The sequence below is a fragment of the Ceratotherium simum genome, chromosome 33 (genome assembly GCF_057802395.1).
Source record: "Ceratotherium simum simum isolate JZ-2026a chromosome 33, ASM5780239v1, whole genome shotgun sequence".
Lineage (NCBI taxonomy): Eukaryota > Metazoa > Chordata > Mammalia > Perissodactyla > Rhinocerotidae > Ceratotherium > Ceratotherium simum.
Window position 1 is genome coordinate 20,145,696 of NC_141932.1, and position 72,089 is coordinate 20,217,784.

At 42.3% G+C, this 72,089-nt stretch overlaps 1 protein-coding gene across 1 annotated transcript; it reads left to right on the plus strand.

Moving 5' to 3' along the window:
- Positions 1-20,234: 20,234 nt before the first annotated feature.
- LOC101395727 (cell adhesion molecule CEACAM3-like) lies at positions 20,235-53,597 on the plus strand. Its single transcript, XM_087421701.1, has 5 exons — positions 20,235-20,396; positions 21,798-22,151; positions 48,427-48,553; positions 50,030-50,060; positions 51,594-53,597. Exons 1-5 carry the CDS (start codon positions 20,333-20,335, stop codon positions 51,699-51,701), a joined length of 684 nt encoding a protein of 227 aa, XP_087277827.1. The 5' UTR covers positions 20,235-20,332; the 3' UTR covers positions 51,702-53,597.
- The last annotated feature ends 18,492 nt before the right edge of the window (positions 53,598-72,089 follow it).

Genomic DNA, 72,089 nt, shown 5'->3' on the forward strand with positions numbered 1-72,089 from the left:
CCTGTCCTCATTTGTCCTTTGTTTACACCTTAGACTCCTCAGCTCTATTGAATCCTTTGATCTGTCCCCTCCACACTCCTACTTCCTCGACCCCTCTCTCAACCCCTGCCAGACCTTTCACCTCCCTCCTTAGCCCCTCAACTCCCACAGTCATTGCAGCTTGGGGCCTCCTCCCCAAGCGTAGGCTCTTGAGAGGCTCAGATACCCCAAGAGCAACCGCCTGAGGCTGAAACAGGCTGATTGGAAACAGGAAATGAAGCCACAAACCACTCACATTTTCTACTTAGCACACCCAGAGCATCACTTGTTGAGGCTGGAAGTTCTCAATTCCCCCAGATTCTGAACCCCAAATTTCTCCCTTAAAATAATCTTTATTTCATTATAGCGAAAAACACAAAGCGTTAAGTTTACTCTCATGAACTGTTAACCAGCGTACAGTTCAGTAGTGTATATATCTTCTTCTTGTTGTGCAACAGATCTCTAGCACTTTTTCATCAGTGAATTTGAAAATCTATACCCGTTGAACAACTCCCCATTTCCTCCTCCCCCTAGCCTCTGGCAACCACCATTCTTCTTTCTGTTTCACTTCTACTGATACCCCATATAACTGGAAATATACAGTGTTTGTCTTTTTGTGGCTGGCTTATTTCACTCAGCATAAAGTCCAGGATGTCCTTCTTGTTAAAGCTGAAAAATATTTCATTGTGTGGATAGACCACATTTTCTTTTTTCATTCCTCTGTCTATGGACATTTGGGTTGCTTCCATTTCTTGGCAATGAAAATGGATGTGCAAATATCTCTTCAAAATCCTACTTTCAATTCTTTTGAATATGAAACTAGAGTCCCTTTGCTGGATCATATGATAAGTCTATTTTGGTACCATTTTAGATTTCCACCAACATTGCTCAAGGGATCCAATTTATCCACATCCTTGCCAATGACTTGTTTTCTGTTGTTGTTTTTTTTTTTTTTTCTTTTTAATAGTGGCCATCCTAATGGTCATGAGGTGATATCTATCCCACTGTTGTTCTGATTTGCATTTCTCTAAAGATAAGCGATGCTGAGCATCTTTTCATAAGGTTGTTGGCCATTCATATATCTTTGGAAAACTGTCTATTCATATGTTTTTACCATTTTTTAATTGGGTAGTTTGTTTTTTTTGTTGTTATTGAATGTAGGGTTTCTTTTATACTCTAGATATTAACCCCTTAACAGATTTATGATTTGCAACTACATTTTCCCATTCTGTGGGTTCCCTTTTCACTCAGTTGATTGTTTCTTTTGATGGCCAATGGTTTTTAAGCTTAATGTAGTCCCATTTGTCTATTTTGCTTTTATTCCCTGAGCTTTTGGTGTCATACCTAAGACATCATTGCCAAATCCAATGTCATGTGTTTTCTCCCTGTGTTTTCCTCCCCGAACGTTACAGTTTTGGGTCTTATATTTGGATATTTATATATCCATTCTGAGTTAATTTTTGTCTATGGTATAAGATAAGGGCCCACCTTCATTCTTTTGCATGTGGACAGCCAATATTCCCAACCCCTTTTGTCGAAGAGACCATCCTTTCCCCATTGAGAGGTCTTGGCACTCTTCTTGAAAGCCATTTGACCATATACAGGAGGGTTTACTTCTGGGCTCTGTATTCTGTTCCATTTGTCTATATGTCTGTCTTTATGCCAGTACCACTGTGTTTTTACTTTAGCTTTGTCATGTGTTTTGAAATCAGGAAGTGCAAGCCTCTAACTTTGCTCTTTGTCAAGATTTTTTGGCTCCTTAGGGTACCTTGAGATACAATATGAACATGAGGATGAGTTTCTTCTATTTCTGTAAAATATGCTGCTGGAATTTTAAATTGGATTGCATTGAATCTGTAGATCTCTTTGGGTAGTGTGGACGTTTTAACAAACTTAAGTCTTCCAATCCCTGGTTCTGTTGCTAATGAGGATGGATTTTCAAAGAAGCAGTTGCTCTGGTTCCCTTTTCTCCAACCTCCTTGCACTCAACACCCCAAGGGATTTCACTCACCCCTCCCACCCCATGCTGGAATGACCTGAGGTGAGGACAAGACAGGGGTTCCAAGGCTTCAGATCCAGGGGAGATTAAGCAGATGTACCCTTTCCCTGGTCCTTTCATTTTGTTCTCTCTGGTTTAACTATCTGTCAATCCTAGGAGTAATTCTCATTCCTAGTTCACCCTCTCTTTTCTTCTGCCAACTCAAGCTCAACTGAAGCAATCTTGCCCAGGAGAAATAAGAACTTCCTTCAATAGAAGAGCAGACATCACTTTTAAGAATGTTGGTGGGGCTGGCCCGGTGGTGTAGCGGTTAAGTTCGCACGCTCCACTTCGGCAGCCTGGGGTTCGCAGGTTCAGATCCCCGACTCGGACCGACGCACCGCTTGTCAAGCCATGCTGTAGTGGTGTCTCGTATAAAGTAGAGGAAGATGGGAACAGATGTTCGCCCAGGGACAATTTTCCTCAGTGAGAAGAGGGAGATTGGCAACAGATATTAGCTCAGGGCTAATCTTCCTCAGAAAAAAAAAAAATGTTGGTGACTGGTTCATTGGACACATCACTAATTTGAGTGTCATAAATATTCATAATTCATCAATATCTCATGTAGATATCTAGCCACATTGTCCATTAGAAATTCTAAAGCTTTGTCTTTCATAAACGAAGTAACTGAATGTCAGGAAGAAATAATGAGCAGGTCTGTTAGCTTCAATCCAAGGATTGACTTCAGATCTGGAGAGTCTGCCTCTCTTAGAATCACAAAGCTGCCTTGAGCTTGCCTCACATGCAGAGGAAGTGCTCCTGGCCAAGGAGCAGGAGCGCCAGTGTCAGCCTTGTTTTCATTCCAATGTCACCACCCTCCAACCAGATTTCAGGAAGGGTGCCTGACCATGCAAATGTCCAAGGGGATGCAAAGTAACGGGACCCTTCTATAGGTCTGGGGAGCATGAGGAGGTACAACTGTGGGGACAACACTCTACCACGATCAAGTATACAGGACTGGAACAGGATAGCTTTTTAAAGCTTTGTAAAATACAAAGATAAGACATTCTGAAGTTCCTTTAGTACTGTGGTAGGGCTAACAATTGCCTCCAAAGATATCCTGAGTTTTACCCCTGGAACTACTGAAACTTACATTCCCTGGAAAAAGACACTTAGCACATGTGATGAAGTTATAGACAATGAGATGGAAAAATGACTCTGGATTATCTGGGTGGTCCCTCCATGTAACCTCAAGTGTTCTTAGAGGAAGAGGAAGCCTGGACTACAGGAGAAGAAAAGCAGGTGTGACCATGGGAGCAGGAGGAGGGAAGGCATATGTGATGCGTGACCATGAGCCAAGAGTGAGGACAGACTCCAGAAGCTAGAAAAGGCAACAAGACAGACTCACACAGAGTCCGAGGAGGGAGCAGTGTCCTGCAGACAGACACCTTGATTCCAACACAATGAAATCCACCTTGGGATTCTGGCCTCCATGACTGTTAGAGAATTTAGAAACAGGCTGGCTGTTTTGTCCACTCAGATGTGCTCTGGAGGCACCCAGATGACGCCCTACTCACTCCTTAGTCCCTTGTCTAAAATTTCCTCCACAGACTCCATAGGACAGAACATCATTGAAGGTCTCCTCACTGACACTGGGGGGAACCCTCAGCAAATGATGTGTTTGGTAAATAAGCAAGGTCTTGATAGAGACCTGGAAGGGCCCCTCACCACCATCATTGTTCCAATTCCACAGACCTTTTCACTGCACACATGAGGGAGCAGATCACACAGATTTTTCAAAGATAATCTGTGATAGAACCATGGTGAGGTGTGGGGTATAAAGACTCCTTACAAAGGCAGCAGGTGGGAGGGCCGAGCTCTTGCAGACAAACAGTTGCCACCCTGGTCAGGGGCCCCCATGGCCCTCACTGCCCTGTGCTTGCCGGCACCCTCCAGGGGGCATCCACCTCAGGGCAGACATTCATCTATTCATCATCTAGCTTTCTTTGTTGTTTTCACAAACTCCGTGTGCTTGTCCAAAAGAGCTTCCGCAGATAGGATATGGGGAAATAGGAAAAAGAGTCTACCCTCTGGGTTCTATTTGATTTTGTCTGCTCAGGTTGGCCTCTGAGCATTGGGATGAATCCTAGAGAGACCCGCGGCCAGACAGAACGTGGAAACCAGAGGGCAGGAAGGGCTGGCATGGAGGGTAGGGTCCCGGCAGAGTGGGGATGGGAAATTGTAATGACTGAGGTAGAAGGGAGGAGAGGATGTGTGTGGGTTGTAGTCCTGGTTTAGGGTGAGAAGAATGTAGGAGGACTAGGGAGGAGGAATGTGTCTTCAGGGAGAGGCTGAGGACTCCTAATGGGGGAAGAGGCACTGGAGCTGGGGAGAGGGGGAATGAGGGAGCCATTCTTCCACACTTGGGTGTGGTCTTGAGAGGAAGGATGGGGTTTGGAGGAAAGAATAAGGTACTTGAAGACTCAGATGAGCGTTCCTTGACACTGGGACCAAATACTTCATATGGGGAATCCATGACAGGGTAAGCAGTCACTAGGATGGAAAAAAACAAAGTAAAATGTGAAGAACCCAGAGAGAGGAGAGCGCATCTCTCAAGAGAAGTGGAGGGAGAGACAGGCAGACACATGTCTCCAGGGCACAGAAGCTCATGGTTTCGGACCAGGTGGCTCCAGGGAAATTGGCCGATGGGGACCCTGGGAAAGAGGTCCTGTGCAGAGACAGACTAGAGTCCAGTGAGGACCAGAGTCTAAGGAGCAAGGAGCGATGGGAGGGTAAGGGGACTGTGCGGGGGCAGACGGCTGGAGCAGAGGCCAGGAGGCCATTCCGGGGAAGGAGGGAGTCAGAGCGCGAGGTGTCAGATGAGAAGAGGGCTATGAACTACCCCCTTGGGGAAGGGTGGGAATGAAGGGGGTGCTGAAGGTGTGGAGTAGAGTCAGGGATCCCGGTCTCCAGAGTGAGAACCATGGTTTTCCAGCGTCAGCTCCGACCAGGGTGGGACAGTGCACCTTGTTGCCCAACGGGGTCTGGGTTGGGCAGTTTCATCATCACCAGGGAGCATGTAAGAAAGCAAGATGTAGCCTCCCCACTCCCTCAAGACCTCTTCTCCTGAGCCTGCCAGGCAGAAAGCTCCCCAGGAAATTGGGTGCAAGCGCACAAGAAAGAGGTACCCAGCAGAGGCTGAGGAGCAGCCTGGCAGGAGGGAAGGAAGGGTAGGGGGGTGTTGGAGTGCCTGGTGGGAGGGGGTAGAGGGCAGGATGTTCTTGGAGTTTGCTGAGCCCAAGGGAGTGAGGAAAGGGGTGAGGGTGAGGACCTGGGAACCTAGGTGACTGGGGCAGACTGGGGTGAGGGGAACCTCTCCAGGGGTCAGTTATTTGCACAGTTTCATGTCTTCATACATCAAAGAAACTCTGCAGTACAAGGAGCTGTTTAAATGGTCCAATACACACACCTGTTTATTACACTGCTTTCCCAAAAGGCTGAATTTGATGTTAAACCAACTGGGATTCAAAAATTGTCCATTCAAAGGAAGATGCACAGATCAGTCCAGTTTACAAGACTTTTAACCAGAAGGGGCTTGTAGCACAGGGCTCTTCCAGCCACCTGAGAAGGTGCTGACAATATTTTAAGAAGGTGGAATTTGGGCCTCCCGGGTCCCAGTGATCAAAAAAATGACATCAGGAAGCCTCTGGAATGTTTCCCCACGTGCTTTCATTTCCCCCATTTTATCCTCCATGCTGCCATTTCTACTCTGGTCCAATTCCTACACCTCCTCTCAGGTTGGGTGCTGCCCATCAGACCACCCACAGTGGGACTCAGCCTCCCTGGAGAGTCTCCTACTGAGGCAGGAGATTCTCAAAGCCACTCAGGACTCTGAACTCCACAGTTTTAACCTTTGGGCCTCCCCTCCCCCATTCTCTGAACCAGATCAGGCTCAAGCCCCTGGGCAGGCCGCCCCAGTCCCCAGAGAGACCTCCTCCCCAGCCCCATCCAGGGCTTATCCATATTGACCTGCCTCCATTGAAGGTCCAGGGCAGAGACCCTGGTTGGACCCCAAACAGACCTCCTCACGGAAATAGGCCATAGACTGCATTCTGTTTAATAATACTTTATCTTATTCAGTTTCAAATCAGTCTTCTTAGCAAGCAGATTTGAAAAAATGATAAAAGAAGATCACGGATTAAAAAAAACAAACTTCTTGTAGATAAAAAAGGCAACTTCTTGCAGTAATATTTCCAATAATAGATATTTTCAATTTGTGCTGATAATTCAATTGATAATTTCTATTGTCATTCATCGAGGAAGACAAAACATGGTACATTTATGCCTTGTACGAATTTTCCATATGCCTTCAATATTTGTTTCTTAAACCATGCTTAATATTTTTTTCTTGTCATATTTAACATTTTTTCTTAAACCGTATTTGTACAAATTGGTTCACGAATCTTCTTCTTCTTAAAGAAATCTGTGATATTTTTTACAGGGTTAATAACCACAGATGGCTTTTCAATAACAGCGGCAATCTTTTTCATTACAAAGTTAAGAATATTCTCAGTTGCAGACGTGCACATTGGTTTTATGAATATTGTTAACTCGGTCTTTAGGTAAGTTAATTTCTCCGGTAAAAATATCATCATCTTATCCCAGAGAAATGTCTCCACGATATGCTCCAGAAATTGCATAAGTATGCTGTTTATAAATGAAATTATCGAATCCTTGGAAAACATAATGAGGCCAATGCTATTAAAAAACAGTGTAACCTTACAGTTCCCCTAGACAGGAGAGGCACTGCACAGCATGCGGGGATCCAGAGAAGCACCGGGGCTGGGGAAGGTGGCGGAAGATCATGAGAGGGGAGGGCCCAAGTCAGCGCCTTCACTGTGGTTTGTGGTGAAGGCTCCATGGCGGGCAGAGCAAACTGTCTACTGTTGTCTAATTGAATCATCCTGGAGGCTTGGGCTATAGGGGTGCTCTCTAGTTGCCTGGGACCTGGCCCTGGGACAATTGAGGGCAGGGGAAATATTGGCTTCATGTGTGAGAGTTAGATAAGGAGGTAGTTGTATCTCAATAAAGCTGGAAAAATACTAACATTTGATTTTAATTATTAAAAAATGCATGTTAATTTTAAACAATTGAGAATATAAAGTTTTATAAAGAGAAAAAAATAGATAAGGAGGTAGTTGTCTGGCATCCGAGAGGCCTGCCCCAAAATAAGCTGTTCCCCGTCTTTAGGAATCGGCTCGTCCTGGGAGGGGCAGTCTCTCCCAGGGACTGTAAGGCCCCAAACGTCACAGCTTCAAGAACACAGAAAGTAAGAAAGTGCAGTTACTATAATCGGCCCTGGCATGAGTGGATGCCAGAAGAACGTGCTGCTGGAACAACAGTAACGAAACAACTCTTGATGGTTTCACTTTATTAGAGACTGTCTGAAGGCTTTCTGGGCAAACGTAGCAGGTACCTCTCTCTAAAAAGCCACTTGGAATTCATCCTCTGGTGGAAGATTGACGCGTACGTCTCAGTAATTGTTGGATGAAGCACAAAACCTAATCAGTGAGGATACAGAACATCTGAACAATGCAAGAAGCTTAATCGACAGATGTATGTATATATAATGTTGTAATACATTTTTTAAAGCACACATGGCATATTTATGAATATTTGCCACACACTAGGCCAAAGTGCAAATTTCAGCAAATAATCAAAGACTGAGATTTCTGTGAACATTGTGCTGTTAAGTTAAAAAACAGAGTGAAAGAATAGCCAGAAACCCACTGTATTCTTGGAAACAAACTTTTTTTCAAAAAAGCTCGTGCTTTGAAGAAGAAATGATAATGGAAATGTGAAAATATGTATAAATAACATTAAAAATACTTTATGTAAATCACACAGGGAGCAGCTGAAATGAGGCTTGTGAGCAAATTCAAAATGTAAAAATGCTTAAAGTGAAAAAGCAAATACCGTATGATTTCCTTCATTAAGTAGTAGATAACAACAATAAACAAACACATAGAGACAGAGATTGGATTGGTGGTTACCAGAGGGGAAGGGGGGAGGGAGGAGGGCGAAAGGGATGATTCGGCACAGGTGTGTGTTGATGGGTTGCAATTAGTATTTGGGTGGTGAACATGATGTAATCTATGCAGAATAGAAGTATAATGATGTACACCTGAAATTTATACAATGTTATAAACCAATGTTACTGCAATAAACAAAAAATTAAAAAAAAAAAAGAAAAGGCTGGTTGTCAACGAGCTAGTTCTCATTTTTAGAAGTAAGAAAAAGAACAAAATACAAAGGAGAAAGAAAAGAAAGGTAAAAGCAAAAATCTCAGGAGGTGGTGAATACATATTAGAAAGAATCAACAAAGTCAGAGGTGGGTCTTTACAAAGCAAGTGTCTGGCAGAGTATTCAGAAAAATGAGGGAAGGCACAATACACAATCTCAGGAGTGAAAAAGGAAAGAAGGACAGATGACAGATAAGAGAAGGACATTATGAGCATCCTAACTGCAAATATTTGGAAAATTAGAGAAAGTGAATACCTAGAAAAACAAAATGAAACCAGAACTGAGTCAAGAAAAACAAAGAGCATGAGTTGCCCTATTAGCCAATAAAGAAACTGAGTTAGTATTTTCAAACCTTCCAATAAACGATGTCTCAAACATAGATTTTTTGACAGAGGTGTTTTCCAAAGCTTCATGGAACAATAAATTCTAATCTCACACTTAGTCTTACAGAAAAGAGAAAAGAGGGAACACATCCCAGCTCTTGTGAGACTAGTGTAACCCTGACCCCAAACCAGAAAAAACTACAGGAAAATAACAGGCCAATATCAGCATATGCACACACCGTACAGGAACAGTAAACACAATCCAGCAACAAAAGAAAAAGATGATGTGCATAAAATGTGGGCTTTATTCCAAGAATATAGTTAGTTGAACAGTAGAAAATCAGTGTAATTCACAGCATTAATGGTCTAAAGGAAAAAAACCATATACATTTTTCAAAAGATGCCTAAAAAAAAAAGCTATTCCTAAAATTCAGCCTTAATTTATGTTAAAAACTCAGTAAACCAGAAATAAAAAGGAACTTGCTTAATCTGGTAGAGTGTCTACAAATGCTGCAGCAAACACACTTTTTAAGATCAGGGAGCAGGGCCCAGGGGGCCACCGTCACCACTTTCAACAGTATAGAGAGGGTGCTTAGCACGCAGTCAGAAAAAACAGTACAATAAAAGGGCTGAGAACTAAAAAGGAAGAATCAGTGTTGTAATTTACAGGTGGGTTGATCGCCCACAAAGAAAATGCAAAAGAATCTGGTAAATGATGAGAATCAATACTGTAGTTTCCTGAGGTTGCCAGAATTAAGATCCGTATATGAGACTCAATGGCATTGCTTTATAATAGAAAATATAATTTTTTAAAAGCTAATGTTTGTAACAGCAATCTAGGAATAAAGAAGGACTTTTATGTGCAAGGCCTTGTATAGAAAAACATGAAAGCCGGCAGGAAGACACTCAGTAATAACTAACAGGTGATAAATAACTCAACAGAGGGAGAGAGAGCGAGAGACGACGTTCATTATTAGGAAGGCTCAGTATGTTGAAAATATGTGTTCCTCCCAAATTATCTACAGAATTAGGAGCTTCCAGATCAAATCCTAGTAGTTTTCTGTTAACCTGACAAGCCAAGTCCAAAATTAAATAGTGTAACAAAGGGCCCTGAGGAAGAGTTACAAGGCCAACTGCCCCCCTAGATATCGAGATGTATTGTCAGGCTGCACGCTTCAAGACAGTGTGCTATTGCTCCACTGGGAACTCATAGAAAATCTAGAACTATCCTACACACACACACACACACAGGAACTCGAGGGTGCAGGTGGCAGTACAGATATGTTGGGAAAGGAAGCACTTTCATAAATGATTCTGGAAAGATTGGTCTCCCTCATACATACACTCGGCCTTGGGAAAGTGATCTGAATTAGGTAGAAAAAGTGCTACTGTAAAGGCAAAAGAGATAAATTCTACTATATTAAAAGTAACATCTACAGTATTTATGAAAGGACACTATAGAGAAAGTGAAAAGACAAGCCACAAACTGGGAAAAGAGATGTGCACACATGGAGTTGACAGAGAATTGTGTCCAGGATATATAAAGGACTCTACGAAGCAAAGAGGAAGAGACAGCCCGATAGAAAAGCTGAAGCTGTCACACCCTAGAAATCTGTGTGCATGCAACGGCAGACATGTGTAAAGAGGAACGTCCATGGTGGCAGTGTCTGTATAGCAAAAAACAAAAACAGAAAACACTCCAAATATTCACCAGCCACCGATGTCAGAGAAATGAAATGTGGTAAATTAATATAATGGGAGACTATGTAGTAATGAAAACATAAAAACTACATCCAGCCATGCATATCTACATGAGTGAATCTTGGAAACTTAACCCTGATGGAACAAAGCAAATAGCAGAAAATTCAGTGTAATTTCACTTTTATGAAGTTCAAAAACACTCAAAAGGACATCTAAGGTCACAAATAATAAACGTAAGGGCAGGAGAATATTTTGCACATTGCTGCTGGGGGCGGGCGGGCTGGGGGTGGGGGTGGGTGGAGCACACAGGACCTTGGGTACTAGGTCTCTTCTTCCGTGAGCTGGGTGAAGACACATAGTCCAGTTGTTAATTGTTGCTTTCCGTACCCTGCACAGATGTGATAAATAATTCTTTTGAATACTTTCAATATGAAACATGAAAACAAAAAATGTTTTAAGTTTTTTCTGTCAGTCCTTTTTAAGAAGGAAATAAAAGCTTCAGTATAGACTGACACAGTGCAGAACAAACCTTTACTATACACCTGTGATAATCAACTGAGTGCTTAATAAATGTGTACTTTACAACCAAGAATCATGACACATTTGAGAACAGCCAGCAACAAAATAGGAAAATAGGGCAATGAAGAAGAAAAGTTGGGTGCCCAATGCACGAACATTCTGACAACATCAAGTGTAGACAGGATGTGGGGCAAATGAACAATGAACTAACGGAACCCATGACTGGAAGAAACTGCATTGAGAAGTTCAGAAGAAAGTGTTTAAATATCATGATGACTTTTTAGGGATTCAGGAAGATTGCTGGGTGAACTCCCATGAAAAGGGTGCAGGCAGAACAAGAAAAAGTTCCTCAAATTAAAAATGTAAACAGAAAAAACATTCAGAGTAATTGCCAAGTAACTGGAATGTAATTGTTGAAAGATCCACCAAATGATCAGGAAGATACAACTGAGGAAAACAACCACGACATGAAGGAAAGACAAAGAAGGGATCCGCGAGTGAGAAGTGGTGTTGGGATGTGTGCACATGTGTTCAGTGCTGAGTAGGTGCCAGGCTCTGCTCTGAAGATGCTACTTACAGGAACTAATCTAGTCTCCAGATAGCTCTATGTGGATGTGTATCTTTCCCTTTCCCAGTTTTTTTGGAGATTCAAAGGATTTTTTTCATGAATTAGGGTTGCATTTGATCAAATAATTCTACTAAATCTATTGGGATAATAAGTATATTACTCCTTCAGTCTGTTGATGTGGAGAATTACATTTTGACATCAAAACATGCTTGCATTCCCAACATAAACCCGACTTGGTCATGATAACTTTTTTTTAATTGTTTGTTGTTATTAATTCTGGATTTGGTTCACTAATATTTAGTTTGATTTTGCATATATATTTGTCACAGAAATTGGTTCATAATTTTCTTGCCTTGTTTTGGTATCAAGATATACTAGCCTCACAAAAGGAGTTTAGGAAGTCTCGTTTCAAATTTTTTTAATTCTCTGGGAGAGTTTCTTGAGGATTTTCTTTAAATTGAAGATTCGTTAAAACTCACCCCTAAAAACATCAGGGCCTGGCATTGTTTTGTTGGCAGAGGGAATGAGTGGCTCTCACTTTAATTTCTTTAATGGTTATTGCTCTATTAACATTATCCATTTTTAATTGAGTCGGTTTTGATGACTTACATTTACCTAGATAATTGTCCATTTAATCACAGTTTTAAAACAGATTGGCACAGCCTTCGAGGTGTCTCTGATGAATTGTAACATCTCCTTGTATCTCCCCATATGTCCTCTTTACATTTGTATCAACATATCATGGATTCCTTTCTGTCTCTCTCTCAACACACTGGTTTAGAGGTGAAGGGTACAGGGTGGAGGGAAACTCCTAACAAAGATTCTCTCCTTGACCAGACTTTAGTCAGGCTCCTTTGAGCCCTCAGCTCCACCAGTCCTGACCTTGGGATTCTGTCTCTGTCCCTGTAGAGTTCAGTTGTAGCAAGAATCTTGCTAAGTCAGTGTAGCCAGGATCCCCCACCCTCCATATCTGATCACCCTCCATTTCTGACCAAATTCCTCATCCTTCCCCATCCCCCAGGTAATATCTGAGCATCCTGGCCTGCCTTCAGTAAGAACCCTGTTGGGTCAGTTTACCAAGAATTACTCTACCCTCTTGGCAATTTCCCATCCACTGACTGCCCCACACTGCTCCTTGGCTATAAATCCCCACTTTTCTTTGTTGATTTGGAATTGAGCCCAATCTCTCTCCCCTACTGCAAAACCCCACAATGGTAGTTCCACTGAATAAAGTGTGCCCTACCATTTTTAACAAGTGTCAGAATAATTTTTCTTTAACACATGCAAAGAAATAAATACAATATGGTTGATGAGTGTTATTCAAAAAGTACATTAAAGGAGCTATGGGAATAAAAGAAATGGATTAATTGCATATTAAGGCTTTGTGAAGGTCCAAAAATTTGGAAAATATTATGCCATAGTGTCCAGGGTTGATGTCGGGGTGTTTGGAACATGCAATGTTGAGGCCAAATTGATTGAGGGCACTTCGGGCAGTTCAATAACAGTCAGTTATAACACATGCATGTCCTGTGACTGGGCAAATACACTTCTAGACAATACCTTACAGAAATGCACAAGTGCACTGAGTTAAACATCCATGGGGGTTTACTGCAGCCCCATTTGTATGACCACACAAAGTCAGAGGCATTTGGATCCCAAGATACAGCGAACAACAACTTAGCAATGTTGCTGCTGCATGACAAGGGCCTCCCTTTCTCCAGCCAGGGGCAGGGATGTTGCTGCTGACCCCAGACCCAAGCCTCTGCACATTTCAGGGTGCCGTCCTGATGACTAATTTCTGCATCGGTTAGCACCTCTATTTTGTTACAAATAACAAAACCCAACACAAGCTGACTTCAGGTGAAAGGGGGCTGTGTTAGCTCATGTAATTGGAAGTGAAGCTGCAAATTGGGCTTGGCCATGACTTGGTCCAGGGTCCAACAACCTCATGGGATCTCCTGACAGTACGGGAGGTGGTGGTTCCCAGTTAAAAAAAAATAAATGCTGACAATTGGCCAGGTTGAGGGAGAGGTGGGCAAAGTAGTAAATTTTGACTTTGGGTTCTCCAAACCCGGCATCATTTTGTTTGAGGCCTCTCCTCTATTCTCAGTGCTTATGCACTTCATCCTAGAGACACAAGTGTTGAGGATAGATGACTGGGGGATGTGCTTACAATTTTAGGGACCAGTGGCCTTCAAGGATGTGGCCATGGAAGTGGCTCCAGGATGTCTGTCAGAGAAACCTATATAGAGATATGATGGTAGAGAACCACAAGAACCTTCTCTCAGTAGCTCAGGCAATGTTCCAAATACATACGCAGTCGATTTTGGTGGGTCTTTATCTCCTCAGGTGTCAGAGGCTGTGACGTTCTGAAAGTGCCATAAAGCTCACAAAGACCCAAGCTCATAAAGTTTGCGTCTAAAATTCAGGGACTAGAGTGACTGAAACCCTACCACACAGAGAAAGAGACATTCTCTTTCATACTTGGGTAAAAGACTTTGATTCATAAGTTGTAAAGGGGTAATTTCGCTGGGTTCCTTCTTAAGCTGTATCTTAACTGTCTTTGAGAGATTTCAAAGATCATGTGTGGTAAATACTACATTTGGGGGTCATCTCGTCTCCTGCATGTTTTTCCAAGCTCTCATGGCTTTCTCGATTCTCTGGGATTAACTCTTTAGCGCAGATATTATATTCCAATTGGAGCCAGAACAGCTTTGCATGATGGAGAGAGAATCCACCCAAGATGCATGTCCAGGTGAGAACCTGCAGCTGAGAGTTCTGGCAGATGACCCTTCAGTTCATCACTATCCAAGGTGGAAACCAGTCCACAAATGTGGCTGCTGAGCACTTGAAATGGGGCGAGTCCAAGTGGACATGTGCTGTAAGTGCAAAACACACACCAGATTTCAAAGACTTAGAATGAAAAAAAGAGTATAAAATATCTCATTAATAAGTTTATAATGGTTACATGTGGAAAGTATAATATTTTGGATAAAATAAAATATTGTAAGATTAAATTAAGTTCATCTATTAAATTTACTTTTTAAGTGTGGTGTCTTAGTTTGCTACGGCTGCCGTAACAAAGTCCCACAAACGAAGTGGCTTAGAACAAACAGGAATTTATTGTCTTACAGTCCTGGAGGCTAGAGGTCTGAGATCTAGGGTCAGGGTCATATCTACCGGGTCATTTCCTTCTGAGGGCTGTGAGGACACATCTGTCACTCTCAGAAAATAAATCAATCAAACAGCAAGTACACAAACTCTTCAGTGACTTCCTACCACACTTAGTCTAAAGCACAGACCCTTCACGTGGCTCCCAAGGCCCCGCACGATCTGCTCCCCAGGCTTCAGGCACACTGGCTGCTCCCAGTTTTGAGGGGAGGTGGTGTGGGTGTGAGTAAGGAGGGGGGGGTCTCCAGGTCCTTTCATTTCTTGGAATAGATCCCCATTTCCATTAATTTTGCTGTAAGTTCATGAAGTCTAATATCTCCTGAGCATTTTCTCCAAGAAGACTCCCTTTGGTGTAGCTATTTACACACGCCAGCCCTGCCAGGATCATTTGCAGGGCCTGTTCCAACAGCCTTAAGGACTGGTTCTTACCTATAGTCCAAAACACAGGGAGCTGTGATCCGTCTGCCTCAAACAGTGACAGTCTGTGATACATGCTTGTCTGAAGTCCCTAGTGTGGGGGATGGGGAGGAATAACTTAACTATGATCTCTTTCTGCTATTTTTCGAAAGAGGTTCAGAGCCACAAGTAATATTTTTATCCCCTAAGATTTCAGATACTTCTACATAATTGATTACATGATTGCTTGAGTATTTTGGTTTAGTTTTATAGATTAGGATAAGGAGACACGATTTGAAAATCTCTGTAACCTACAATATGGCAATGATCTGTCCTACCGGTGGAATCTCTCAAATATACTCTTTAGGGAATTGTTTCTCATATTGTCAGTGTTCTTGAGAATTACCTGGGGTGATTTTTGAGAATGGAGATCCCTGGATTCCATGTTCTTACAGCCAAGCCTGAGGTACATGGGGCAGGGGTGGGGATATGCTCTCCTTCTCATGGGAGGAGATGCAAGTTGCAGGCAAAGGGCATGGATGTGTCATTCTAACATCAGGAAGACGGAAAGATTAAGAAGAGTGATCCAATCTGCAACATAAGCCCTCATTTGCTAGCTGTAGAAGACCTAACCATGAATCTTTGCGTTGAAAATAAATACTTGTGAAATGACAATCAAATTCTCTCACTTTGAGATTTCACAATTGTGTAGGGGCCTGTCAGATACACATACACACACACATACACACACCCCTCATGGAACCTACAGGATCCTGGACAGCACCAGGCAGGCATCAGGAGCAGAGCAAAGAGAGTGAATGACCCACATATCGTCCCTGGAGCAGTCAGCTCAGAGACTGCCCTGAGGGTTGAGATGGGACTGGGGGAAAGTCAGGTGCTTCAGAGGGGTGGGGGTCCTGATGGGAGGACGGAGGACATCAGGAATCTGGGTACTGATATCTAGAGAGGAAGGCCCACTATTCCCAAAAGAGAACACATCTCTCGTATGTGGGACCTGCACATACAGAGGGTTGCTGGGCCAGGCTGCCAGTGTCTCAGCTCCAACACCAACCCTGCTCCAGGGTGCAGAATTTGCAGTCTTTGCCTGAAATGGGTTGGATTGAGGTTGACTGTGACATCAAGGGAAGCCTGTAATTCCAAACATAAAATCCTGTCCTACAAAATAAGAAAATACCAATGCGTTCTCTACTAAGTTCTCAGGGCTGCACTGTCCTCATCTAAATTAGCAGGAAGTTCAGTCATTTCCTGGGTTCCTCCCCCACAGGTCCACTTGAAGACACATAGGGTGGCTCACAATTGTCCCTGCATCTCTAATTTATTCAGCTGCTGCCACCTCCTGGCAGATGGTTGATATTTAGGATGATGGAGCCTGAGAGCCTGGTCCCACAGCTGACCAGGAATGGGGGACTTGGCCTCCAGACTTGTGGGGACAGGGGGGTACTGACCATTCTGAAGGCCTATGGGTATCGAGAACATTGGGCAGTTAAACAAAGCTGCCTAAGTGTGATGGGGCCAAAGAGTTGATGCAGGACTGGGTCGGGGAGCAGAACTGAGGGGCCTCAGCCAGAAGCACTGACCTGAGAAGTTCTTGAAACTTTGCAGGGAAGAGGGTGGAATCTCCAGAGGAAATGACTCAGCTGCGACACCTGAGTGGGCTGTACACTCCTGTCTGCCAACCTTCAGCTTCTCCTACCACCAGGAGTAATGGCCTCTCCTTACGTCCACTGCCCAAAACTCACTTGTGCCCCTTCATAGTCCAACTCTACATGAAGGGACTCTGGGATCCCTTTCTTGCACTGCAGGGAGGAGGAGGGGAGGCTGATTTCTCCACAGACAGCCCAGCAATGGTGTCCTGAGAGGTGGGGTTGGGCTGGACCTCATACTCCTCATGTCCTGGGTCCTGATCTGCAGTTGATGCTGAAACCCAGACACCACTGAGAGAAGTTGTGCCACAGCAAATGACACATCTCTCCTGATTCTTCCCGTAGGAAGGCTCTTGAAATACCTGGGAGGACCAGTCTCCTGCTATGGAAGGCCCAGTCTGGAATGTTCCACAGCAGCCTCACCAAGGCCCATGTGCACAGATCCTGAGTGACAGGGCCTTCATGGCCACAAGCTCATGGCCATTTCCCCCAGTGTCCACACCTGGACAGGGGTATCTGGGCCCTGAGTGTCCAGTCTTCACTGCCCACTGTACCTGGAACCATCTCCCTCCCCAACGACTTGGGTCCTGGGGTTGCTTCCAGTCACCAGTCCAGGCTGCCACCTCCTCCAATGGGAGTTTCTTTCCTTGGGTCCCTGATGTCTGCCTTAGGAGCTTCACTCAGAGCAAATCTAAGGAGTTTTTGGGGGCTGGGACTTGCGGCAGTAGAAACATTTGCCTTTGTCTCAGGTGACGGAAAAGGTCCCCAGGAGCACCAGGAGGAGCGTGAGTGCCCTCTAGTGGGTGGTTCCTGCTGGAAGAAGAGAAAAAGGGGCCAGGAGAGCTGAGAAATTCGGGCTGCCCTTGGAGGAAGGGCACATTCTGGTTCAGTGGGAGGCGTATTTAGGGGTGATTAAATTATGGCTGCCTGTAGCTCACAAGCTGTGGTGTTTTTTTTTTTTTTTTTAAAGATTTTATTTATTCAGTTTTTTCCCCCCAAAGCCCCAGTAGATAGTTGTATGTCATAGGTTCACATCCTTCTAGTTGCTGTACGTGGGACTCGGCCTCGCGTTGGACGGAGAAGTGGTGCCTCGGGGCGCACCCGGGATCCGAACCCGGGCCGCCAGCATCAGAGCGCGCGCACCCAACCGCCAAGCCACGGAGCCGGCCCAGCTGTGGTTTTTTAAAGCATGCGGCCACAAGTCAAAATGACACCACTGAGTTCTACTGCAAAGTCAGATGAGGGAAATAATATAGACATTGTGATGAAAAAATACAGGATGATAAATCTTATGTGACATCATTAGACAGTCTGCTCTGATGCTCTTACCATCTTAAGAGGTGGCTTAGCAATGAAGGCAATGTCATTTTATTATTAGGAAAACATACCTTATTAAGAAGAAAATTATATCATAGGAGTTTCTCTTTCTTCAGAATCATACACCTTGGCATCATTCCTTAAGAATGATTCCACATGCAAAAAATGGACTTTGTCAGAGACTGGCCAGTGTTAGGGCCTCAATTCCAGCCCTATGGGCTAACAGCACCCTGTCCCCCAACCTGGGACCCACTCAGAAGCGCAGAAGCCTTTGATGCTCCCTCACTGGGGGAGTCTTTTTAGTGTCCTCACCATTCACCCGTCCACTCTCACACTCTAGGCAAAATGTCTTGTCCACTCTTGGATTTAACACTGAAATTACCAACCTCTATTTCTGTCCGACATTCATCCCAACATTGTGACAGCTCCAAGAGGTAACTTCTAGTCTTTGCTTTGAGAGAAGAGTTCTCAAAAACACTTGCCTTTACCCATCTTGAACAGACCTCCTCTTGAGTGCCATCATCATCACCCAGAAGGACTGGGAGACTTTTTTTGGTATCATATGCTTTCCACCTCTTAGGGGGAAATGCGACTCTCTCCCCAGGGATGACCAGTAGAAATGGACAAAGAAAAATCGCCTTACTGTTCATAGGAGATCCATAGGAATGCATGAAAGCTTAAAATCATAGGAGACTCCACATAAAATCCAGATTCCTGGGCTAAAACATGAATCCTGGTCAGCTTTCACCATTTCCATAAGAGATAAACTACAAAAATGATATTAATAATGAACCGCAGAATAAAACGTGCATCACAGTTACAGGTAAAACTAAAATAGTTGTTTTTCCTTAAAAGAGCATCCAGTGCATTATGTTCATTTTCACAATGATGTAAGAATGCCCTTCTGTCAATAGGCTGTCTACAATTTTGTGACCTGGTAGAAATGACTCCCCTTTTCCCTTTGAATCTCAAATACAAAACTAGAGGTGGCTCCTGGGCCCTCTCCCAGAACACACTGCTTGCCACCTGCAGCAGGAAAAGCCAAGGCTGGGGCTCTTATGGTCCTCAAGACAGTGGAGGTGCCCTGGGCTGTCCTGGCACCCAGATGTTCCCATGCCCCGGGGCACTGATGGGCAGGTGCAAGGCCTATGGCCAAAGAGTCCCAAGATTTCTTTGTGGCTCCATCCAAACCATCACCAGAAACCTGTGCTCTTTGCCTCCAGCTGCTTCCAGGGACATCAGAAAATTCTGGAAGCCAAAGATCTACTGGAAAGCACTGACTCAATGCTCAACTCTCATGGGCAGCTCATGGATGTGTCCAGACCCTGTATTAACTCTCTAAGATGCCACCAGACAGACCCTCCAGTCTGTGACCTTCCTGCTGGGAGTAAATCCAACCTTCCCAGAGCATTTGGGGACATTGGGAAGACCCTGGTGCCCAGCTGGTGTCTGTGTCAAAAGTGGAAATATTCCCTGGGTTTGGGGATTCCTGGGTCTCTGTGTGGTGCTGACAGACCCCAAAGGTCAATGCTGGAGTGAGTGGGTTATGCTCTTAGGGGACAGGTGTCCCCATCAGCCTTGCTATTGCAAGTGGGCTCCACAGGCCAGTGTAATCAGCATCACCTGAGAGCTTGTTAGATGCAGACTCTGGTATCCACTCCACACCTGCTGGGTTAGAATCTGCATTTTAATAGGATCTGCAGACCCTCCCTGTGCACAGGAGAGGGGAAGAGGCTGCCACACCCCTCATATCTTGGGATCTCAGCCTGGCAGGGCATCCATGTTACCAGGGCAGCTGCTAAAGCAGCATTTCTAAGGTGTCACCTGGACATTCACAATCTTCATAAAGTACCCCAGGTGCCTACAATGCACAGCAGGGGTGACATCCTTGTGACAAGAGTTCCTGATGTAGCTCCCGGGCTCCTGCACTGAAGAAAAATGCCAGATGAGGATGAGAGAGGACAGTGGGGGAGGCTGACTGTGCACACCAACCAGGAGCTGTGGGGACTGCCCAGGATACAAATGCCCTAGGCTGGTGCTTGTCCAAACAAGGAGGTGTGTGTGTGCAGGGATGAGTATCAATGCTGGAGAAGGCAGAGACCTCAGCAGTTCCCAGGGAACAGAAATAGAGATAGAAAGGAAAGACAAAGAACAGTAAGGGAGGCAGGAATGAGAGAAGGGAGAGGGCGGGACCTGGGCAGAGACCCCACCCCCAGCCCACGTGACCCAGCAAAGCTCTCTTGCCCCGGAAGTGGCTCAGCACAGAGGAAGGAAGGACAGCGGATCTGAGGCATCAGGAGCCACAGCCCTTGTGAGCATTTCCAGAGCACATGCTCTTCTCACAGAGGGAGGGACAGAGCAGGCACCGGACACCATGGAACCCCCATCAGCTCCTATGTGCAAAGAGGGCATCCCCTGGCAGGTGCTCCTGCTGCCAGGTGAGAGGGGACGATTCCCTGAGGGTGGGTGGGAGATGGAAGACAAAGATTGACTGGGGTCTCCTAGGGAGGACAGGGCTTGAGAGGGGACAGAGAGCTTCTGTTTGGACCTGAAGGGAGAGGAGACCAGAGCAGAGTAGGATGGAGGGAGGGACTCAGCAACAAGAAAATCTTAGTGAACTGGAATTGGTGAGGGGCAGGAAAACTTCAACTTCTGTATGTTTTATGAGTTAATCATCTCTGAACAATAAATTTTGGAAACTGATGTCGATAATCACAATCGCTGACAGGGGAGAAAAAAACTTAACCAGGGGAACTAAACATTGTCATCGCTCAGTACCTCTAGAAATTGGCAAATAAACACCAGGACATGGAGGGCCCTGGGAACACTCATTTACTCATCCACAGGTGTTTGAGACCTGTTCCAGGCAGTGGAGGTACAAGAAGATCACACAAGTCCCTGCCCTCAGGAGCTCACATTCCATGGGGAGGAGGACAGACAAGCAAAGAGATCTGAATGTGATGTCAGGGACTGACAAGTGCCATGAAGGGAACAGAGCAGGGAAAGGTCAGACAGTGAAGACAGAGGGTCTTTAGAGGGGAGGTCAGGGAAGACATCTCCCAAGGACGCCCCTGAGAGTGAGCAGGGCTCTGAGGGCAGTGAGGGAGTGAGCCGGGCAGACACCTGAGAAGAGTGTTGGGAACAGAGGAAATAACAAGCTCAGAGGGGCTGAAGTAATAGCGGTCATGCTGCTGACCTTGACCAGTAGGCACACACACACACTCACACACACACACCAAGTCTAAGAGATGAAGAGACCTGCTCAGGACCCAGGGCCTCATCTTTCCATCCCAATACATAGCTTGTCAAAATAAATTATCAATAACCAATCTATAGATTAGAGAAATATTTAAGGAGATAGTGTGAGGACCAACCCGAAGGTGTTCTCTTCCCCAGGGAAGAAAGCACTCCAGGGAAGTGTGGGGCAGAGCGTGGTTATACACCACTTCAGAACAAAGAACATATTTCAAGTATGACAGGAATACAATGTTTTTAAAGTCACAAGGAGATGCTCAGCACGTACGCAGCAGGTCAACTTGTCCTTGGTGCTCTTGGAAGAAAGCTTATGGTCCAGAAGTACTGGGGCTGGAGTCAGGAAAGGGGACACTCACCCTGTCTTTAAAGATGCATTCTTTGCTTTGGGGAATGTTTGAAGCAGAGGTACAGTGCGCGGGCAGAGGGCCACAGTCAGGCTGCTCTGGGAAAAACAAGTTTTACTCTGAACCAGATTTAACCCAGAATGGCTTCCCCATAGACCTCAGTCGGTGAAAACTTCTCATTATTCTTATTATTTTCAACGAGGTCCAAATATTGATTGATCTCTCTCTCTTCCCTCCTAGTCTCGCTCTTAACCATCTGGAACCTGCCCACCACTGCCCGACTCACTGTCAAATCAGTGCCGCCCAATGCTGTTGTGGGGCAGGATGTTCTACTCCTTGTCTCCGACCTGCCTCAGGATCTTTATAGCTATATCTGGTACAAAGGGGACAGAGTATGCCACAAAGATATAATTCTATCATATGTAATAGAAACATCAGAAAATACCTCTAAATACAATGGTCGAGAGAAACTATACCCCAATGGATCCCTACTGCTCCAGAACATCACCCAGGAGGACACAGGATCCTATACCATAGAAGCCCGTAAGAGAAATCAGCAAAGTGACATAGGAACTGTACACCTCCGTGTATACCGTGAGTGATTCCTCTCTGACCTCTGGGTGTTGGGTGGGGTGAATTCTACTTCACACACACAGGACTGACCGGCCTGGACTGTGCCTACATCCCCTTCTGCACAATATCTCATATTGGGGTTTGGGCATTTAGTGCAGGACACACACATTGGCTATAAACTTCAAAAGATCAGAATTCCCTTCCCCTAATGTGCCCTGTGTAGATATTCCCTGCAGAGAGAAGGATCAGTCTAGACTGACGGGAGTAACTCAGCAGAGGGAGATTGATCAGTCTCAGTCCAGCCCCCTGGGCTCCTCCCCAGGACCATGGCCCTGAGGAAGACCCTGCAGGGCTTAGTTAGGGCCTGGCCTGAGGGGCCATTGGGGGTCCTCAAAGAGGAGCTCAGCTTGGGAAGCCCCTGCGCAGACTCCTGTCCCAGGGGTCCTGACTCCAGTGACCCTGGGGAGCCTGTGTCAGGGTTGGGTTTTGGCCTCCTGGGCAGGTTTGACTTGGAACTTAGGGTTGCCTGAGTACCAAGGTTCCTGAGCTGGTCACCATCCAGGCCTCAGTCCCACGAACCACGTCTGGGCAAGGGTGGATCCTGATCCTTCACCTGAGACTCAACATGGATAGCACAGATGGACAAGGTCTCCAAGCCATTAGCCGACTACCCTGGAGGACTTAGGATCTCCAAAGGAAGGTCACTGTCCCCAGGGGAGAAACAGGAGAAAAGATGTTCCTCACAGCACCTCACCCACCAAGCATCAGGCCAAGGGAGCCCTCTCTCATGGTTGAAATAATAACAGATACTGTTTTTTGGGCAGCTCCTCTATACCAAGATTTAGGTCAGGTATTTGGAGATTTTCTAAGGTTAACTCAGCGTGGGAAGCCTGAGATCATTTACCATTTCTCCTATTTTATTTAGGGGAAACTGAGGCACAAGTACTGTACCAGGGTCCCACAGACCATTGGCAGCAGATCAGAGTCACACAAGGTTGTCTGCAGTCACAGCCTCATCCTCTCCTCTACCCGGGGGCCTTAATAAGAGGCGTCTATGGACCTAGAGAGCAGCTGTTGGGAGAGATCCTTTCTTCTCAGGTGTCCCTGGCTCAGAGGAAGAGATTGTGTCCTGGGGAGTGAAAGCAAATGGAGAATTAATCTGTGTTTACTCTAGAACTAAATTACCTGTATCAGCAATCAGAGACGATGCCAGGAATTTTGTGGCCACCCCCTCAGGTGGCCGATCCACACCTCCCTGCACTGGGCTTGAAATCACTTATTTGTTTCCTGATGTGTTGGTGTCACTTCCACTGGAGTATAAAGGAAGGACTTTGCCACCTCACTCCCCACCCTACACCTGCAACCAACACATATTGACACTTGGGAAAGTCTGTGCTTTCTCCCAGACACAGAGCAGGTGGCCTTACATTCTCTGAGCGCTCGGATCCTCACGCCTTTGTCTTGAGATACACAAACCTGCCTTATTCTTTTAAGGACTCAGTTTGGCTGAGAGGTGAGAGATGCCAAGTCTGATTGAAGATTCCTGAGAGGAATCAAGGTACCACACAGGGCAATGTTCTCTCTGTTCCCTGCACAGTGCAGTTACCCACACCTGTCATCACAACCAGCAACTCCAACCCCTTGGAGCACGAGGACCCGTAGTGTTAATGTGAACCTGAGACTCAGAATGCCACCTACATGTGGTCCATAAACAGTCAGAGCCTGGAAGTAATAGCTCATATTTTTGAAAAAATTTTTATTTTCAAAATTTTTTGAATAATCACCATACCATTTTCCACAGTAGCTGTACTATTCTTCCTTCCCACCAACAATGCAAAAGAGTTCCAATTTTTCCATATCCTCTCCAGCACCTGTTATTTTCTGTTTTTTTGATAGTAGCCTTCTAATAGATATGAGGGGGTACATCTTTGTAGCATTGATTTGAATGTCTATTCAAGTGATTTTCCAATCAGGTTATTTGGTTTTGTTGTTGTTATTGAGTTTAGGAGTTCTTTGTGTATTCTGGATACTAACCCCTTATTGATATATAATTTGCAAATTATTTTCTCCCATTCTATAGGTCACCTTTGACTCTGTTGATTGTGTCCTTTGATGAACTGAAGTTTTTTATTTTGACAAAGTCCAATTTATCTATTTTTTTCTTTATTTTTGCCTGTGTTCTTAGTGTCATATTCAAGAAATCATTGTCAAATCCCATGTCATGAAGCTTTCACCCTATACTTTCTTCTAAGAGTTTAATAGTTTTAGGTCTTACTTTAGGATATGACCCATTTTGACTTAATTTTTGTATATGGTGTAAGGCAATGTCCAACTTCGTTTTTCAGCATGTGGATATCCAGTTTTCCAATGCCATTTGTTGAAAAGACTATCCTTTCTCTATTGAATGGTATTGGCTCCCTTGTTGAAATCATCTGATCATATAATTGAGGTTTATTTCTGGATTTCTACTGTATTCCATGATCTTTATGTCTGTGTTTTTGCCAGCACCATGCTATTTTAATTCTTTAGCTCTGTGATAAGTTTTGAAATTAGGAAGTGTGAGTCCTCCAATTTTTTCTCCTTTTTTAAGTTTGTTTTAACCATTCAGGGTCCCTTTAGATTCCATATGAATTTTAGGTTGGGTTTTTCTATTTCTGAGAAAGAAGTGATAGGGATTTTGTCCAATATGCAGATAGTTGTAATATATTTGCATCTTAATAATACTAATTCTTCCCATCCATGAGCATGGATGTCCTTCCATTATTTGTGTCTTCTTTAATTTCTTTCAGAACATGTGGTAGTTTTCAGTGTACGCATCTTTCACCTCCTTGGTTAAGTTTATTCCTAAGTATTTTATTCTTTTTAATGCTACTGTAAATGGAATTGTTTTCAATTTTGGGGGGATTGTTCATTGTTATTGTATATAAATGTAACTGATATTTTGTGTGGGGGTGGAATTTTTAGGGTTTTCGACATATAATATTATGTCTTCTGCCAAAAGAGCTAATTTTTCTTCTTCCTTTCCAATTTGGATGCCTTTTATTTGTTCTTCTTGCCTAATTGTTCTGGCCAGGACTCCTATACTGTGTTGAATAGAAGTGGTGAAAGCAGTATCCTTGTCTTGTTCATGATATTAAAGGAAAATTTTCATGTTTCACCATTGAGCATTATGTTAACTGTGATCTTTTCGTTTATGACCCTTGTCATATTGGGTAGTTTCCTTCTGTTCCTAACAGTGCCTGTTGTTTTGTTAAAACTGTAACCATTTCTATCTAGAGATTTCCTTCATCACGATATTCAAACCATAGACCTGGAAGTCAAAGTCCTTTTCAGAGGGAGAAATCCTTTAGAATGGAAACTCTTTAATTTCTAAGGTTACAGAGACTGGGTGGGGATGTCCTCATTCCCTAATAAAAAATATTTAATAAGAAGTAAATTTCTTCTCACTTTGTATGAAGCTCCCTTGGCTCCAGGGACAGGGCTAGCAAGTCTGCCTTCCCCAATACATACAGAAGTTTATATAGGGAATTGGACCTGGTCTTTTTTTTTATTATTGATGTTTTAATAGTTTATAACATTGTGAAATTTTGGGTTGTACATTTTCGTTTGTCCATCACCATGTGTATGTCTCCCTTCACCCCTGTGCCCACCCTGTACCCCCATTGCCCCTGGTAACCACAGTCCAGTTTTCTCTGTCCATGTGTTGGTTTATATTCCACATATGAGTGAGATCATACAGTGTTTGTCTTTCTCTTTCTGGCTTATTTCGCTTAACATAATACCCTCCAGGCCCATCCATGTTGTTGCAAATGGAACGATTTTGTCTTTTTTTATGGCTGAGTACTATTCCATTGTATGTATATACCACATCTTCTTGATCCAATCATCAGTTGAGGGACATTTAGGTTGCTTCCACTTCTTGGTTATAGTGAATAATGCTGCAATGAACATAGGGGTGTATAAGTCTCTTTGGATTGTTGATTTCAGGTTCGTTGGATAGATTCCCAGTAATGGGATAGCTGGATCATAGGGTATTTCTATTTTTAATTCTTTGAGGAATCTTCATACCGTTTTCCATAGAGGCTGCACCAGTTTGCATTCCCACCAGCTGTGGACGACGGTTCCTGTTTCTCCACATCCTCTCCAACATTTGTTGTTTTTTGTCTTGGTGATTATAGCCATTCTAACGAGCGTGAGGTGATATCTTAATGTTGTTTTGATTTGCATTTCCCTGATGATTAGTGATGTTGAACAGCTTTTCATGTGCCTATTGGCCATCTGTATATCTTCTTTGGAGAAGTGTCTGTTCATTTCCTCTGCCCATTTTTTGATCGAGTTGTTTGTTTTTTGTTCTTCAGTTATGTGAGTTCTTTATATATTATGGAGATTAACCCCTTGTCAGATATATGTTTTGCAAATATTTTCTCCCAGCTGGTGGGTTGTCTGTTCATCTTGATTCTGGTTTCGTTTGTCTTGTAGAAGCTCTTTAATCTGATAAAGTCCCACTTGCTTATTTTTTCTTTAGTTTCCCTAGTCTGGGTAAGCAAGTCATCCAAAAAGATTCCTTTATGACCGATGACAAATAGTGTGTTGCTGATATTTTCTTCTACGAGTTTTATGGTTTCAGGTCTCACCTTCAGGTCTTTGATCCATTTTGAGTTAATTTTTGTGAATGCGATAGCAGATGGTCCACTTTCATTCTTTTGCACGTGGCTGTCCAGTTTTCCCAACATCATTTATTGAAGAGACTTTCCTTTCTCCATTGTATGTTCTTAGCTCGTTTGTCAAAAATTAGCTGTCCGTATATGTGTGGTTTTATTTCTAGGCTTTCAATTCTGTTCCATTGATCTGTGTGTCTGTTTTTGTACCAGTACCATGCTGTTTTTTTTTTTTTTAATTTTTTGTTTACTGCAATAACATTGGTTTATAACATTGTATAAATTTCAGGTGTACATCATTATACTTCTATTTCTGCATAGATTACATCATGTTCACCACCCAAATACTAATTACAACCCATCACCACACACATGTGCCGAATTATCCCTTTCGCCATGCTGTTTTGATTACTATTGCTTTGTAGTATGTTTTGAAGTCAAGGGTTGTGATGCCTCCAGCTTTGTTCTTTTTTCTTAGGATTGCTTTAGCTATTTGGGGTCTTTTGTTGCCCCATATGAATTTTAGTATTCTTTTTTCTATTTCTGTGAAGAATGTCATTGGGATTCTGATTGGGATTGCATTGCATCTGTAGATTGCTTCAGGTAATATAGACATTTTAACTATGTTTATTCTTTCAGTCCATGTGCATGGGATGTCTTTCCATTTCTTTATGTTATCATCGATATCTTTCAATAATGCCTTGTAGTTTTCATTGTATAGGTCTTTCACCTCCTTGGTAAGATTTAGTCCTAGATATTTTATTCTTTTTGATGCAATTGTAAATGGTATTATCTTTTTGAGCTCTCTTTCTGTTAGTTCATTATTAGCATACAGAAATGCAACTGATTTTTGTAGATTGATTTTGTACCCTGCAACTTTGCTGTAGTTGTTGATTGTTTCTAATAGTTTTCCAACAGATTCTTTAGGGTTTTCTATATATAAAATCATGTCATCTGCAAATAGTGAGAGTTTCACTTCTTCGCTGCCTATTTGGATTCCTTTTATTCCTTTTTCTTGCCTAATTGTTCTGGCCAACACATCCAGTACTATGTTGAATAGGAGTGGTGAGAGTGGGCAGCCCTGCCTTGTTCCTGTTCTCAGAGGAATGGCTTTCAGTCTTTCTCCGTTGAGTATGATGTTGGCTGTGGGTTTGTCATAAATAGCCTTTATTATGTTGAGGTACTTTCCTTCTATATCCATTTTGTTGAGAGTTTTTATCATAAATGGATGTTGTATCTTGTCAAATGCCTTCTCTGTGGCTATTGAGATGACCATGTGGTTTTTATTCTTTGTTTTGTTGATGTGGTGTATCACGTTGATTGATCTGCGGATGTTGAACCATCCCTGTGTCCCTGGTATAAATCCCACTTGATCATGGTGTATGATCTTTTTAATGTATTGCTGTATTCAGTTTGCCAGTATTTTGTTGAGGATTTTTGCATCTATGTTCATCAGTGATATTGGCCTGTAATTTTCCTTCTTTGTATTGTCTTTGTCTGGTTTTGGTATCAGGGTGATGTTGGCCTCATAGAATGATTTAGGAAGTGTTCCATCTTCCTCTATTTTTTGGAATAGTTTGAGAAGGATGGGTATTAAATCTTCTCTGAATGTTTGGTAAAATTCACCGGAGAAGCCATCTGGTCCTGGACTTTTATTTTTTGGGAGTCTTTTGATTACTATTTCAATCTCTTTACTTGTGATTGGTCTATTCAGATTCTCCATTTTTTCTTGGTTCAGTTTTGGGAGGTTGTATGAGTCTAAGAATTTATCCATTTCTTCTAGATTGTCCAGTTTGTTGGCATATAATTTCTCATAGTATTCTCTTATAATCCTTTGTATTTCTGTGGTATCCATTGTAATTTCTCCTCTTTCCTTTCTAATTTTATTTACTTGAGTGTTTTCTCTTTTTTTCTTAGTAAGTGTGGCTAAGCGTTTGTCAATATTGTTTATCTTCTCAAAGAACCAACTCTTTGTTTCATTAATCCTTTCTACTGTTTTTTTGGTCTCAATTTCATTTATTTCTGCTCTGATTTTTATTATTTCTCTCCTTCTGCTGGCTTTGGGCTTTGTTCGCTCTTCTTTTTCTATTTCTGTTAGGTGTAATTTAAGGTTGCTTATTTGGGCTTTTTCTTGTTTGTTAAGGTGGGTTTGTATTGTTATGAGTTTTCCTCTCAGGACTGCTTTTGCTGCATCCCATATGATTTGGTATGGCATATTTTCATTTTCATTTGTTTCCAGATAGTTTTTGATTTCCCCTTTAATTTCATCAATGATCCATTGGTTGTTCAGTAGCATGTTGTTTAATCTCCACATTTTTGTCACTTTCCCAGTTTTTTTTTTTTGTGGTTGATTTCCAGTTTCATAGCATTATGGTCTGAAAAGATGCTTGTTATGATTTCAATCTTCTTAAATTTATTGAGGCTTGCTTTGTTTCCCAACATATGGTCTATCCTTGAGAATGTTCCATGCGTGCTTGAGAAGAATGTGTAGTCAGCTGTTTTTGGATGGAGTGCTCTGTATATGTCTACTAGGTCCATCTCGTCCAGTTTTTCATTTAAGTCCACTGTTTCTTTATTGACGTTTTGTCTGGATGATCTATCCATTGGTCTAAGTGGGGTATTAAGATCCCCTACTATTATTGTGTTGTTGTTAATGTCTCCTTTTAGGTTTGTTAATAGTTGCTTTATGTACTTTGGTTCTCCTAGGTTGGGTGCATATATATTTATAAGTGATAAGTCTTCTTGGCAGAGTGTCCCTTTTATCATTGTATATTTCCCTTCTTTGTCTCTCTTAACCTGTTTTAGTTTGAAGTCTACTTTGTCTGATATGAGTATGGCAACCCCTGCTTTCTTTTGTTTGCCATTAGCTTGGAGTATTGTCTTCCATCCTTTCACTCTGAGCTTGTGCTTGTCTTTAGAGCCGAGATGTGTTTCCTGGAGGCAGCATATTGTTGGGTTTTGCTTTTTAATCCATCCTACTACTCTGTATCTTTTGATTGGAAAGTTCAATCCATTTACATTTAGGGTAATTATTGATATATGAGGGCTTAATGTTGCTGTTTTGTCACTTATTTTCTGGTTCTTTTGCATTTCCTTTGTTTCTTGTCCCATTTGTTTTGGACTGCCAATTCAGTTTGGTTGTTCTGTCTTATGACTCTTCTAGTTTTCTCTTTGTTTATCATATGTGATTTTGTTTTGATTATTTGTTTAGTGGTTACCTTGAGGTTTGTATAAAAAATCTTGTGTATGAGGTAGTCCATTATCTGATGGCCTCTTATTTCTTTATACTAAGTCAATTCAATCACTTTCCTCTTCCCCTTCTAAGTCGTTCTTATTATACCTTATTCTATCTTGTGTTGTGGGTGTGTGTTTACAGTGATGAAGTTATATTTATTTTTGCTGAATTCCTTCCTTTGATCTTTGATTTTGGTATTTAAGTGGTTGCTAACCAATTCTGGTAAAGATCTACTATTTTTCTGATTTTGTCTACCTATTTTTCTCCTTGTTCCAAGCTTTGTATTCCCTTTCTCTTCTTTTTTTCAGGCCTGAGGGCCTTCTTGAGTATTTCTTGTAGTGGGGGTCTCGTGGCCATGAACTCCCTTAGCTTTTGTTTATCTGGGAAAGTTACTATTTCTCCATCATATTTGAAGGAAATTTTTGCTGGATAGAGTATTCTTGGCTGAATGTTTTTGTCTTTTAGTATTTTGAATATATCATTCCAGTCTCTCCTAGCCTGTAAAGTTTCTGTTGAGAAATCCACTGAGAGCCTGATGGGAGTTCCTTTGTATGTTATTTTTTGTTTTTGTCTAGCTGCCCTTAATATTGTTTCTTTGTCATTGACTTTAGCCAGCCTTACCACTACATGTCGTGGAGCGGGCCTTTGCCTGTTGACGTATTTAAGCAATCTATTGGCTTCACTTATTGGTATTTCCTGCTCCTTCCCCAGATTTCGGAAGTTCTCAGCTATTATTTCCCTGAATAGGCTCTCTGTTCCTCTTTCCCTCTCTTCTCCCTTGGGAATACCTATAATTCTTATGTTACATTTCCTAACAGAGTCAGATATTTCTCAGAGACTTTCTTCATTTCTTTTTAGTCTTAGTTCTCTCTCCTCTTCCATCTGGAGCATATCTGTATTCCTATCCTCTATAATGCTAACTCTTTCCTCCATATTGTCAGCTCTGTTCTTTAAAGATTCCAGATTCTCCTTTATCTCCTCCATTGTGTTCTTCATCTCCATCAGTACTGATTGGTTTTTCTTTATGATTTCAATCTCTTTTGTGAAGAAACTCCTAATCTCATTGAATTGTTTGTCTGTGTTATCTCGTATTTCATTGAGTTTTTTTTATGATAGCTATTTTGAAATCTCTGTCATTTAGGTTATGGATTTCTGTGTCTTCAGGGTTGGTTTCTGGGTGCTTGTCATTTTCCTTCTGGTCTGGTGATTTCATGTACCTTTGCATTGTGGTTCCTGTATTGGCTTTATTTTTCCTCATCCTGGAAATCTCTGGTTGCAATTTCCACCCACCGCCACCATGTGGGGGTTAAGGGTTGTGTAATCTGAGCCCCCTGCACTCTGCCCAGGCTGTTTGCTGTGATCTGCTGGCCGCTTGGTCTGGTCTGGTCGGCTGAGCTGCAGTGTCCAGCATGCGGGGGGTGGGGCTCTTTCTTTTGCCTCCAGGGTCACTGGTGTGGGGGGCTTCTTGCTCTCTCCTCATTATCCACTCTCCTGGGGTGCTCAGATGTTGATGGTAGCCCTGTAGCTGTTCTGAGTCCTCTGTGTGGAAGTTTCCCACTGGCTGAGAGAGCTTGAAGAGCTACAGTTTCCCCGCAGAGGGCCACCCCTCCCCCCTCTCTGGGAGCCACACAGACCGGGATCGCTGATCTGATGGGGAGGGAGAGGAGTTCTCCTTACCTCTCCCCACTTCCTCCAGGGGCCCAGCACATTCCTCTTTCAGATGTGCGGTAGTTTGGATCTTTCCAATCTTGCTTTTTGCTGTCTGGGAGTCCATTGTTGGTCTGTGACTGTTTCTTTTGTTGTATCTTATCAGGGGAGGAGTTTACGGGAAAGCTCACTCCGCCATGACGCTGACGTCACTCTGGACTTGGTCTTTTCTGAAGTTAAAGAAAGTTCTAGAAATGGGTCAATGAAACTTCATGGGAGAAAAATTCAAACCTTGAAGTGGTTGTAGGACACATGGGATGAGAAGAGGTTCCTGGTGTTGATACTACAGAGATGTCCAAGAGGACTAGTCAAGGGTCAACCTGGGGTGATATGGGGGTCAAAAGGGGAGATGCAGCCTTCTCCTTACAGATCATCACCTGACCAAAGACACTTGACCTTCTGCTGAGGATCAGGGCCATCCTCTGGGTGACTTTTACAGAACTCACTGTGGACCTTGACCTGGATGAGATCTATGGCTCACAAAGATAGTGAAGCTGTCCCAGGACAACAGCATCCTCACCATAGACCCCATCAGGATGGAGGATGCTGGGGATTATCACTGTGAGGTCTCCAACCGGGTCAGCTTCAGTAAAAGTGACCTCTTCAGGTTATATGTGAAATATAAGTGATCCTCTTCCCCTCCTATATGTTATTAAACTCTAAATAGAATCTTTTTCTTATCTGTAAAATGATGGTCATGATGTACTTTATTTATAGAGTTGTTGTGGATAGGCAATGGACAAAGGTGGAATAATTGAGTCAATACGTGTTCAAAAATGTGAACTGACATTGTCAGTTCTTATTCTTGTCCACAATCTGCCTGAGAATCTTGTAGGGTATGGTTGGTAAAAAGGGGAAAGAGTAGAGCCTAAACATGAAATTGCATCATATGTAGTAGACAGACAAGAAATTACCCCAGGGCCTGTACACAGTGATCAAGAGAAACTGTACCCCAATGGATCCCTGCTGTTCCAGTACATCACCCATGAGGACACAGGATACTACATCCTACAAATCATAAAGAAAAATTTTCAAAGTGAAGTAGGTTTTGGACAGCTCTGCATACACCATGAGTGATTCCTCTCTGACCTCCGGGTGGGGTGAATTCTACTTCACACACACAGGACTGACAGGCCTGGACTGTGCCTACATCCCCCTCTGCATTACATCTCAGGTTGTGGATTGAGCCTTTAGTTCAGGACACACACAGTGGAGACAAACTTCAAAAGATTGGAATTCTTTTTCTGGAATCTGGACCCTGCAGACATTCCCCACAGAGAGAAGGACCAGTCCAAGGGGAGTAACTCAGCAGAAGGAGATCAGTCTCAATCCAGCCCCCTGGGCAACCCTGGGACCATGAACTTGAGAAAGACTCAGCAGGGCTTAGTTTGGGCCTCGCCAGAGGGGCCCCCTGGGATCCTCACAGAAAACCTCAGTGCAGGAAGCCCCTGCCTAGACCCCTGTGCCAGGGCCCCTGATTCCAGTGACCAGGGCTGACTGGGAGCAATGATTTCCCAAGTGCCCAAGTTTTGAGGTTCATGTGCTGGTCACCAGCCAAGGCTCAGCCCCAAGAGCCACATCTGGGCAGGGGTGGAGCCTGCTCCTTCACCTGAGACTTGGCATGGAGAGCACAGATGGACATGGCCCCCAGGCCATTAGCCAACAGCCCTGGGGACATAAGGGACCCCAGAGGATGGTCAGCATCCCCAGGGAGAAACAGAGGACAGAAGATGCTCCTGGCAGCTCCTCATCCACCAGGGATCAGTCCCAGGGAGATCTCTCTCATGAATGCAAATAGTAATAGTTGCCTTTTATTTGGGCAGGTCCTCCACACTAAGCTTTAGGTATTTAGGGATATTTTAAGGTCAATTTACAGATAACATGATAATCCAGAGACTAGAGACCATTTACCTGATTTTATTCAGGGGAAATTAAGGCACGGGGAGATACAGTGATTGAATCAGGGTCACACAGACTATGAGTGGCATATCAGAGTCATGGCAAGATCTTAGTGAAGCCACAGCCTTAATCTCTCCACCACTCAAGGGGCCCTTTTCAGCATCTATGGACCCCAAGACCAGCCACTGGATCAGATCCTTTCCTCTTAGGGATCCACAGCTCAAGGTAGATTTTCTGGTTTGGGGATTGAGAGCAAATGGCCAATTAATATGTTTTTATTCAAGAACTAAATTACTTTCATCAACAATCAGAGTCAGTGCCAGGAATGTTCAGGCCTCCCCCTCAGGTGGCTGATCCACACCTCCCTGGACTGGACTTGAAATCACTTATCTGTTTCCTGATGTGTTGGGACCACTCCCACTGGAGTATAAAGAAAGGACTTTGCTTTCTCACTCCCCACTCTACACCTGCAACCAGCACAGGGCCCAACAACTCAATTGCTCTTTCATGAAGGAGGGAAGGAATGATTGGTGAACGAATGAATGAATGATCCGTAATCTCCTCCCAGACAGGAACCTGGATTCAGAATCCTGGGAGGTTATGGCCACATCTGTTGCCAGTCTCTCCAGGGGCTGAGACTCATGTTCCATCCCTCTGACTACCAGCCCCTAAGGCAACTCTGAGAGGAGAGTCTCATGTTGACTGTGGGGCTGCTCAGCATGGGAGGATTCTCAGGGCTGCACTGGTCCTCCCTCTGGGGCAAGCATGGGCTCTTGATCTCTGGGGTCTTTGAAGTCACTTGTAACCCCCACTGCTCACAGCCTAGGATGTTACTGGCTCTCACTGCTTCTTCCATGGCTTCCTACTCCTTCATTCCACCTGGGACTGCCGCTACTCTGCACAGCTCACTCCACCCTCAACCCTTCTCTTGATTCACTTGTTAACAGCTGTGGTCAGGCCCACCCTCCTGGGCAATAGTAAACGACGCAGAAATCAGTGGGAACAGCAGCCCCTTGAGCCTCCCGCATGAGCCAGATTTCCCAGGTCACCAGAAGAATGAGCTTCGGCTGTGCCCCACCCAGGGATCTTTCCTTACATGATGCCAACAGGTGGAACATGCCACATGACAAGGATGTGTGACCCCTCGATCTACTCTCTACATGACTCAACTAGCAAGTCAAAGGCAGAAGGACAGGTCTGCAGTCCGCGAAAACTCACAGGCTTATTCCACCCTTTTGACTCCTGACTCACATCCTCATCCTGGTGAGGCTTCCGTTCCTCCAGTGGTTCCTGAGACCTTCCCAAGGTGACACTGGTCACACTCTGCACCATCTGACTGGTATATTGTCTATTTCACACACGTAGGTCTTTTACCATAGGGTAGGATGCTCTCAGATGGTGAGATCTTTTCACTTAGACACTGCCTGGTTTGGACAAATTTGATCAAATTTGTGTTTCCTGAAGTCAAAAGAAAGCGACATGGAAGTGTTAGACCTTCTTCCCATTTTACCTGACTGTCCATATAAATTGGTGACAGAGACGTTTTTCCTAAATTTACCAACATAACACATAACATTCTGACTAATTTGGTAGCATTCCTCCCTTTATATGACAGAGACATGTGAGACTTGCCCCCTGATCATCTGTCCCCTTAACAGGACTCACAGGTCTCTCTCCCCGCAAGGAGTCACTGATTTCAAACCCAATTTAGCATCTGCCTTTGATCATAATGTGATCCTGGTTGCACTGCAGAACTTAATCTATGACCTTTAGTGCTTTCTAGAGATATTCCTCCAGAAACTGGTCTTAGATCTTTGGGGCGTTAATACTAATTTTCAATATAGCAATAATTTAACTTCTCCTCAGATTTCTGTCTCATAATTATGTTTACAAATGATCCATGAAGGCTAGATTTCCCTCCTTTTCACTGGTTACCCTTTCTGCATTTGAAAACATCCACTTATATTTCAGGAGAGGTCAACATGGTCCTCACTGTCCTCTGCAGTGAGGGAAGAGACTTTAAAGACCAAGGGCAGAGCACATGGTTCTGCTGCCAAAGCCAGTCAGCCCCCGCCTATCCCCCTCACTCTTTTCTGGATCATTTCTAGTCTTAACTCTGCTCTACCCTTTGCGGAGTCACTGTCTCATGCCAGTCACCATGGAACACCTGGGCAGACCTGCCCCACTTCATGGCCCTGCAGCATGACAATCTGTAAACACTTCTCTAAAGATTTCCTTTACCATGATATTCAATCCAGAGACCTGGAGGTAAAATGCCTCTTCAGAGTGAGAAATCCTTTAGATTGAAAACTTTTCAGTGCCTAAGGTTATGAAGACTGTGTGGGGTCATCCTCATTTAACAAGAAGTAAATGCCGTCTCTACTGTATAAAGTTCCGTCAGCCGCAGAGATGGACAGAGCTGGCAAGCCTGCCTTCCGCAACATACATGGAGGTGTATATAGGGAATAGCATCTGATCTTTTTAAAGTAAAAGAAAGTTTTAGAAAAAAGTCAATGAAAGTCCATGAGAGAGAAACTCCACTTGATGATGAAATGCTGGACATGCGGCCTGAGAAGAGTTTCCTGGTGCTGATACTACAGAGATGTCCAGGCGAACTGGTCAGGGGACATCCTGGGTGATCTGGGAGTCATAGAGGAAGTGCAGCCCTCTCTTTACAGATTGTCACCTGAATAAAGACACACAACCCTGTTCACAGAATCAGGGCCATCTTCTGTGTCACTTTTACAGAGTTCACTGGGGCCCTTGAGTGGCTGAGATGTCTGTGGAAGGACTATGGCCCCAGACCCACTCTCAGTCAGTCCCCTCCACTGTTTCTCCACAGATCCAGTGGCACAGCCCTCCATCCAAGCCAGCAACACCACAGTCACAGAAAATAAGGACACCATGGGCCTGACAAGCCTCACAAATGATACCAGGATCTCCATCCAGTGGAGATCTGGTTCTTCAATAACCAGAGTCTATGGCTCACAGAGAGGATGAAGCTGTCCCAGGACAACAGCACCCTCACCATAGACCCCGTCAGGAGGGAGGATGCAGGGGATTATCAGTGTGAGGTCTCCAACCTGGTCAGTTCCAGCAGAAGTGACCTCCTCAGCCTGGATGTGGAATTTAAGTGACCATTTGCTCCATCCTACATCTTCCTGGGAGGATGACTCTACCACTGTTGTGCAAAATGGATAGAAGTCACAGAGGGCAGAATATCAACCAAGGGACAATTACAGTAAACAAATGGCAAAATGGTTAAGAGCTCAGTCTCTGAACCAAATATATTAGGTTTCTTATCCTGTTTCTGGCATTTACTGTGTGACCTTGCACAAGATTCTTTTTTTTTTTTTTTGATGTACCGTTTTTTAATGTGGTAAAATATATACAAGATTTACCATTTTAACCATTTTTAAGTGTCCAGTTCGGTGGCATTAAGTACATTCATATTGTTCTGCAAACATTACCAGTATCCATCCAGAACTTTTTCCTCTTACTGTACTAAAACTCTGTACCCATTAAACAATAACTCCCTACTTTCCCACCCTAATCTCTGGCAACCATCATTCTACCTTATTTCTCTATAAATTTGACAATTCTAGGTACTTTGTATAAGTGGAATCAGATGATATTTGTCCTTTTGTGTCTGATTTATTTCACTTAGCATAATGTCTTCAATATGTTCCATCCATGTTGTAGCATATATCAGAACTTCATTCCTTTTTAAGGCTGAAATATATCCCCTTGTATATGTATATCACATTTTAATTATCAATCATCAGTTGATGAACTTCTGAGTTGTTTCCATCTTTTGACTATTGTGAATAATGCTGTTATGACTGTGGGTGTACAAATATCTGTTCAAATCCTTGCTTTCAGTTCTTTTGCGTGTATACCCAGAAATGGAATTGCCTGATCAAATGATAACTCCTTGTACAATTTTTTGATGAACTGCCATACAATTTTCCAAAGTGTCTGCACCATTTTACATTCCCACCAGCAATGCATAAAAGTTCCAATTTTTCCACATTCTTGCCAATGTTTGTTGTTTTCTGTTTGTTTTTTTATAGTAGCCATCCTAGTGGGTGTGAGGTGGTATTTCATTGTGGTTTTGATTTGATTTCCTTTATGATTAGTGACATTGAGAATCTTTTCATGTGGTTATTGGTCATTTGTTTCTCTTTGGAGAAGTGTCTTTTCAGTTCCTCTGACCATTTTTAAATTGGGCTGTTTTTTGTTGTATTGTTGATGTGTAATAGTTCTTTATATATTCTGGATATTAATCCCTTATAAGACATATAATTTGAAAATTATTTCTCCCATTCTGTGGGTTAACTTTTCACTTTGTTGATAGTGTCCTTTGTAGCACAAAAGTTTTTAATTTTGATGAAGTCCAATTTATCTATTTTTTCTTTGTTGCCTGTGCTTTTGGCTTCCTTTTCAAGAAATCATCGCCAAACTGAATGTCATGAAGCTTGTACTAAGGTTTTCTTCTAAAAGTTTCATAGTTTTAGCTCTCACATTTAGGTCTTTGATACATTGTGAGTTAATTTCTTGTTTATGGTGCTAGGTAACCATTCAACTTCATTCTTTTGCATGGATATACAGCTTTCCCAATACCATTTGTTGAAAAGACTGTTCTTTCCCCATTGAATGGTCTTTGTATCCTTGTCAAAAATCATCTGAACATATATGTGAGGGTTTATTTCTGGGCTGTCTATTCCATTGGTCTATATGCCTGTCTTTATGTTAGTACCACACTGTTTTGATTACTGTAGCTTTTTAGTAATTTTTGAAATCAGGAAGTGTGAGTCTTCCAACTAGTTCTTTTTCCAGATTGTTTTGGCTATTCATGGCGTCCTGAAATTCCACATGAATTTTATGGTGGATTTGTTATTTCTGCAAAAAAAAAGGTCATTGGGATTTTGATAGGGATTGCATTGAATGTTCAGATCACTTGGGGTAGTATTGTCATCTTAACAGTATTAAGTCTTCCAATCCATGAAATGGAATGCCCTTCCATTTATTTACATCTTCTTGAATTGCTTTCAGCAGTGTTTTTGTAGTTTTTCGGTGTATAAGTCTTTAACCTCCATGGTTAAGTTAATTCTTAAGTATTTCATTCTTTTTGATACTATTGTAAATAAAATTTTCTTAATTTCCTTTTTGAATTGTTCATTGGTCATGTATAGAAACACAACTGATTTTTACATGTTGATTTAGTATACTGCTGCTTTGCTGAATTTATTAGTTCTAACAGATTTTGTGAGATCTTTAGGGTTTTCTACATATAAGATCATATAATCTGAAAACAGAGATCATTTTACTTCTTCATTTCCAATTTAGATGTCTTTTATTTCTTTTTCTTGCCTACTTGTTGGCTAGGACTTCCGATACTATTTTGAATAGAAGTGGCAAAAGCAGGCATCCTTGTTTCATTCCTGATCTTAGAGCAAAAACTTAAAGTCTTTCACCATTGTGTATGTTAGCTGTGCATTTTTTTATATACAGCTTGTATTCTGTCGAGGTAGTTTCCTTCCATTCCTAGTTTGAGTAATTTTGTCATGAAAGAATGTTGAGTTTTTTCAAATGATTTTTTTTGATTCAATCTCCTTACTAATTATAGGGCTATTCATATTTTCTATTAGTTTATGATTCCATCTTGGTAGGTTTTATGTTTCTACAAATTTGTCAATTTATCTAAGTTATCCAACTTGTTGGCATACAATTATTCATAGCATTCTTAAAATTCTTATTATTTCTGTAGAATTGGTAGCATTGTTCCCACCTTCATTCCTGATTTTAGTAATTTGAATCTTCTCTCTTTTTATCTTAGTCAATCTAGTTAAAGATTTGTCAATTTTGTTAATCTTTTTTGAAAAATAAACTTCTGATTTTATTGTTTTTCTGTGCTCTACTTTATTGATCTCCACTCTAATCTTTGTAATTTCCTTCCTTCTGCAAGTTTCAGGTTTAGTTTGTTCTTCTTTTCTAATTCCTTAAGTTGTAAAGTTAGGTTGTTGATTTGAGATCTTGCTTCTTTTTTAATGTAAGTATTTACAATTATAAATTTCTTGTACAAGATTCTTAACTTCTCTGAGCCTCAGAAGTCAACTGAAAATTGCAATAAAAATACAGTTGGGGGATTGGTGTCAAGTTGGCGGCATATGAAAAATCTGAATTCACCTCCTCCCATGGACACAACAGACTTACAACTAATCTTGGAACAATTACCCCTGAAAGAGAACTGAAAACTTGATAAGAGGAACCCATGCAACACGCAACAGTCCTGACTGAGGTGGAAGAGACAGAAATTCCCTTCTGTAGAGAAAAAAAGCATCCTTCCCAAACCACAGTGCCTCAAGGCCACCAGGGAGCAATCCAAATGTACATAGCCTTCCCTGGAGGAGTGGGGGACCTGAGTGGGGACTGTTGCTGCTATAAGCATTTTTTGGACCCAGCACAACCAAGATAAGTGTCATAATATCTGGCCTTGCTGGCTACTAAAAACAAGGGGGAATATCCCCAGAAAAGCTATCAGACATAAGAAAATAAAAACAAGCCAGCTCTTAAAGGGCCTAAGCACAAATTCGCCCATCTCAGAAAGCAACCTAAAATCACCAGAAAGAAAGATGCACCGTCCTTTGGTGAAAAGAGACTCACCTGATAGGCTCTGGGTGCATCTTGGTGGGAAGTGAGACCTCTCCAGGGACTGAGACATTGGCGGCAGCCATTGTTGTTACAGGTGTGTTGACACAGTCACTGGCAGACACCATTGGAATTCTCCCCCCATCTCTCCTCCCAGGGTCTGCTCCACCCAGTAGAGTGCTGATTTAATCCAGCTCAGCCAGGGCAAGCGGCTTGCCCTAGGGACTGGCCCCACCCAACAACAAGCCCTCACGCAACTTGGGGGCCTGCATAGACTAGGTGCCTGGATTCTCTGCAGCCAGGCAAGTGGGTCCACCTCTGTGGGACAGGGCATGTGTCAGGAGCAGTTGGAGTGTGTGGAGCATTGGGGGAGTATATGGGGCATCTGCTGTGGGACAAACGGGTCCACTTCAGGGGGTCAAAGTGTGCGCGTGTGACAGGACTGTGTTGACAGTGTGTGTGGCTCTGTGGTTGGTGGGGCTTTACAGCTGCAGAAGACTTGTGCTTCTCAAACAGCCACATAGGGGATTGGCCTCACCTTCCAAAGCCTGAAACAACTGGGCGCTCCCCAACCTGGGGCCAGCAACACCCAGCTGCAATCCTCAGAGAGCTGACAAGAGTTTTATAGGCCAGAGGCCTACAACAGTTGTAAGCCCCTGAGCCTAACATCCAGCCATGCTGGGAGCCTACTCACTTAACAGAAAAATTGCCACTGGAATGTGCTATTCGACTTTGCAGCCAACTGTGCTGGGGCTCCCCACACCCAATAAAGAGACTGAAGGGTGCATAACAGTCACATTCGGTGGGCATTACGTCAAGCTGGCCAGGGCGACAGTTCAGCCTCCCTGGGCATCCACAGAAAGAGCAACCCTGCCACAACAGAAGGACATATATAGCCCACATGGGGTTCACTCCTGGAACATTTGGAACTGGTGACAAGATGGAAGCACATTGCTGGGCCTCATAAGACATCTCTTACATAAGTTCACATCTCCAAGATCAAGAGATAAAGCTGACCTACCTAATATATAGATACAAGCACAGAGAAAGAGGCAAACTGAGGAGGAAAAGGAATAAGTTCCAAGTAAGGGAACAGGACAAAACTCCAGAAAAAGAACTAAATGAAACAGAAATGAGCAAGCTGCCTGACATAGAGTTCACACAAAGAGTCATAAGGATGCTGCCTGATCTTGGGAGAAGAATGGATGAACTCAGTGAGAACTTCAACAAAGAAATGAAAAATGTAAAAAAGAACCAATCAGAAATGAAGAATACCATACTGGAAATGAACATTTCACTAGAGGAGCTCAAAAGCAGAGTTGAGGATGCAGAAGAATGGATCAGTGAGCTGGACTAAAGACTAGAGGAAATCACTCAAGCTGAACAGATAAAAGAAAAATCAATTAAAAAGAATGAAGACAGTCTAAGGGGTCTCTGGGACAATACCAAGAGAACTAATGTCCATGTAATAGGTGTCCCAGAAAGAGAAGAAAGAGACAAAAGGGCAGAGAATGTATTTGAAGAAATAATAGCTGTAAAATTTCCTAACCTAAGGAAGGAAACAGACATCCAGGTACAAGAAGCACAGAGAGCACCAAATAAGATAAACCCAAAGAGGCTCACACCAAGACACACCATAATTAAAATGTCCAGAATTAAAGATAAAGAGAGAATCCTAAAAGCTACAAAAGAAAGGCAAAAAGTCACATACAAAGGAAACCCCATAAGGCTATCAGCTGACTTCTCAGCAGAAACCTTACAGGCTAGAAGAGCGTGGCACGATATATTTAAAGTGCTAAAAGGAAAAAACCTACAGCCGAGAATACTCTACCTGGTAAGGTTATCATTCAAAATGGAAGGCACAATAGTTTCCCAGACAAGCAAAAATTAAAGTTTATCACCAAGAAACCAGTCCTACAAGAAATGTTAAAGGGACTTATTTAAGGGGAAAAGACAAGACCACAAATAGGAAAAAATTATCTATTTCCATGATAAGAGGGTAACAGATACAAACACACAAAAAAGAGGTTAGATGTGTTATCAAAAACATAAAATGTGAGAGGAGGGGAGTAGAAGAGGAGAGCTTTTAGAAAGAGGTCAAACTAAAGAGACCATCAACTTAATATAGATTGCTATATAGTAGGTTATTATATATGAACCTCATGGTAGTCACAAACCAAAAACCTATAATAAATACACAAAAAATTAAGAGAAAGGGACCTAAACATAATACTAAATAAAGCCATCAAACCACAAGGGAAGAGAGCAAGAGAAGAAGAAAGGAACAGGGAAGAACTACTAAAACACCCAGAAAAAAAGTAACAAAATGGCAATAAGTACATACTTATCAATAACTACTTTAAGTGTCAGTGGACTAACTTCTTCAATCAAAAGTCATAGGGTGGCTGATTGGAAAGAAAAATAGGACCCATATATATGCTTCGTATGGGAGACACACTTCAGACATAAAGACACTCACAAACTGAAAGCAAAGGGATGGAAAAAGATACTCCATGCAAATGACAATGAAAAGAAACCTGGGGTAGCAATACTTATATCAGACAAAATAGACTTTAAAAACTGTAACAAGAGATAAAGAGGGCACTACATAATGATCAAGGGAACAATCTGACAAGAGGATATAACACTTGTAAATATCTATGCACCTAACATAGGAGCACCTAAATATATAAAGCAATTATTAACAGACATAAAAGGAGAAATAGAGAGTAACACAATAGTAGTAGGGGACTTTAACACTCCACTTACACCAATGGATACATCATCCAAACAGAAGCTCAGTAAAGAAACATTGTCCTTAAATGACACACTAGACCAGCTGGACTTAGTAGATATATACAGAACATTCCATCCCAAAACAAGAGAATACACATTCTATTCAAATGCACATGGAACATTATTCAGGATTGATCACATTTTAGGCCACACAATAAGTCTCAATAAATTTAGGAGGATTGAAATAAAACCAAGCGTCTTTTCTGACCACAACAGTATGAAACTAGAAAACAACTACAGGAAGAAAACCAGAAAAGCCACAAATATGTGGAGATTAAACAAAATGATACTGAACAACGATTGAGTGAGTGAAGAAATCAAAGGAAAGAGATCAAAAAATACCTAGAGACAAATAAAAATGAAAACATGGAATGCCAGAATTTATGGGATACAGCAAAAGCGGTTCTAAGAGGGAAGTTTACAGCAATACAGGCCTACCTCAACAAACAAGAAAAATCTCAAATTAACAATCTATCAGTGCACCTAAAGGAATTGGAAAAAGAAGAACAAACATAGCCCAAAATCAGTAGAAGGAGGGAAATAATAAAAATCAGAGCAGAAATAAATCAAATAGAGACTAAAAAAAAAAAAAAATAGAAAAAATCAATGAAACCAAGACCTGGTTATTTGAAAAGGTAAACAAAATTGACAAACCTTTGGCTAGATTCACCAAGAGAAAAAGAGAGAAAGCTCAAATAAATAAAATCAGAAATGAAAGAGGAGAAATTACAATGGACACCTCAGAAATACAAAAGATTAGAAAGGGATACTATGAAAAACTATACACCAACAAATTGGATAATCTAGAAGAAATGGATAAATTCTTAGAATCATACAACCTTCTAAAACTGGATCAAGAAGAAATAGAGAATTTGAATAGACCAATCACTGGTAAGGAGATTGAAACAGTAACCCAAAACCTCCCTAAAAAGTAAAAGCCCAGGCCCAGATGGCTTCCCTGGTGAATTCTAACAAACCTTCAAAGAAGACTTAATATCTATCCTTCTCAAATTCTTCCAAAACATTGAAGAGGAGGCAAAGCTTCCTAACTCATTCTATGAAGTCAACATTACCCTGATACCATGACCAGACAAGGACAATACAAAAAAGAAAATTATAGGCCAACATCACTGATGAACATCGATGAAAATATCCTCAACAAAATGCTAGCAAATCAAATACAATACATTAAAAAGATCATACTCTATATGACAAACCCACAGCTAATATAATTCTCAATGGTGAAAAACTGAAAGCTATCTCCCTAAGAACACGAACCAGACAAGGATGCCCACTTTTGCCACTCCTATTTAACAGAGTATTGAAAGTCCTAGCCAGAGCAATTGGGTAAGAAAAAGAAATAAAAGGGATCCAAATTGGAAAGGAAGAAGCGAAACTGTCTCTATTCGCAGATGGCATGATTTTAAATATAGAAAACCCTAAAGAATCTACCAAAAAACTTTTAGAAATAATAAATGAATATGGTAAAGTTGCAAGATACAAAATCCACATACAAAATTCAGTTGCATTTCTATACACTAACAACAAAGCAGCAGAAAGAGAAATTAAGAATACAATCCCATTTACAATTGCAATGAAAAGAATAAAACACTTAGGAGTAAACTTAACCAAAGAGGTGAAAGACCTGCACACTGAAAATTATAAAATGTTGTCAAACGAAATTGAAGAAGACACAAAGAAATGAAAAGATGTTCATGCTCTTGGATTGGAAGAATTAACATAGTCAAAATGTCCATACTTCCTAAAGCAATCTATAGATTCAATGTAATCTTTATCAAAGTTTCACAGAAATAGAACAAAGAATCCTAAAATTTATATGGAACAACAAAAGACCCCAAATATCCAAAGGAATTCTGAGAAACAAGAACGAAGCTGGAGGTATCACACTCCCTGATTTCAAGATATACTACAAAGCCATAGTAACCTGAACAGCATGCTACTGGCACAAAAACAGACACACAGACCAATGGAACAGATCAAGAACCCAGAAATAAACCCACACATCTATGGACAGCTAATTTTCAACAAGGGAGCCAAGAACATACAATGAAGAAAGGAAAGTCTGTTCAATAAATGTTGTTGTGGAAACCGGCCAGCCACTTGTAAAAAAAAAAAAAAAAATGAAAGAAGACCATTATCTTACACCATACACAAAAATTAACTCAAAATGGATTAAAGACTTGAATGTAAGACCTGAAACCATGAAACTTCTAGAGGAAAACATAGGCAGTATGCTCTTTGACATAAGTCTTGGAAGCATATTTTCAAGTACCATGTCTGACCGGGCAAGGGAAACAACAGAAAAAATAAACAAATGAGACAACATCAAACTAAAAATCTTCTGCACAGCAAAGGAAACCATCAACAAAATGAAAAGACAACCTAACAATTGGGAGAAGATATTTGCAAACCATATATCTGATAAGGTGTTAATATCCAAAATAGATAAAGAATTCATACATCTCAACAACAAAAAAACTAACAACCCAATTAAAAAATGGGCAAAAGACCTGAACAGACATTTTTCCAAAGAAGATATAGAGATGGCCAATGGGCACATGAAAAGATGTTCAACATCATTAACTATCAGGGAAATGCAAATCAAAACTACAGTGAGGGGCCGGGCCCATGGTTTAGTGGTTAAGTGCACGAGCTCCACTACTGGCTGCCTGGGTTCGGATCCTGGGCACGCACTGATGCACCGCTTCTCTGGCCATGCTGAGGCCGCGTCCCACATACAGCAAGTAGAAGGATGTGCACCTATGACATGCAACTATCTACTGGGGCTTTGGGGAAAAAAAGGGAGGAGGATTGGCAATAGATGTTAGCTCAGAGCCGGTTCACCTCAGCAAAAAGAGGGGGATTAGCATGGATGTTAGCTCAGGGCTGATCTTCCTCACACACACAAAAAAAAATCTGCAGTGAGATATCACCTCACACCCGTCAGAATGGCTATAATTAACAAGACAGGCTACAACAACAAAAGCTTTGTACAGGTTGTGGAGAGAAGGGAACTCTCATACACTGCTGGTGGGAGCGTAAACTGGTGCAGCCACTATGGAAAACGGTATGGATACCTCAAAAAATTAAGAATAGAACTTCTATACGATCCTGCTATTCCACTGCTGGGTATTTATCCGAAGAACATGAAAACATAAATGCAAGAAGATACATGCTCCCCTATGTTCACTGCAGCATTATTCACAGTAGCCAAGACTTGGAAGCAACCTAAGTGCCCATCAAGGGATGAATGGATGAAGAAGATGTGGTGTACATATATATACACATACAATGGAATACTTTCAGCCATAAGAAACGATGAAATCCAGCCCTTTGTGACAACACAGATGCACCTCAGAGTATTATGCTGGGTGAAATAAATCAGAGGGAGAAAGTTAAATACCATATGATCTCACTCATAAGTAGAAGATAAAAATAACAACAAACAATCACACAGAGACAGAGACTGGATTGGTGGTTACCAGAGGAGAAGGGGGGTGGGAGGAGGGCAAAAGGGATAATTAGGCACATGAGTGTAGTGATGGATTGTAATTAGTGTTTGGGTGGTGAACATGATGTAATCTACACAGAAGCTGAAATATAATGATGTACACCTGAAATTTATATAATGCTATAAACCAGTGTTACCACAATTAAAAAGAAAAAGAATAAGTTGGCACTCAGTATCCACAGGTTCCGCATCCATGGGTTCAACTAAGAGCAGATTGAAAGGCCTACTGTGGTTGTGTCTATGTTGAATATATGCAGACATTTTTTCTTGTCATTATTCCTTAAACAATATGGTATAAGAGCCATTTATATAATATTTACATTGTATTAGGTATTATAATTAATCTAGAGATGATTTAAAGTATACAGGAGGATGTGCATAGGTTATATGCAAATACTACACTATTTTACATAAGGGACACGAGCATCTGTGGATTTTGGTATCTGCGGGGGGCTCCTGGAAACAATGCCCCATGGATGCTGAGCAACAACTGTATCTGCTTCCTGGCATTGTTCTAAAGATTTAATGTAATATTCAATTAAACCTTTAGCAAAGTGCTACACACAAAGGACATGTTCCATAAGCATTAGCTGCTATTATTACTGCTATTATCTTTAGCCTCTGTGAAATCATGCAGTCCTAGAGTCAAGGACTACCTGACTCTATATCCACCTTTTACTAGAAATATGACTTCGGGTAAGTTCTCTCACCACTGTAAGTCTCAATTTTTTCATCTGTAAGATGAAGATTATGTCTATCTGACAGTGTTATTATATGAATCAAATGAGATATATGTAGAGTATATAGCACAGAGCCTGGCACATAGTAAGAACCTCATAATAATTGCTAACATTAGCATTAATCATCAGTCTTGAATTGACATGTGAGGGCAACAGAAATAGAAAAGAAGAAACAGATGCAAAATGTAATATATATTGGAGAGGAGGGGAGGTATAACACAAAAAACCCACTGGGACATGGTTACTGACTAAACATATGAGAGAAACAAAGCAGTTGAGTGCAAAGTTTCACGTGTGGTATGTTAGATTTCATCCCAAGATGCAGCCAACACGGGATTAGACATACAAAACATTTGTTGGGGAAACGCTTGTAAAGGAAAGTGGGGCAGGAGTAGGAGGAGCCTGGGAGATTTTTCAGACCATGATGCAGATCTGATCCCTGTGAAGGAGAAAGAGAAGAGAGAAAGCTTTAGGTTGCAGTGCAGTTCTAAGAGAGTGTCTACAAGGCTGACAGGGTGTCCTTGAGCTAAAGTCACTCCTCAGAGGAAAATAATTTCTTGCGGAATTGAGATTGCTTTTATATCCCTGGGGGGAACCTGTGGGAAGCGTGGTCTCTCTGCAGTGAACAGTGAAGGTGAATGGAGATGGTGCATTCAGACTGCATTAGCCCAGGCCTTCTGTCAATTAATTCCCACCACAAAAGACCTGAGAGGCACATCTTCACGGCTGCCGCACCTGGTACATAGAAAAAGATGCAACCATGAAAATGTGGGAAGTTATAACATACAAAAAGACCCATCAGCCTTTCTCACATTTCCAGAGCCTTCATAAACATCTGAGTACAGAAAGGCCGGGATGCAATTGAGGCAAGTCTGACCACCAACTTAGAAAGAAATACAGTGAGAGGAAAAAATTTACAAGGACATAGTCAGCTAATCACCCCACAGCAACCTTCCCACAGAAAATTTATTCCTTGAAGGAACAAGCAGAGACTATTCCATGTTGAGAGTTGTTTACCAGGGCACCTCCACTGTAAAATAATGTCACCTACACTCATTCTCTTTTCTTTCCATGACAGATGTTCCAACACAAGGAAGTTCTGGCCTCTCAGCAGGGGTTATTGCCTGCATCGTGATTGGAGTGCTGGTCGGTATAGCTCTGATAGCAGCCCCGGTGTACTTTCTGTATATCAGAAAGACTGAAGGGTATGATGGCCTTTCCTCATTTTCCGCTTTCTCCAAGGCTAACCACCATGCTTGGGAGAGGGAAGGAGCCTTCAACTCTGTCTCTGGGCCTGGATGTGCTCCTCTTCCTTCCTAAACTCCTGCTTCTCAGCACTAATTCCTGCAGGTCTCTTCTTCCCTGGTCTTCCTGCCTCCTGTACCCTGCTGTCTCTTGGACATGGTTATTCCCATCCCCATCAGGTTTAGATGGGGCAGATAGATTATGTTCCTCTGCCCTCCAGTCAGGGAAGCCAAGGTCCAAGAAGGAAAACAAGTGAGGAAATGAAAGGAGGGGCAAGAGAAAGTGAGTTGTGTGCTCTGTCTACCATAGGAGCAGGAGGGAGGGCTAAGACAGGAAGAGAACCTAAGAAAAAGTGGAAACAAACAGATGCCTCTTGGGCAAGAAATAAAGTGAGAAAAAAACAGCATCTACCTACTAAAGGGGAAAGGCGTCAGGGTAGAAGTAGGCTCAGAAGCAGTTGATAAAGAATGGACCTAAATGTAAACATCCAGCAAACAGGAAGGAGTAAAGACTAGAAGGAATCACGGGTAGACTGAGGAAGGAGGCCCTCAGAGGAAAGGCAGTACCCACTATGGTATAAATGAACATTGAAGGGTACCGAGGAATTATCTGCTGACAATGTCCTCCTCATTCAAGGAGCAAAGATCCTATGCTCTGGAATAGCAGTCACAGTGTCTGATATTCATTTAGGGCAAGTGACCAGTGTGATCTCACAGATCACAAACCCTCAGCCTCCAACCACAGTAAGTAAAGTCACTCACGTAGTGAGAGCTGGTGTGTTCCACCACGTGCCCTGCCCTAGCAGGGAATCCTGGATTCCCAGCCATTCCCTACCTTCTGAATTTTTAGAGAGGATCTCCACTTCCCAACCTTAAGTTGACATAGGTCCTCACACCCTTCCTAGCCACAAAGATTCCCCTGGGACACAGCCCTGGGAGAGATGCTTACTCTGCCTAATCCAGGCAGGTCTGAGTAAGATGGACATGTTTCCAAGAGCCATTTCCTCATCCTCCTCCTTCCCCCCGCTGCTGCTTTATGGATGTGGGCATTCTCCTTTGGTGAGACATTCCCTGTCTTGTGGTGCTCTGGGTGCTGTGAGCCTCAATGCCCTGCCGGGCCACTGAAGCCTATTATTTAGAAACACATCAGGGAAAAAATCAAAGCCTTGGGTCCTGGAAAAAATCTTCAGAAGTAGATGGAGGCCTCCTGTGGCTCTACTCCTGCCCCTCCTCTTGTGCTAATGTCCTGGGTCTGGACCACACACTCTGGATAGCCAATTCCTTAAGTGATCATGGGCCATCTCCCCACTCCACCCTCTCACCACCTGCCACCTCCTTCAGCTAGAAATCACAACAGCTTAGGAGCACCATCATTCTAAGGCCATAAGTCAGCTTTTGCATATTCATGGGTCGGTAACTCTTCTTTTGCTTCCCCAGGTCAGGCCACTCTGACAACTCCCCTAACAAGGTAAGCACAGCCAGTGTCACTGGTTCACTTTCTCATGGACATATCTCTGTGTAGAAGGGGTTATTCTTGAAGACATCAATGCGAGACCAGGTTTGGGTCTAAGTTCCTCAATGCAGCAGCAAACAAGGAAGTGTTGGTAACAACTCCCGTGAGTCTACCTCATTGCAAGTATGTGAACTTTGGAATTATCCCCATCCTATGTTTGAATCCTGGCTGAGACTCTTAGTAGCTCTGTGACCTTGGACAAGTAGCTTACCCTTCTTGATCCTCAGCTTTGTCATCTGTAAATTGGCATGCTGCCTACTTCAAAGAGAAGCTGAAGGAATTATGTGAAATACACATGTACAGCATCCAGCACAGTGCCCAACACATAGAAGGCCTCAATCATTTCCCCTCCTCTACCTTCACTCTGACTCTGCTCTTACTGTCAAAAGATAATTTCCATTCTAATGGGTCTGAGGTCTTACTTCCTTTACTTGATAATAATTTTATCAAATTTTTCTCATCTTAACCTTTCCACAGTGTTCACATATATACCGAAAAGTGTTTAAATCATAAGTATATTTTAACAAACTATGAATTTTCACAAGTTAAACATACCCATGTAAGCAGCACCAAATCTAGAAACAAAACATGTCATCCTTCCCCTGAAAAACACTCCAGTTACTTCCCTCCAAAGAGTACCCACTATCCTGACCTCCGATGCACTAGATTAGGTTTGCCTGTTTATGCTTGTCTGGCCACAGGGCCAGCTGGGTGAGCAGTGTGGGGTAGGTTGCAGAGAGACCAAAAAAAAAAGAACCAGAGATGGTGAATGAGACACATAGGTTTATTGGGAGTTACTTACAGCGATGTCCAGCGGTGGCTAGCTGGACAGAAATGTGTACCCGCTACCACAGGCAGGGAGAGGTTGCTTATATAAGCAGGGGACACAAAGGCTATATGCTTGCCAAGTGGGGCTGTCCCTGGTACAACCAGCATTCCCAGGAAAAATAGCTCATGGGAAAGGGCTCTGTGTCCCTTTAAGACATGATGTTTTTTGAGTGAGATAAGGTAGGATCCAGGATGCCCAGGCCCTGGATTGTTACAAATCCCAGCAGCTGGGCCTTCTGCCCAGAAGGGAGCCAGAAGGACACATGGTTGCAATGGGCGTGTGGGCTCTGGCTGAGTAAGCAAGGCCCAGGGCCTACAATGCTCTTACATAAATGAAAGACACAATACATCGTTATATGTGTCTGGCTTCTTTCATTCAAACTTATTTTGTGAGATTCATCCACACTGTTGTATGCATACGTAGTGTGTTCATTCCTGTTGCTGTATCATCTCTCGTATTCCATTCTACGAATACCATAATCTCTCTCTTCCAATGATCATTCACAGGGTGTTAGCAAGCAGAGATAACAGGTGATCAAAGCCCTTCTCCAAAGCTAAAAGTTTCAAAGTGGTGATAGCACGTGGTACTAAATCACACTAGACTAGGTGAGGGCCCGATCTGTGACACTGATTTAACTGACCGCTGCTCCTGCCTTTCAGGTCGATGAAGTTACATATTCTTCCCGAACTTCAATGCCCAGGAATCAAAGAAACCAACTTCAGCCTCCCCATCCCCATCAGCCACAGGAAGAGTTTATTCAGAAGTAAAAAAGAAGTAACACAACCTACTCCACTGGCTGCACTGCGCACTTACTCCAAGCTTCTCATCCCCATCACTAGAAGGATCCCTTTACCCTCAGGGAAAAGGGGAAGAAAACTCCTTCCCCTCCTCTTAACTCCCAAATGAGGCACTTCCAGGCTGCCTGGTCACAGCCCCTCCCTTCAGTGTCAATACTTGAAAAGGCACATCCGGGAGTCTGTAGGAAACCAAACCTTCCTAATCTTTGAAATTTGGCAAAGCAGACATTGCGAGAGAGTTGCCAGAACCTCCCGCCCCTCCCCCTCTCGCGACCTAGACTTGTTTTAAACTTGCCTATTCAGAACACACTCATTCCTTCCCACCCCAGTCGTGTCATATCTGAGTCTAACTTGAATTTGCCATAAGCTTGGGGGTTAGGTCCTTATCCACTAAAATGCATGTGGCAGAAAAGAACAGAGAAAAAGTAAAAGCTTCTCCTGTCTCTCCAAAGCTCAGGGTGAACCCACCAGACACAGGAAAACAAATATAGAACATATTCTGAACTGGAAAATTCTACACCCTTGTCCACGGTCAGGGTGTCTACCTGTAGGACCAGGGCCTAAGAACCTTGCTGCTTAGCGGAATACCACCTGAGCCCTTTGGCAAGCCAATCTTTAGAGAACTCACTAGAAACAACTAGGAAAGCTATTTGCCAAGGTCCAAATGGAAAAATGTAAAAAAAAAAAAAAAATGCACACACGTTTTAATCACTTTATGGGCTTTATTCAAATAAATGCCCACAGACGGAGGGGTTACAGCTTTAGGGAGCAGTCAGCTGTTAACAATTTGTTGGGTTTTGGGAAACCAGTCAGAGAGCTACCCTTCAGAGATTATTAAATAATTGTTAAAGAATGCACGATTTTGGGTATTGAGTTTTTTCCCTTTTCTCTGAGATGTTCTGCCATTTTAATTTTTGTAACTGTTTATTTATGTGAGAGGGGTTATTTTTACTCAGCTTAGCTGTGTAAGCCAATCTGTCTGCCTTAGGTGAAAGAAGCCACCAAAATCCCTTGAGTCCCCTTGCCCAGGAGTTCCTCAAGGCTTCCATGTCAGGGGCTCCAAATAGAAAAGAAGAAGAAGCTGTTTTCTTCATTCATGGCTAGAGATGGATCTAACTCAGTTTCTAGGATCTCAGACCAATCACCAGCCACCGTTCTATCCCATGTGTCTGCCTGTGCATGTTCTGTCTGTCTGCCCCACTCACTTTCTTGGGAAACCCTGGCCCTGCTAAGGTGCATTTGGTCTTTGAGAAGTGGGAGCACCCTGAAGGGAACACTATCACTCATGCCCTTGGCATTGTTTACAACCCAGAAAGCTGCACTGGTGCTGATGCTCCTTAGGACACAAGGGGAATATTATAACTGGGCCTTAGGATTCTTGAAGAGCCTCTGAAATTTGTTTTCTCTCATGGGGTCTATGCATCCCAATGTGTCTTAGGATAAAAGGAAGGGCAAGAGAAGGAGAGGCGAATGTACTTCCCACCCTGCCTTCTTCTGTACAGATGGAATCTCCTTGGGGCTGTTGAGAGAAAGGTTTTATTCGATACTGATTACTTGTTCTCATGCTGTGTCTGAGTGGCCCCCTCAAAGAGGGTTAGTCAAGAGTTCTCTGTACTCAGGTACCTCTTTCAGGATTTTCTAACAGATTGTATATACTTCCCCTCATTCATGCTATTCTGTGTTACTTAATTTTGTCTGGCTAAGGACACTTCTAAATTATTTGTAAAATGCACTCTATATTTATAATAAAAATTATACATCAGACAACAACATGCTGCCTCACAGTTGATACTACTTTAGACAATATCTTCTTTACAGGCAGAAGAAAGAGAAATTGCTTAACTGGGTGTCAGAGTAAACCTATTTCCAAGGCTACAGATATTTGATCCAGTGATCAGAGAATTAGGTAAATTCCTTTGCACATCTGCTAACAAAGTGGATCTACCTAGAACCAACAGGACACAGCTCCAACCTGCCTGAAAGAAAATGCCTGTCTTCCTCTCAGAAAGAAGACGATTTCATGAGGAAAAGATGTCCCACCCTCTTTCTTAGGGACAAGTAACCCTTCCCACACAGGTGGCTCCAGTGAATCAGATGCAGCAAAACAGCTTTCACTCACAAGCGTCTCCAACAGTTCAGTCACATAGAAATCTCTCCAGCACCTTCTCTCTTCCTGTCCCCAGTTCCTTTGTGCTGCCCCCTCAGAGGATCAGATCTCCTCTGACCTGAATAAACTTCATTTATTAATTGCACTAAGGATTAACCTATCATCTCACTTCCTTCACTTCCAAGCAATTGAAACATGTGTGCTGTCTTTCCCCTTCCTCATCACTCATTTCTGGCCCTCTGCCGTAGCGTCTCCAGACACAAGACTGCTACAAGCAGCATAAAATAAGTATCTATCTCTTGGCCAAACTCAAAGGTATTTTCACCATCCTCACATTGTTCACTTTTACAACATCTAAGACCACAGACAACTTTTTCCTTCTTGGACACTCTCCTCCTTCCATCCCCACCGATGCACTGCACCCCCACACCAGATTTAGTACTCAGACCCTGCTTGTCTCCCTCCACCACCTTCTTTCCACAGCTCAGTGACCTCTCTGCAGATGCCTCCTACATCTCTATCTCTACACATGCGCCTTCCCAGAACTCATGACACTCACATCCAAATACCTTCAGCCCTTGCTCTTTTGTTTCCCAGATTCAATACATCCTCAAAGCCTCGATTCTTTTTTAATATCCCTCAGTTGTGTTGTTCTCTCCATTCCCATAAACCTGAATAACAGAGGCCCTGAACAACTCTGCTGCTGGAAGTACAGATTGACATCGTGTGTCAGGTCTCTTCACTGAAATCTTCCTTGCATACTACTGCCTCATTACCTTCCTAAAAACTGATTCACTCTCCTACTCAAGAATCTACAGTGGCCTACCCTGGCCTTCCAGGTAAGTTCATATTTCTTCCTCTATACTAACACTTCTTAATTTCTTTACCACTGCTCTCTAATATATTTCCTCCATTCTAATTAGATCTGTCTCCCTACCCATCCCTGTCCCTCCACCCCGTATAAACATATAGTTCTTAGTCCCAATGATATGCCTGAAAACAAACACCAAACAGGGCAATGTTCTCCCTGTTCTCTCACAGAGGAGTTACCCACACATGTCATCACAAGCAACAACTCTGACCCTGAGGAGGACGAGGACCTGTAGCATTTACGTGTGAACCTGAGACTCAGGACACAACCTACCTGTGGTTGATAATCTTTTCCTAATGACCAGCTCCTGTGTTCATGAAATCCTATTGAGCACCTACTGTGCTACAAGTCTCAGTGTTCGACCCCAGGAAAGATACAGAAATGAGAAAGGTAGGGTCCCTATCTCAGGGAACATAACACCTAAGACAGGAGATAAGACATGAAAAATTATTATAATACAAAAATAGAAATGGATAAATGACACAAGAGAAGACAGAGAGAAATACAATGGGAAATATGGGATACATTAGAATGAGTGGGAAAAATTTAAAAACAACTGATACTCAGGCCCCACCCACAGATCCTGATTTAATTGATGTGGAGTAGAACCCAGGCAATGGTAGTTTTTCAAAGCTTCCCAGATGCTGTTAACATGTAGCAAGGATGGAGAACCTCTGCTGTAATAGGTAGGACTTGACCCTAAAAGCAGTGGTTTTTAGCTAGGACTATGAATCAGAATTACCTAGAGACCTTTTTCAACATATGTAATAAGCCTATAAACCATCCCTGAAGAAGCTGATACAATGTATCTGGAGTGAGACTTGGGCTTGTGTATTTTGAAAAACTCCCAGGTGATTCTCACATATATTTTATGTTAGGAAACACTGACCTAAAACAGGTAGGACTGAAAAACTGGGGAGTTAGGAGAACATTCCATGAGATGGGCATGAGATGAAAAATCTATTCTGCAAGGCACAGAGAAGTACTCAAAAAGAAACTATTGGCAAATAGCTAAACTTTAAAGTACCAAGTGTTGTGCCGATGGGAAACAACTGGTATTCTTACACATTGCTGGTGGAAATATAAAATGGCACAACCACTCCGGAAAAGAGTTCGGCATTTTCATACAAAGTTACATATACTCATACAGCACAGCATTCTCACTCCTAGGTATTTACCCAAGAGAAATGAAAATAAATATCCACACAGAGAGTTATACACGAATGTTCGTAGCACCATCATTCACAGCAGCCAAAAAGAGGAAACAACCCAAATATCCCTCAACATGTGAGTGAATAAACAGATGGTGGTATATCCATACAATAGAATACTAATAAGCAATAAAAGGGGCACAAACTACTGCTAAAACAAGATGGATTACTCTCCAAAATGTTATGCTGTGTGAAAGAAGCCAGACACAAAGGAGCACATACAATATGATGCCATCTAAATGAAGTTCAAGAATAGGCAATAGTAATTAATCGTGTTAGAATTCACCATAGGGGGTGGAATTAACTACAAAGGTGCACAAGGGAGCTTTTTGGGCTGATGGAAATGTGCTACAACACTTTTCAGGTGGTGATTACATGGGTGTATACATTTACTAAAAAACTACTGTACACTTAAGATCTGTGTATGCTTTTTGGTGTATTTTAAATTTCCCTTGATTTTTAAAAATAAAATAAACAAAGGAGCAGCTAATGCAGTCTATCAGATACAAAGCACCTGTATTTTCTATTTTTGCAAGACAAATTACCACAAATTTAGGGGCTTAAAACAACACCCATTTATTAGCTCAGAGAATTCAGTTCTTTGAAGTTATAAGACCAAGGTCCCCATTGTCCTGCTAGGGACTGATCTCAGTTACTACTGGATGCTCTGGGGTCCTAGCCATGAGGCCCCTCCATCTCAGCAATGGAGAAATCCCTTAAATCGAATCTCTCTGATTTCCCTTCTGACACCAGCTGGAAAAAACTGCCTGCTTTTAAAGGGCTTGTGTGATGGGCCGGCCCGTGGCTTAGCAGTTAAGTGTGCGTGCTCCGCTGCTGGTGGCCCAGTTCGGATCCTGGGCGCGCACCAATGCACTGCTTCTCCGGCCATGCTGAGGCCACGTCCCACATGCAGCAACTAGAAGGATGTGCAACTATGACAAACAACTATTTACTGGGGCTTTGGGGAAAAAAAACATCAAAGGGGGAGGATTGGCCATAGATGTTAGCTCAGAGCCAGTCTTCCCCAGCAAAAAGAGGAGGAGTAGCACGGATGTTAGCTCAGGGCTGATCTTCCTCACACACAAAAAAAATAAAAATAAAAATAAAAATAAAAATAAATAAATAAATAAAATAAAGGACTTGTGTGATTAGATTAACACAACTCAGATAATCTCTCTTTCTGTTAAACTGAAAGTTAACTGCTTAGTAACCCTAGTTACATCTGCAAAATCCCTTTGCCACATAAGATAACATAATCACAGGCACGCTATTTCATCATATTCACAGTCAGGATTAGGGGTAAATCTTGGGGTACCATCTTAGAACTCTGCCTACCACAGCACCGTATGAAAGCTGTTCACGCTCTCGGGGAGCTCATTCAGGGTCCTGTTCTGATGAAACAGCAAAGAAGCCAAACATGGTCAGTCCAAACTCAAAGTGAGACCACAGAGACTAAGGACAAAAAACAGAGACAAGAAAGCAAGGGCCCATGTCCTTCTAGCCTGTGGGTGTCTCAGTCACAGACACACTCATTACTCTCAAACCTTTAACAATGTTCTCAGGCACTGACGGTAGCTAGCATCTCAGTTAATCCCTAACTAAAGTTGTAGGAAACCCAAAGCCATCGCAAGAAACCAACCACAATGACAGGAAGCCCATACTAATCCAACCAGGAGATTTTATAGATTGCTGAAGATTCATTCATTCAACACACATTTACTGAGGATTTACTGTATGTCAAACACTAAGCCAGGTGCTGAGGAGAACACGATGATTAAAAAGTAAAGCCCTTATTTGGATCTTTATTCAAACAATTCTACTGTAAAAAAAGGGGGTGGGGTGGAGTGGACAAATGAAGAAATAAAGGAATAAAGAAAAATGGGAAGAGAAGGGGAAAAGTTATGAGATAATTGCAGAAATTGGATAGCAAATATTTTATGATATTGAGGAAATATTAATTTTTAGTGTGATAATGATAATGTGGGTATGCTTTTAAAGATCCTTGATATATTAGTAATATACCTGAAATATTTACATATGAAATGATTTGATATCTGGGATTTGCTTAAAAACTTCCAGGTTTGGAGAGGGGACTATAGATGGAACAAGATTGGCTGTGAAATAACTGCTGAAGCTGCAGGATGAGTCCATAAACATTCATTATATCATTAGCTTAGCTTCCCACGTATTTGAAATTTTCCAGGAAAGAAAAAAGTCCTCACTCTCCAGAAGCTACTAACACGAGGAGTCAGATATTCCAACAAATAGAATCCTATATAGTTAAACAAAATAAACACAAAGCGCTGCTTAAGCTCCTAGGACAGTGACTGCCCCGGGGTAGGCAGGAGTCATAGAAGATGTCACAGGAGCCTCCCCCTTGACCAGCATCTTGAAGGAAGAGTGCCCCAGGCACAAGGGCAGCCCAGAGGTACAAAGGCACACAGATGGGCAGTGGCAGAGCTTCTGCACGCTCTCTGGACAACTTGCAAGAGGGCATGTTACCACCAAAATACTAATTACAACCCATCACCACACACATGTACCGAATTATCCCTTTCACCCTCCTCCCTCCCCCCTTCCCCTCTGGTAACCACCAATCCAATCTCTGTCCCTATGTGTTTGTTTATTGTTGTTATTATCTACTACTTAATGAAGGAAATCATACGGTATTTGACCTTCTCCCTCTGACTTATTTCACTTTGCATCATGCCCTCAATGTCCATCCATGTTGTCACAAATGGCTGGATTTCATCGTTTCTTATGGCTGAGTAGTATTCCATTGTGTATATATACCACAGCTTCTTTATCCATTCGTCCCTTGATGGGCACTTAGGTTGCTTCCAAGTCTTGGCTATTGTGCATAACGCTGCAATGATGTAATCTATGCAGAAATAGAAGTACAATGATGTACACCTGAAATTTTTACAATGTTATAAACCAATGTTACTGCAATAAACAAAAAAATAAATGTTAATAACTCCATTGTAAAAAAATAAAAATAAATAAATAAATAAATAAAAAAAAAAAAAAAAAAAAAGAGGGCATGTTACCTAAGAGCACCTGTTCCAGAGCCAGACCACCTGCGCTGGAGTTCCTGCTGCTGAATCTCCACTGTGAGACCTCAGGCAAGCTATTTGTTTTGTCTCTGGGCCTCAGATTCTTTACCTATAAAATGTGGATTATACTGGGGCCGGCCTGCCGATGTAGTGATTAAGTTTGCACACTCTGCTTGGGAGGCCCAGGGTTCGCTGGTTCGGATCCTGGGCATGGACCTACGCACTGCTCATCAAGCCATGCTGAGGCGGTGTCCCACGCAGAGAAACCAGAAGCATGTACAAGTATGATATACAACTATCTACTGGGGCTTTGGGGCGAAAAAAAGGGAAAAAGGAGGAAGATTGGCAACAGATGTTAGCACAGGGCTAATCTTCCTCAAAAAAAAAAAAACAAATGAGGATTATAACAATACATACTTCAGGGGCTGTTGTCAGGAGTCAATGATTTGATCTGGCTGTAAAACATCTAGAGGACAGTGGGTGAGCAATAAATGTTAGCTGTTAGTAGTGGCAGCAGTATCCCAGCCCACAGTGCCACACATTTCGAAAATCTCATCTAATGCCTATTTGTCGCTTATCTTCTCTTTGTTAGACTGTACACCTGTATAGTAGGGACTGTGTCTTACTCATCTCTATATCCCCAGAACCTAGCCTAAGGCCACGCCAACAATAGGCACTGATCAGGCAGCTCTTCTTTCAGGCAGCAGGGAGGGACCACCAGAAGCCTCTGCCTAGCCCCTCACGATTCCCCTGTGGATTATACCTTCAATTCCTACAATTCTGTGGCTTCTTTTAGCTTCCTTCCCTGTTCCCACCTCCTCTCTTACTCTGATCCAGAGATGTGCATTCACCAATGGTGCTCTCTGGCCCTGTCCCTGGCAGGTGTTCCAATGCCTCCTTTCTCTCTCTCCCCACAGCTGTATTATCTAAACATCCCTGCATCACTTATTCTGAGATTAACAAAGTGTGAAAGGAGGCTGAGTTTCTAGACTATTGGCCTCATACCTATTTGTGAGATGTAGAATCTTCTGGAAAAGAGAAAAGCAGATGATGGTAGCCAGAACATCAAGTCTTCAAAAACAGCCCCATCCTTGAGCAAATCCTGTAGACATATTTGTACAGTCAGCTGACATCTCACTGGGGTTTTGTGGGGTTCAGAAACTGCTGGAGAGGAGAGGGAGGCATGACGGGCAGGGAGCCCAGCTTTATGTTAATTTTTGCTTTGCAAACTTATGGTTTCCTCCCCCACACTAGTAAACATCCTCATTCCCCGAACCCCAGAGCAGAGACTCAGAAAGGAAGAGAATAAGAAGATCCAGAGCCTGAGAACTGAGAAGATACAAGACTAGAGATGGCTAGATTCTGAAGATGAAGTAGGAAGGTCAGATGCAGGTCTCTCTCCAATCACAACTCTCTGTACAAAGTGCCCTCTGCCCTGAGCAGTGATGTGGGGCTGGAACATGATCCTGCTCTCCCCAAGAGTGGGAATTGCTGGTAGAACATTAACTACCCAGGAAGAGAAGGAAATGGAGCCCTCTCCATTCCAGAGGGAAGTACCTCTCCCTACCCATTCTCCCTGAGTTTCCTCTGAGAGGGGGACTGTTCAAGGTTATGTCCCAGCCCTACGATTTGACGGTTCTTTTCTTTAAAAAAGGTGGAGAGGAAACACAAAGCAGAAATGGGACACTGAAAAGAACACACTAAAACGAGCAGCACAAGCATGATTTTTTTAAAGTCCAAGTCCTGTGGAGCACGCCGATCTCCTTCACTGCTCTCTATGACCACCAGCCTTGCCCCACACTGGAGCCTCATCTGAACCCAGAACTCTTCTTCCTTGGGGACTAGAGCAAGGAAGAAAAAGGGGAACTGGGAACTGGAGGACAAATAAATACAAGCAGAGTGGCAGGCTCCCCGAGATACTAACTGTGGTTATAAGGAAGTGAAACTGGTCTTCTTGTAGGGCTCAGACTGGTTTTGAGAACAACTTGACAGGATAAGTGACCAAAATATTTGGAGTAATGACAGAGCTCTTGGAATAAATGTAGAACACCCAGGACAACTACTTTTTAGGTGCCCATATTTACCTGGATATGATGTACTTGTAAGAGGAATCCTATAAGTCATGTGAGTCTCATAACTTTATTGTCCTAATTTACACAGGACCTGGGAACAGTTTGATATGACCAGGAGTTTGAGCAGAAAGAGAAGGGAAGGAAAAAAACAGGAGTGTATATGGTGGCAGAGATGTGTAGAGAAGAGAAAAGAAGAGCCAAAGAGAAGAGTAATAAAAGGAACAATAAACCCCTATCATCAACAAAGATATGGTAGCAGTGAGTTAATCGTGGCTCAAATCAGCTAATACGCCCACTCCCCCAGTTGAAGCCATCAGCCAGCCCTGTGTCGTCCAGCGGTGGGGAGGAGGAGGAGTAGAAATGGGCAGAAACAGTCACTAAATTCTCCCACTTACCTGTAAACCCAAGGGCTTCATTACCCTGCACAGGAGAATTAGACTTTGCACATTTGTTGGCTACTTTACATTAGACGAGACATTTGATTAATGTCAATTCTTCAAAGAACCAGCTGTACAACTGGCCTATCATTAAATTAACAAATTAAAGAGCAAGAGCTATTAGTGCTGCATGTGTTCACGAGCTTATTCTCTAAAGCAACCTCTGATCTTAATAATCCTAAGGCCTCCATATGACCCAACAATTCCACTCCCTGGTATATACCCAAGAGAAATGAAAACATATGGCCACACAAGAACTTATGCACAAATGTTCAAGAGCAGCATTATTTGTAATAACCAAAATGTGGAAATGACCCAAATGTCTATCAACTTATGGATAAATTAAAAAAACTGTGTCTACAATGGAATATTATTTAGCAATAAAAAGAAATAAAGTACTGATACATGATACAACATGGATGAATCTTAAAAACATTATGCTAAGTGAAAGAAGCCAGCCACAAAGACCACATATTGCATGATTCCATTTATCTGAAATATCAAGAACAGGCAAAGTCATAGAAAAAAAAGTAGACTAATGGTTTCCAGGGGATGGAGGGAGGAGACGGGGGCAGGAGGGATGGAATGAAGATTGATTGCTAATGGATGTGGGGTTTCTTTTGGGGTGATGAAAATATTCTAAAATGGATTGTGGTGATGGTTGGTTGCGCAATTCTGTGAATACACTAAAAACCAATGACTTATACACTTTAAATGGATGAATTGTAAGGTATATGTATTATAGCTCAAAAAAGCTATTATTAAAAAAAAGAATCTTGGGGGGGCGGAGTGAAGATGGCGGCGTAGGCAAACTCTGAACTCACTTCCTCCTGTGGACGCAGCCAATTTACAACTACTCGTGGAAAAATTACCCCTGAGACAGAACTGAAAGCTGGATAAGAGGAACTCCTGCAACAACGGACAATCCTAACTGGGGTAGAAGAGGCAGAGACTCCCTTCTGGAGAGGAAAAACGCCACCTTCACAAGCCGCCAGCTTCACGGCCGCCGGGAGCAGCTCACAGGTACGCAGCCTCCCTGGAGGCGCGGGGCCCTGAGCCGGGGAGCACCCCGGCTGTGGGCATTTTGTGGACCCAGCACAATTGAGACCAGCAGCATAATATCTGACTTTGCCTGCTACTAAAGCATTGGGTAGCACCCCCAGAAAACCCGGTTCACAAAGAAACTAAAACTGGCTCTTAAAGGGCCCATGCACAAACTCACCCGTTCCAGAAAGCATCCTAAAATCACCAGAAAGAAAGGTGCACAGTGCTTCGGTGACAAGAGACTCACCTAATAGGCCCTGAGTGCATCTCGGTGAGGGGTGAGACCTCTCCAGGGACTGGGACATTGGCGGCGGCCATTGTTGTGGCCTGGTGTGAGCGTGCTGACACAGACGCCATTGGAGTTCTCCCTGAGGCCTGCTAGCCCAGGGTCTGCTCCACCCGCTAGAGCACTGATTTAATCCAGCTCAGCCAGGGCAGGCAGCCCACCCTAGAGACTAGCCCCACCCAACAACAAGCCCTCAGGCAACGTGTGGGCCTGCATAGATTGGTGACTGGATTCTCTGCAGCCTGGCAACTGAGCTGACTTGAGCAGGGCAGGGTGTGCACAAGGAGCGGGTGGAGAGTGTGGGGCGGTGGCAGAGTGTGTGGGGCTCCCGCCGGGGAGAGACTGGGTCCACTTGGGGAGGTCGGGGCACTCACACGGGGCAGGACTGTGTTGACTGTGTGTGTGGACCTGTGGGCAGCAGGGCTTCTCAGCCACAGAAGACTTATACTTCTCAAAGACCCACATAGGAGGTTTGCTCCACCTTCCGAAACCTGAAACAATTGGGTGCTCCTGTGCCTGAGGCCAGCCCCACCCAGCTGCAATCCTCAGAGAGCTGACAAGAGACCTAATAGGCTAGAGGCTTACAGCAATTGTAAGGCCCTGAGCCTAACAACCTGCCACGGTGGGGGCCTACTCACTTAAAAGAAATACTGCAACACAAATGTGGTATTAGAACATGCAGCCAACTGTGCTGGGGCTCCCCACAGCTGATAAAGAGACTGAAGGGCCCACAACAACTACAAGCAGCTGAGCATTACAACAGCTGGCCAGGAGCATAACTCAGCCTCCCTGGGCGCCTACAGGGAGAGCAAACAGGCCACAGCAGAAGGATACACGTAGCCCACATAGGGGTCACCCCTGGAACCTTGAGAACTGAGGGAAGCACACTGGAAGCCTCCTAAGCCATCACTTACATAAGGTCACCTATCCAAGAGCAGGAGACGTAGCTGACCTACCTAATAAGTAGACACAAGCACAGGGAAAGAGGCAAAATGAAGAGGCAAAAGAATACATTCCAAGTAAGGGAACAGGACAAAACCCCAGAAAAGGAACTAAGTGAAACAGAAATGAGCAACCTACCCGACAGAGAGTTCAAACTAAGAGTGTTAAGGATGCTCACTGATCTGGGGAGAAGAATAGATGGACTCAGTGAGAATGTCAACAAAGAAATGGAAGATATAAAAAAGAACCAATCAGAAATGAAGAATACAATACTGGAAATGAAAAACTCATTAGAGGGACTCAAAAGCAGAGTAGAGGATACAGAAGAACGGATCTGTGAGCTGGAAGAAAGACTAGAAGAAATTACCCAAGGTGAACAGGTAAAAGAGAAAAGAATTAAAAAGAGTGAGGACAGTCTAAGGGACCTCTGGGACAACATCAAGCGCACTAACATCCGTGTTATAGGTGTGCCGGAAGGAGAAGAGTGAGACAAGGGGGCAGAGAATCTATTTCAAGAAATAATAGATGAAAACTTCCCTAACCTAAGGAAGGAAACAGACATCCAGGTACAGGAGGCACAGAGAGCCCCAAACAAGATAAACCCAAAGAGGCCCACACCAAGACACATCATAATCAAAATGTCCAGAATTAAAGATAAAGAGAGAATCCTAAAAGCCGCAAGAGAATGTCAAGTTACATACAAAGGAAACCCCATAAGGCTATCAGCTGACTTCTCAGCAGAAACCTTACAGGCTAGAAGAGAATGGCACGATATATTTAAAGTGCTAAAGGGAAAAAACTTACAGCCAAGAATACTCTACCCAGCAAGGTTATCGTTCAAAATGGAAGGAGAGATCAAAATTTTCCCAGATAAGCAAAAATTAAAGGAGTTTGTCACCAAGAAACCAGTGTTACAAGAAATGTTAAAGGGACTGATTTAAGGGGAAAAGAGAAGACCACAAATAGGAAAAATTATCTATTTCCACGATTAGAACGTAATGGATACAAATGCACAAAAAGAGGTTGGATATGATATCAAAAACATAAAAGGAGGGAGGAGGGTAGTTAAAGAGTACAGCTTTAGACAGAGGTCAAACTAAAGTGACCATCAATTCTGTATAGAAGAAGTAAGGAACAGAGAAGGACTACTAAAACACTGAGGAAAAAAAAAAAAGTTAAAAAATGGCAGTAAGTACATACTTATCAATAGCTACTTTAAACGTCAATGGACTAAATGCTCCAATTAAAAGGCATAGGGTGGCTCACTGGATAAAAACAAGACCCATATATATGCTGCATACAAGAGACACACTTCAGACCTAAAGACACTCACAAACTGAAAGTGAAGGGATGGAAAAAGATACTCCATAAAATGGCAATGAAAAGAAAGCTGGGGTAGCAGTACTCATATCAGACAAAATAGACTTTAAAACAAAAACTGTAAAACGAGACAAAGAAGGGCATTACATAATGATCAAGGGAACAATCCAACAAGAGGATATAACACTTGTAAATATCTACGCACCCAATGTAGGTGCACCTAAATATATAAAGCAATTATTAACAGACATAAAAACAGAAATAGACAGTAACACAATAATAGTAGGGGACTTTAACACTCCACTTACACCAACGGATAGATCATCCAAACAGAAGATCAATAAGGAAACATTGGCCTTAAACGACACACTAGAACAGATGGACCTAGTAGATATATACAGAGCATTCCATCCAAAAACCGAAGAATACACGTTCTTTTCAAATGCACATGGAACGTTCTCCAGGATTGATCACATATTAGGCCACAAAACAAGTCTCCATAAATTTAAGAAGATTGAAATAATACCAAGCATCTTTTCTGACCACAAAGGTATGAAACTAGAAATCAACTATAGGAAGAAAATCAGAAAAGCCACAAATACATGGAGATTAAACAAAATGCTACTGAACAACGACTGGGTTAATGAAGAAATCAAAGAAGAAATCAAAAAATACCTGGAGACAAATGAAAATGAAAATACGACATGCCAGAATTTATGGGATACAGCAAAAGCGGTTCTAAGAGGGAAGTTTATAGCAATACAGGCCTATCTCAACAAACAAGAAAAATCTCAAATAAACAATCTAACAATGCACCTAAAGGAACTGGAAAAAGAAGAACAAACAAAGCCCAAAATCAGTAGAAGAAGGGAAATAATAAAAATCAGAGCAGAAATAAATGAAATAGAGACCAAAAAAACAATAGAAAAAATTAATAAAACCAAGAGCTGGTTCTTTGAAAAGATCAACAAAATAGACAAACCTTTAGCTAGACTCACCAAGAAAAAAAGAGAGAAGGCACAAATAAGTAAAATCAGAAATGAAAGAGGGGAGGTTACAACAGACACCTCAGAAATACAAAAGATTATAAGAGAATACTATGAAAAACTATATGCCAACCGAATCGACAATCTGGAAGAAATGGATAAATTCTTAGAATCATACAACCTTCCAAAACTGGATCAAGAAGAAGTAGAGAATTTGAATAGACCAATCACCAGTAAGGAGATCGAAACAGTAATCACAAACCTCCCCAAAAATAAAAGTCCAGGACCAGACGGCTTCCCTGGTGAATTCTACCAAGCATTCAAAGAAGACTTAATACCTATCCTTCTCAAACTCTTCCAAACAATTGAGGAGGGGGGGAAGCTCCCTAACTCATTCTACGAAGCTGACATTACCCTGATACCAAAACCAGACAAGGACAACACAAAAAAAGAAAATTACAGGCCAATATCACTGATGAACATCGATGCGAAAATCCTCAACAAAATACTAGCAAATCGCATACAACAATATGTTAAAAAGATTATACACCATGATCAAGTGGGATTTATTCCAGGTATGCAGGGATGGTTTAACATTCGCAAATCAATCAACGTAATTCACCACATTAATAAAATGAAGAACAAAAATCACATGATCATCTCAATAGATGCAGAGAAAGCATTTGACAAGATCCAGCATCCATTTATGATAAAAACTCTGAATAAAATGGGTATAGAAGGAAAGTACCTCAACATAATAAAGACCATATATGAGAAACCCACAGCTAATATCATCCTCAATGGTGAAAAACTGAAAGCTATCCCTCTAAGAACAGGAACCAGACAAGGATGCCCACTGTCACCACTCCTATTTAACATAGTATTGGAAGTCCTAGCCAGAGCAATCAGGCAAGAGAAAGAAATAAAAGGGATCCAAATTGGAAAGGAAGAAGTGAAACTGTCACTATTTGCAGATGACATGATTTTATATATAGAAAACCCTAAAGAATCCACCAGAAAACTTTTAGAAGTAATAAACGAATATGGTAAAGTTGCAGGATACAAAATCAACATACAAAAATCAGTTGCATTTCTGTACACTAACAACGAAGTAGCAGAAAGAGAAATTAAGAATACCATCCCATTTACAATTGCAACAAAAAGAATAAAATACCTAGGAATAAACTTAACCAACGAGGTGAAAGATCTGTACACCGAAAACTATAAAACATTTCTGAAAGAAATTGAAGAAGACACAAAGAAATGGAAAGATATTCCGTGCTCTTGGATTGGAAGAATTAACATAGTTAAGATGTCCATACTTCCTAAAGCCATCTATAGATTCAATGCAATCCCTATCAAAGTTCCAACAACATTTTTCACAGAAATAGAACAAAGAATCCTAAAATTTATATGGAACAACAAAAGACCCGAATAGCTAAAGGAATCCTGAGAAAAAAGAACAAAGCTGGAGGTATCACACTCCCTGATTTCAAAATATACTACAAAGCTATGGTAACCAAAACAGCATGGTACTGGCACAAAAACAGACACACAGATCAATGGAATAGAATCGAAAGCCCAGAAATAAACCCACACATCTATGGACAGCTAATCTTTGACAAAGGAGCCAAGAACATACAATGGGGAAAAGAAAGTCTCTTCAACAAATGGTGTTGGGAAAACTGGATAGCCACATGCAAAAAAATGAAAGTAGACTCTTACCTTACACCATACACAAAAATTAACTCCAAATGGATTAAAGACTTGAATGTAAGACCTGAAACTGTGAAAGTTCTAGAAGAAAACATAGGCAGTACGCTTTTCGACATCAGTCTTAGCAACATCTTTTCAAACACCACATCTGACCGGGCAAGAGAAACAATAGAAAAAATAAACAAATGGGACTACATCAAACTAAAAAGCTTCTGCACAGCAAAGGAAACCATCAACAAAACGAAAAGACAACCTAACAATTGGGAGAAGATATTTGCAAACCATACATCTGATAAGGGCTTAATCTCCAAAATATATAAAGAACTCATGCATCTCAACAACAAAAAAACTACCAACCCAATTAAAAAATGGGCAAAAGACCTGAACAGACATTTCTCCAAAGAAGATATACAGATGGCCAACAGACACATGAAAAGATGTTCAAAATCACTAACTATCAGGGAAATGCAAATCAAAACTACAATGAGATATCACCTCACGCCCGTCAGAATGGCTATAATTAACAAGACAGGAAACAACATGTGTTGGAGAGGTTGTGGAGAGAAGGGAACTCTCATACACTGCTGGTGGGAGTGCAAACTGGTGCAGCCACTATGGAAAACAGTATGGAGATTCCTCAAAAATCAACGATAGAACTACCATATGATCCAGCTATTCCACTGTTGGGAATTTATCCAAAAAACTTTAAAACACCAACCTCCAAAAGTACATGCACCCTTGTGTTCATTGCAGCCTTATTCACGATAGCCAAGACTTGAAGCAACCTAAGTGCCCATCAAGGGACGAATGGATAAAAAAGCTGTGGTATATATACACAATGGAATACTACTCAGCCATAAGAAACGATGAAATCCAGCCATTTGTGACAACATGGATGGACATTGAGGGCATGATGCAAAGTGAAATAAGTCAGAGGGAGAAGGTCAAATACCGTATGATTTCCTTCATTAAGTAGTAGATAATAACAACAATAAACAAACACATAGGGACAGAGATTGGATTGGTGGTTACCAGAGGGGAAGGGGGGAGGGAGGAGGGTGAAAGGGATAATTGGGTACATGTGTGTGGTGATGGGTTGTAATTAGTATTTTGGTGGTGAACATGATGTAATCTATGCAGAAATAGAAGTACAATGATGTACACCTGAAATTTTTACAATGTTATAAACCAATGTTACTGCAATAAACAAAAAATTAAAAAAAAAAATACTAATAATCAAGGAGGGCCCTCCAGTACTGCTTACTCTTTATTTACAAATTAAAGAGAAATCCTTTTCAAAAAAAAAAACAAAAAAAAAAAAAAAAAAAAAGAATCTTAAGATGCGCAGGTTTGTGTCAGCTGGCTGGGATAGCTATACTATCCTATAAGCCCATTAGGACCCATAGCTGCTTGAAAACTGCAAAAATCTGAACTTCTGCTTTAATTTTTCAAAAAAAAACTCACATCAAGGCCTTGACCTCATTTCTGCTCTCTCCCTACCAGCTCTGCACCACTTGCTCAATTGGTTTAATGAGAAACGTGTCCAAAGTAACTATGAAAAATCATTCGTTGATATCACAAATATTTACAGAGCATCCATTATGTGACAGGTACTTTTCTAGGTCCCAGGAATTCAACAATGAGACACGGAGGCCCTGCCTGCAAGATGCTTACAGCACATTCACTAGCTGCTCTCAGGAGAGCATGGTAAGTGCTACAAAAGGGATGAGCACTGGGAACTGCAGCATCATAACCAAGGGTTGGTATGTTCGTGTAGGATTACAGAAGATGTAATGTTTGAACCAAGGCCTGAAGGATACCTAAAATTGATAGGAAAATAAAGAGGCATGACAAGAGTGTTCTAGGCAAATAGAGTAAGTACAAAGTCCCTGACACTATAGAGAGCAGGGGCATTTAAGGAATTAAAGTACTTTGATGTGTCTGGAGCATAAAGTACAAGAACTGGGGTGGGATGAGGGGCAGGAGGGCACAGATGAAGCTGGAGAAAACTGAGGTCTTGTAAATTTGTAACACAACAAAAACTTGGAGGACACGCTGAAGAGACCAAAGTGCATCCTGAGGGCAACAGAGAATGATTAAAGGACTTTAATAATGGGAAAAGATATGATCAGAATTTTGTTCTCTAAGACCACTCTAGCTGCACTGTGGACCATGAATTAGAGGGGGCGTGGAATTACACTGGAGGCAAGGTGGGGAGTCAGAGAGAAGACCATTGCAGTGATCTGGAAAAGGAAATGATGGTGGCCTGAATCAGTACTGTGGGTAAGGTTGGAAATAGGAGTGGACAGGTTAGAGAGATATTTAGGAGGCAGCATTGTCAAGATTCATGACTGACTAGATGAGGAACAGACAAAGGGAGGACTCAAGGATGTGGCCATAATATACACAACTCAAGAGAAAGCGATTAGAACTGAGGCCACAGAGGGCCCAGTGAGTATATACAGAATGGGAAGAGGGCATAGGACAGAACTCTAAAGACCACTGACAATTATGGGATGTGCAGATAAGAGGAGATGGTCAAACTGAAAAGGAATGGCCAGACTGGTGGGAAGACAGAGTGAGGGCCATAGCAGCAGCTCCAGAGTGAACAGTGGTCAACAGTGGCAAGTGCCTGTGACATCAGGTGAAACAAGGGTGAGAAGGGCTTATTGTACTTGGGGACGACTTCACCCATGGAGACCTTGGTTAGAGCAGTTTCAACTGACGGGAGATAAAAATCAACTCCAAGATTCTCAGGAGTTGATGGGAGATAGGTAAAAGGAGATAGTGACTAAAAACAACTCTTTTAAGAAGTTTGTTTATTAAAAAGGAAGATAGTGATACAGTGGAAGTCAGCAAAAGAAATAGGGTTCAAAAACGGGATTTTTTTTAAATATGAGAAAGATCTAAATATATTTAAACACTAATATAGAAGCAGGGAGTTTGTAGTTTCACATTATAATCATAATCTTTCCCTTAAATTCCCCCCTCCTTTGGGGTAGAGGAATCCTAGAAGGAAGATCTATCTTATCATATGCTAGGTGTTAAGTATTTTAAGCCAGAGCAGCTTCACTGCAGACTTGACTATCAATGTCTTCTCAAACAGGATGCTTCTAACACATCATTAAAATCTGCTCTCCCACGGGGTCTTTTCTCTATATAAAGGCCACACATGATATAAAACTACTTATTTTCTCATCTTTTAAAACAGTCTATATTCTTCTAAAATTGGCCTTTTAAAACCATAAGTATTTGCTAACTTGTAAAGATGCAATGGAGACGTGCAAATCGTGCCTCTTTCTCTCTTCTTGTATCAGCAATAGAATCTCCATTGCTACCTCTGTGTAAATGCTTATTTGTTACTGGTTTTAGAGGAGCTATGGTTTCAGAGATGGAAAAGGCAAGAATTTGTCAAAGCAGTAAGTGCATAGGAGGTGCTGACGCTAAGACTGACTTTCAGGAAGGCTATCCTGCCTGCCCATTGGGCAATTACTCAAAGATAGCACCCCCACTCTGCCTAAAATTTTCACCCCACTTTATTAAACCATTTGATATTTCATACAATTCATTTAGCAAATGATTCTGAGAAAGTTAGAGAACTTTCAACTGTATATGAATACTGGAACAGTCAGACTGCTTTTCCCCCACCACCTACCTCCAATCTACCACACTGAGTTGGGAGCTTTGATGGGGTGGGGTTAGGAAGAGGACCCAAAAGCAAGAAAAATTTGGGCCTTAAGTGAAGAACAGGGTGGGCCTAGGTGAGGGATTACAGTGGAGGGCTATTGAAAGCATCAAAGTCCTATGTGTCTGAAATCTTGGAAAAAGGAGAAGAGTTCAGATTAAAAGGTTCAAAAGTAAGCATCAGTTTTAAAGTGTCTCATGTTAATCCAGCTCCAGAAAAGGTGGATAAAACTCTTTTCCTTTCTCTAGAATATTTCTAAAATCCAGACCCTAAGTGTTTTAGTCAGAGTTCTCCAGGGAAACAGAACCAATAGGATGGATATGTTCCTAGATACAGATAGATAGATAGATAGATAGATAGATAGATAGATAGATAGATAGATAGATAGATAGATAGATAAATATATAGATTAGATAGATAGATAGATAGATAGATAGATAGATAGATAGATAGATAGATAGATAGATAGATAGACAGACATAAAGAAAGAGATTTATAAGGAATTGGCTCACATGATTACAGAGGCTGACAAGTCCCAATCTGCAGGGTGAGTCAGAAAGCTAGAGACCCAGGAGAGCCAATGGTGTAGTTCTAGTCTGAAGGCCAGCAGGCTCAAGACCCAAAG

Coding starts and splice junctions, on each gene's coding strand:
- LOC101395727 (XM_087421701.1), top strand. CDS start 20,333: ATGGAACCCCCATCAGCTCCTATGTGCAAAGAGGGCATCCCCTGGCAG. Junction 22,152..48,426: donor TGTACACCTCCGTGTATACC/GTGAGTGATTCC, acceptor TTTCCATGACAG/ATGTTCCAACACAAGGAAGT. Junction 50,061..51,593: donor CTGACAACTCCCCTAACAAG/GTAAGCACAGCC, acceptor CCTGCCTTTCAG/GTCGATGAAGTTACATATTC.